Source organism: Betta splendens, chromosome 10, assembly GCF_900634795.4.
Source record: "Betta splendens chromosome 10, fBetSpl5.4, whole genome shotgun sequence".
Taxonomy (NCBI): Eukaryota; Metazoa; Chordata; class Actinopteri; order Anabantiformes; family Osphronemidae; genus Betta; species Betta splendens.
Window position 1 is genome coordinate 2,520,762 of NC_040890.2, and position 72,089 is coordinate 2,592,850.

Here is a 72,089-nt window from a genome sequence, read left to right on the forward strand (position 1 = left end):
TGGTCTGGCACCGGCCACGATCATCTCAGCTCCTGGTGGTCCGACGTCGATCACGCCGGCATCGGTTCCTGGCGGTCCGGCACCGCCCATGTTCGTCTGGGCTCCTGGTGGTCCTGTCCGGACCACATTCGTCTCGGCTCCCGGTGGTCCTGTCCGGACCACGTTCGTCTCGGCTCCCGGTGGTCCTGTCCGGACCACGTTCGTCTCGGCTCCCGGTGGTCCTGTCCGGACCACGTTCGCATCGGCTCCCGGTGGTCCTGTCCGGACCACGTTCGCCCCGGCTCCTGTTGGTCCAGCGTCAGCTGCGTCCATCCCGGCTCCGCGTATGGTTCCGTCTCCACGCCAGTCCTTGTCTCTGGTCCTGGCTCCAGCGTCACGTCCGTCCTGGACTCGTCTTTCAGCCTGGTGGCCTCGTCCTCGGCGCCTCCTGCCGTTTGGGTGGCGCTGCCTCCTTCGGCGCCGTCCGCCTCAGCTCCGCTGTCGTCACGGCCGCTCCCCTGGGGATCGTCCCCTCCTGCCGCGGCGATGGTATGGTCTCTGCCGTCGTCGTCCGCCTCAACCCTGGGATCCCCGGAGCATCTCCGCCGGGAGGAGGCTGGGCTTGGCTCCGCCCTCCAGGACTCCGCCAGCCGTCGTGGACGACCCACCTACCGTTCCAGCTCAGCGGCTGCTGGTTTGGGAGGATCCCTGCTACCGCCCTCCATGGGAGGGGGTTTCTGTGTCTTGTGGGGTTCCTGGAAATGTATATGTTTGGACTCATGATGGACCCTTGTTTTGATCCTCCTCTGGTCCTCCCTCCGCCCACCCTGCTTGTGTGCCTTGGCAGGGAGGGAATCGGTCCCTCCTCCTGGGACCACCCTCTGCCCGCCCTGGTTGGGGGGGGCCTCGAGGGGCGCCGTGGTACACCCCCTAGGGGGAGGGGTGCTGTCAGGTTTTGGTTTGGTTTTAGTTTTAAAGGACTTAGTTGCCATGTTTTGGTTCCAGTTTCCATTTCCTGTTTTATGTTGAAGGACTTCCGGTTTTTGTTCATGTCACAGCTGTTTTCCTGTCACTCCCGGTTCACCATGCACACACTGTCAATAATCTATCAATCACCGCCCATATATAAACCTTAGTACTTACCATAGCCAGTTCGTTGAACGCCAGTCGTTACCTTCCAGCACTCATCTCAGTCCTGCTTATCTCGTCTCGATCCTGTTCCGTGGCTCTGATCACCGCTTCCTGCTGAACCCTGTATGGTACCTTTGCCGTGTTTAATCTGTTACTGAACCTTGCCTGTTAATAGACCTGATTACGCTTGATCCTTTCGTATTGAGACATGAGATCCTTGCGAGATCACAACAGCAGCAGACACCTTGACTTCACAGTCTTCGCATGACAGCTCATGGCACTCGTCCGGGTTAAGAGGCCACTCCTCCTCCGACTGAATAAGAAACTGCTGGGTTGTGTGACATGTTCATGTACCTCCATTGGGTGGCACTAGAGGTCTTAAGAATCTCTGACACCCGGTTCGCTACAAAGATGCAGAACCTGTTTCATGGGTGCTACTCAAGACTTTCCCATAATAAAGGAAGTGTGAACTCGTGAACTATTATCATGCAGCAGCAGATAAGTAACAACACCATAACCCTTTTCACTGGCATCTGCCAAAATGATGCAATTGGGCAGTGAGAAGCTCTCCAAAATCAACAGGCAACGTCAACAACATCTGATACTGATTGCATTTATCAAGTGTAATTTCTCCACCCAGGACTTCCATTCTTCTGCAATTGCCTCCAGTATTATTTCATCCCATCCTATGCCCTTCTGGCACAGGTCTTGAAGGATACTCTACAGGAGAAAACTACAGGAGCAAGAAATCCCCGTGGATCATAGAAATAACTAACGATGGAAAGGATTCCTCAACGAGTCTAAGGTCTATCTTGAATGGACATGCAGAACTCAAAAGCATCTGACTGCGCCCACCACTGCACTCCCAAGGCTTGCTCCATGGGCAAGAGGTCACAGTCCAAATCAAGATCCTTCACCTCCCTTGCCCATTCTTCTTCGGGTATCCCTGCCAACACATTACGGCTATTACTTGTCCATTTTGTCAGGCGGAAGCCTTCCTCAATGCAAATAGCTCTGAGGTCTGTATAAAGACAAATGGCTTCCTTTTCAGAAGCTACACAAGCAAGGCAGTCGTCCACATAAAAGTTGTGCATGAGAGCATTGATCGCTTGCTGACTGAAGTGGGCTTTATTATCCTCTGCACATTGCTGCAGGGCATAATTCCCAGAACTTGGAGAAGATGCTGCACCAAACTGTCGTGTATTTAATGTTCCGACCTTGCTAGAGATTTCACACGGCTATGAGAACTATTATTTAAAAAGGCTAGCCTGTGACCTTGTTCTGCTAAATGAGTTAGCAGTGTCACTCAGGGCCCATCAGTGATCCAGAGTTTGATCTTCTTTGTCCTCTTCTTTCCTGCAATGGAACAGCACAGCACTCCCGCATATGTTAATTTTCTGTTTTACATAAAAACGTAGGTCACTGGTTGATGCATTAAAACACTATTCTGTCAAGCAAAGCTTCATGCAATGTTAGTTTTATGCGTTCTGCATATTTTTACAAGCTACACACTGAAATGCAAGGTTCACAGCACTGTTTCATCTCTCTATTGTCAACATTCACACTTTCCCTTTCCTTCACTCCTTGAACTCCTTTCCTCCCTCACATACTGTACCATGCTACCATCTCTTTTTCTCTAACTCCACTAGGAATCCTGCTGAGATCATCCTCTTCTTTTTTAGCGCAAGCTATTTACACTCCAATTCAAAATTTGAACCGACTCAAACACCAACTTTTGAACCAACAGGCCTCCTTCAAATAAGTTTGCCACTTGGGATGAGACACAACAGAAACAGAATAGAAGAATAGTCCCACAGCAGACACCACACATACAAGTCCCCTCTCATTCATTTTTATTTTCATACTTTCCATACACACATACTGCATCCAAGTGATTATACAAATCACTAATTTAGAAAGTGAGGACAATTGAATCGCTAACTTAAGATGGGCACATTAGTAAAACCCCTAAAATCATTTTCTACACTTACTTATCTATCCTTACTGAGACTTAATAAACTAAGTGAAATTAAGAACCTTATAACTAAACAACTAAACTTCAAGGTTACACCCTCGATGTCAGCTGACAGCTAAACAAGAAGGATTAAGGTTTAGTAAGTGACCTGATTAAGAACACAGAATCACTGCGATAAAACTTATTTAATTCAGGAAGTGCTGTAAATGCATGCACTAAGTGACTCTATGACGAAATTAACGTAAAGACTACTGTAGATAAGCTGCATCCTCACAAACTATCAGAGGACACATTAGACAAAACACAACCTGTTGAACCTGTTGCACAAAGCAATAAACCTAGAAACACAAACAACCCCACAATCACTACTGCATCTAATTGTAATTTCCCCCGTGACTATCTGAGTCTCTAATGACAAAATACTGTAACAACTGTGGATAAAAACTACAACTAAAATATTGTAACTTATTAAAGAAAGTCCATATGTGACAGGGCGGTGTAGGCCCGTCAGGAAGAGAAGATCACCAGGGGTCAGAAAATTTAAAAGAAAAAGGTGATTTAAAATAATAGATTTTATTGCACAATTGAAAATCATTCGCCAGCGATAAAATCAACGACTAAAATAGTACTTTAAAAACAGGCAATGACCACTAGAAAAATTAAATCCAATAATTTCAAACCAAACCATGCATGGGAAAACAAATATCAAAAACCAAAACCACACCATGCATGAGAGAAAAACGAATAAAACAAACAAGTACAAAACCAGAGAACAATACTTTGGAAAAAATAAAGAAAATAACTAAATAAACCAAAATACCAATAGCACTGTTAAAACCACGATAAAATAAGAGCGGCCCAAATGTAAAAACAGCAGGAGTCAAAGTTATTAAAACCCGCAAAGCCGCATCGACACAGTCGTGCGGGAGCAGCAGTTGAGATTAAAACAAGGAAGCCGCATCGTCACCGTCGAGCGGCAGCAGTGACGACGCTGAGGAGGTCGAATCAGCTGACCACAATATGCTGTGATCAGCACTCAGCCCAATCCACTCCGTCCTCCTTGCAGCCAACAAGCGCCAGCGATTGTGCGTCACCCCAACCTGCTGGCACTTTAAAAAGATATAACAGTGAAGACGGGCCAAAGGCAGCTGAGGAACTAAAAGCTGATGTGCACCTACCGCGACACCAACTGCTGTCAGTCCCACCTCACTCGATCAACGGTCCAGGTAAGAGCCAGTTCTAAAGCACAATCGCTCATAAGCGCTGCGCATAAAAGGGATCCCATGCAGGTCCAACCTAACCACCTTACTTACCAGCTGTTCCTCTCTCGGCGCACACACTCACACACACAGACGCCTCACTGCTACATGCGTTGTAAGTGGCAAGACAGGACCAGCGCTTAGACGCACCTGCATTTAGCCAGGCTCTCACCATGCCCCCACCACATCCACCAATCGTCTCCGTCCGTCACTCAGGTGAGTGGACGAGGAGGACCGTCACATCTTCCCCCATGTTTTTGCATCGTCACCCCGACGATGGACAAGCCAACCGTTATGACCAAGGCCTAAAAAGAGCAGATTGCAAAATAGCATTCGATTCTGCTGGCCTACTAGCTAATCCACTCTCCTGTCGATGCGCAGGCTGGGGAAGATAGTGAACGTTGGGGTGGCAAAGTACTGGTGGCTGGGGGGTACGGCAAAGTACTGGTGGCTGGGGACCAATCTGGTCAGAACCCAAGGACAACCCGTGGCGAGGACTTAAGGGGCCCAAAGAACCTGGCTGCGGAATTGACCCTGCAAGTGGGGGCACCCCAACAGAGTGGTCAGTACCCGTAACTTCTGTGTTGTTCGCTGGCTGCTGGACTTCAGGAACCAGGACCACAAACTCACTGCTTGCGGACTCATCCAATCGGGACTCTACAGGTGACGATGGCTCAGGTAACTGAGAAACCGCCTTCGCATGCTGGACTTCACCCTTCAGCATGTCCCTATGAACCTTCTTTACTTTATGCGGCTCGTCTACCGGCGCTACGCTGTACACTGCCCCACCCTCCGTTGGGGCCTTAACTACCTTATACACCACAGAGCTCCACAAATCCTTGATCTTGTGACGTCCCCGCGCCCCACAGTCCCTCAGATAAACCAACTGGCCGACTAACAGGGGCTGGACACTCACTCGCTGGTCATGTCTCTCCTTTCGTCGGGCTGCAGCATCCAACAGCCTCTCCCGAGCGCAGCTAAAAGCGATCCTCACTCTTTCCTGGTGCTCTGCCACCCAACTCTGCACCTCCCCGGGCAGGGGTTCCTCCACACGCCCCAACAGGAAATCGATAGGGAGCTTTGGTTCCTGTCTGAACATCAAATAGTATGGAGATTCTCCAGTACTTTGATGGGGTTTGGTATTATAACAAAACAGCACCTGTGGTAGACAGGAAACCCAGTCATGCTTTTGTGATGGCGGCAAGGTCCGCAGGAGGTTATGCAGTGTTCGGTTAACACTGCCCATTGCCAGCCGGGTGATAAGGAGTACTGCGGGATCTGCCCACCCCATACAGTAAACAGAGTTGTCCAATTAGGGCGCTTTCAAAACTCCGACCCTGATCCGAATGTAGTCGGCTGGGCACGCCGAACTTATAAAACCACTCTGAAACCAGCACCCGGGCTACAGTACAGGCTCTTTGGTCCCGGGTGGGAACCGCCACTGTAAATTTCGTAAATACATCAGTCATCACCAAAACATTCTCAAACCCTCCGCGAGAAGGTTCAAGCAGCGTAAAATAATGGCCAGAATTTCATTAGGCTGGGACGCAAGCAGATGACCCATGTAACTATGAGGTGCATCACCAGCATCCTTAGCAACCTGGCACCGCTTACAGCTCTGAACCCAGTCTCGAATCTCTGCGAACATACCTGGCCAATAGCATCGCTGCCGAACCAACTCTGTAGTGCGCTCTCTGCCCTGATGACCGTGCTGCTGGTGGAGCTGACTCAAAGTCTCCCGCTTAGGAGCAAATGGAGGACCTCCTCCCCCCCATCAGGCCGATGGACTCTGCGGAATAAAACTCCGTCCTTCTCCACTAAGCGATCCCACTGACGCAACAAAACCAGTGCCAACTTAGACAGATCTTGTCGCTCCAAGTGAGTGGGTCTGACCCCCCGGTGCCAGTAGGGGAGGACTTCTTTCAGGACGGGGTCATTTTCCTGCAAAGAACGGATATCGGAAGGTGAGTGAGAAGGGAGAGCACATACCAGAGCCTGGCTAGCTGATACACCTGCGACAGGAAGAAGACTCTCTTGCAGCTCAGGTAGTACAGATGTGCCAGGTAGGACAGTGGAAAGGATCTCTGTCTTTGTGGTGTATTGCCTCAAGAGGGCATCTGCATTCCTGTTAGCACGCCCTGACTGGTACTTTATGTCAAATTCAAAGGCTGCTAACTGGGCTGCCCAACGCTGTTCAGTGGCCCCCAACTTAGCTGTCTGAAGGTAACTCAAAGGGTTATTGTCCGTGTACACTGTGCATTTGTGACCCAACAGGTATTCCCGGAACTTCTCAGTCATCGCCCACTTGAGTGCAAGAAATTCCAATTTCATGGAACTGTAATTATCCATGTTGCGCTCAGTGTGTCGAAGGCCTCTACTGGCATATGCCACCGTTTTCACACCATCATCGGTCTCTTGAGAGAGAACAGCCTCCAGCCCGTCATAACTGGCATCTACCTCCAGAATGAACGGGCGTGCAAAATTGGCATAAGCCAACACAGGTGCAGATACAAGTTTGGCTTTGAGTATTTCAAAGCTCTGCTCACATCGCGAGGTCCAGTTTGAGGCCAACGCCTGACCTGGGCCCCTACCTCCCTTCTTACTGGCCAGCTTTGCTACCAGCCGGTGAAGTGGGCCAGCCAATTTTACGAAACCCTCCACAAACCGGCGATAGTAACTTGCAAAGCCCAAAAACGTCCGCAGTTCCGACACATTCTGTGGGCGCTTCCAAGTAGCCACGGCCTCAATCTTTTTGGGGTCAGTGGAAACTCCCTGGCCTGAAATGACATGGCCTAGGTACCTCACTTCTGGCTGGAAGAAAGCACATTTTTCCAGCTTTGCCTTCAGCCCTTCAGTGTGGAGACGATGAAGCACCATCTCCAGCCTCTGTAGATGCTGATCAACAGATGACGAGAACACAATGATATCGTCCAAATATAGCAGAACAGACTGACCTTGTTGATCCCCAAACATCCTCTGCATTAATCGCTGGAATGTACTAGGGGCATTACACAACCCAAAAGGCATGCAGTTGAACTCAAACAGCCCAAAGGGGGTACAAAATGCCGTTTTAGGACGATCTTGTTCCGTCACTGGCACCTGATGGTAGCCACTGGCTAGGTCCAAAGTAGAAAACCAGCAGGCCCCTGATAACGCGTCTAAGCTCTCCTCAATCCGAGGGAGGGGGAAAGCATCCTTCCGTGTTTTGCTGTTAAGAAGGCGGTAATCCATGCACAAGCGGAGACCACCATCCTTCTTGCGTACCAACACCAGCGGGGAGGCATATGGGCTACTGCTTTCTCGGATTACCTGAGACTCTAGGAGTTCATTGATATGCGCCTTCACTGTCTCATACTCTGATGGAGGGATACGACGATACCGCTGTCGGACCGGTGCCTCATCTAACAGAGGTATGTCATGTGAAAGCAAGCTAGTACAACCCAGGTCATGATCATGAGTAGCAAACACCGAATCGTACTTTTGCAACAGGGATTTTACCTTCCCCCGATCTGACTCGTCCAAGAGAGGGAGGTCCAGCAACCTAATCCTCTCGAACAGGGACGGTACAGCTTTCTGCGCACTAACAGTCGCCACAGTGGCCCTAACCTCTGTCACCCCCATTGGAAGGCTAATAACCTGAGCCTCACTTAGACTACCAAGCCCAATCCGAGGATACAAGTGGACTGCAGTGGTCCCTACATTCACCACTGGCACATACGCTGTACCACGAACAACTCTTACTACGCATGGGGACACCAGCAGGCCAGCTGGTAAGCCATCCTCGGGGGGTTCCAGCAGCGCAGTTCCTTGGGCCAACTGCTCAGGGCATGTAGCTGCCACCAGTTTCAAAGTGCCACCCGGCACACGCACCACCCGCTTACCTCGAACTCGCACAGGTCTGCCAACCACAGGGGAAGAGTGGTCATCACACAGGCTATGACACTGTTGCAGAGCATCAAGGACAGGTTGCGGCTCCTTTAGCACTACCAATGACTCAAAGAGAGAGGGACCAAGTGAACCGAAGAGCTCCTGGTAACAACGTTTTATGATGTTCATTCCCAGAACCCCCAGAATGGAGGGCACAGGACCAGGGGGGCCCTTTACTACCAAAATCCCACAACGAGTCAAGATCTTCCCACACAGTGTGACATCCAGTTCAAGGTAGCCTATGTATGGGATTGCCAGGCCATTCGCTGCCCTCAGCTGAAGCCAATTACAAGAGCAGAGGCGGTCTGGACCCCATGAGGCAAATTTCTCCAGAAACACACTCTCTGGAATAGTAGACACCATGGAACCCGTGTCCACCAGACAGGAGACAGTCACTCCTCCAATCTGAACATCCATGTATGGACAAGAACTGACCAAGTCACACCCTACGCCTACCGAGGAGCCTGAGGGCCCCCCACCTGAATTGCGGCTCAACAACTCAGTGGGTTCTAGTTTTCCGCCTGAGGTGCGGGTTGGGCCTGGCTCCTGTCAATTAAACTCGAGCTAGTGGTTACAGGTGAACGCGGTGGGGGGTAAGCCCGCTCATTAGCACAATCCCTCGCAAAGTGCCCAGGCCGCTGGCACCGCCGACAAATTACCGGAGCCAGCCCGCACGTTCTTATGTTGTTGCCGTGGGGCCTGCAGCAGCGCCACAGTCTGAGTGAGCTGATTTAACTGCTCCTGTTGGAGCTTCATCAAATTCAGTACTTCCCCCTCCGGTGAACCAGCCAATACCCCAGCAGGAACACCGCTTTGCACGCTACACTGCAGACCATAGGCCGAGGGTACAGATGCACTGCGAGCCCACGTGGACGAACCCTCCCTTTCCCATCTCATAGCTTCTACCCGAAGCTCCAGCAAAGAAATATTAGGGTTTTGACGAACCTCTTGCCTAAGTGTACGGCGAAGAGAACCATCTAGAACGTGCTCAATAAATTGGTCTCGAAGCAGCACCTCAGAATTAGGCACCCGGTCGGGAGCCTGTTGTTTGACTTGCGCCATCAACGCCTTGAGAGCAAGAGAAAACTCTTGCAAGGTCTCACCTTCGAGCTGCTGCCGAGAGAAGAAACGCTGCTGCAAGGCAATAGGAAGGCATAGGACTGAGTACAGCCATACAGTTCTTTTAAAATAGCAAGAACCTGCACTGGATCCCCTCCGTACAGAACTAGAGCGAAACCTAATTTCCTCCCTGGCTTCCCCGTCTAAGTGATCGAAAATAAAGAGAGCCCGGTCAGCAACTGATAAGTGTCGAGCGCGCATGCACGCTTCAACCTCATCGATCCACTCGGCCACCCCCAAACCCGACCTACCGCTGAACGTAGGGCACTTACGGTCCCTAGGAATGATGACCAGCCGCTCCGTTACGGCGGAAGCCGTAGATGAACTACTTACCAGCTGTTCCTCTCTCGGCGCACACACTCACACACACACACACTCTAACTGCTACGTGCATTGTAAGTGGCAAGACAGGACTGGCGCTTAGACGCACCTGCATTTAGCCAGGCTCTCACCACGCCCCCACCACCTCCACCAATCGTCTCCGTCATGTCTGACAGCCTGCACTGTCTCAGTGGCCCTGCTTCAGCCTTCCTTGGCCGTCCAGGTGGACTCTTTGCACATGTCCATAACTCCCACACTGGAAGCAGTTCACAGTTTTCCCACAGCAGCCTCGTCTTGCTCCTCAGCCTGGAGGAGTCCCTCCTCTCCTCATAGGAGGTCGTCTGGTACACCTTCCTGGTAGAATGTACATCACCTGGGGTGTGGCCATGCCTGGTGGTGTAGGTGGGGGCTGAGGCACGCTGGCTGGTTGAGCAGACACCATCCTCAGCTCTCTTTTCTCCCCCTCTTTTCGCCGCTGCTGGTGTGTTGCTTCTTTCACTGCCTCCTTTGCCTGCTTTTGACGCAGCTCAACATGAATCACCTGGTCAGTTATTTGCTCTAGTGACAAGTTGCACAGGTCCACAGTGTCATTCAGATCATTCTGATCTGGTCTTGAAGGCCAGGGCAGATTTTGATGCTGTGCCCCTTTGACCAGCAGAGGAAGTCCATCAGAAACCTCATTTACTCGTTCGTCACCCACACACCATGATTCCTTATCTGACTCAGCCCACAGTGATCTAACTGCTCTGTCACGCAGATCACTTTCACTGCAGAAATTTCCAATTGATATTTTCTGTTTTTAAACAAACGCCGGGCAGTTCTAATAACTCATCCCTTTCCACTGCCCTGTCTGTCCCTTCTAGATCAGCTACTGGGTGAACTGGCTTCTTTGTCCTTCCAGGTTTTGTTTCTTCTGCATCCATCTGGGACACATCTGAAAGAGACCTAATTATAGTGATCTGATTAGATTGATTATTACAACATTGAGCCGTCTTTTTGCCCATCATTTTTGCACAGTTAATAAAATGAAACACTGCATTTTCTCGTTCCCGTTTAAGGCCTAACTTCACAGATTTGATCTCTACCCACTGCCTAAGATCAAATGTCCCCTCTGTTGGCCAGGGTGACCTAGCCTTATGCGTCCGCTTATTCTATTTCTTCGAATACTTCTGAATCTACTGAGAAAAGAGAGGATGTTTTCTCATTATTCCTATATCTGGAGAAAAAAAGCAACCGGTGCGATACATAATTTGAATATAGGGTGTATGTATAGGTATGTATATGATACACTTAAATGGACCGACCAGGAATGAATGTTAATGGACTTATTATAGGTGTTTTATCCTACTTAGTTGACTTATTTGACTTCCTGCTCTGGGAAGTATTCACACACACACACACACAGAAGTGAATACCCGAAGAGGAACAAAGCTAACGTCTCTGGGCCCATTTGAAACATCCTATGTATAGGTATGTATATGATACACTTAAATGGACCGACCAGGAATGAATGTTATTGGACTTATTATAGGTGTTTTATCCTACAGTACTTAGTTGACTTATTTGACTCCCTGCTCTGGGCAGTATTCACACACACACACACGCACACACAGGAGAAGTGAATACCCGAAGAGGAACAAAGCTAACGTCTCTGGGCCCAATTTGGAGTCCCAATTCACTCCTCCCCCCTTTTTCTTTTTTAACCAAACCAGGAGGCCGCGATCTGCACACACTCCGTGACCTGCTTGACCAGTCCCAACCACAGTGCGGAAACGTCGTTCTTAAATACGCAGATTATTTCAAACAAAATTTCCCAATGTCTACACCGGACACTAAAAAATATTAGAATTACCAAAAGTGATAGAATGATCAAAACGTTCAAAAATGTAATCTACACAGCACTCACCCCACGGCTCTCCCCAAACTGTTCAAAAACAAACAAACACCCACACAGACAATGAACAGCGAGGCTTTATCTCCCCCGTTACACACACACACACTCTGCTCCTGGACGAAAAGGGAACGCACACTGTCAATTATTAACACCCACTCAGTTTTTTACCAACACAGACTCAAATGTTATTACCTCGACACCTGTTAATTATTAACACCGCAACAACTTAGCACTTATCATACTATCCCTAAACGCATCAACATATACCAAACATATACTCACCCCAACTTAACTATACTTGCGCAATACTGACACATCGACACACTGAAGTTCAACACACAATAAACAGAAAGCACTTTTACCGGTTATCCCTATGTTACCAGGCCTCACAAACCATGGGAAACTCTACACTTAGATTGATCCGTTCCACGCTTAATGTAGATTCCCCATACATTACATAAGACTACAGTGCCTAATAAATTTAGATTCTATCGAGCAGGTCTAATTGTGCGAATTTCACAACCCGTTGCACCGAGGCCGGTACCGTACGTCTTCCCCTTTAATTTAACTGCCCGCTCAATAGCTGGGACAAATTTTCCAGTGTCGACACAGAACTTACACAGCCTTAAATTTATTTTATCCGAATGCAGACTACAACGCCCATACTTTAGGTTTCCCGATCCGTCGCCTGCCTCAAGTTAAGCTACGTAACTTCTAGAGGTCAATAGGCCATGTCATTTTTCCCCAAGCGCAAGATAGCACATACAGTCGTAGCACTTCAAAGAGACCATCTTTTTTACCGCAGTACGTGCGCGCCACGGGTGCGTCCCCGACTAAGAATTTTTAATCCTGCAGCAAGCTGAAAAAAATCAGGGTGCTAGTCTCGTGTTAACCACCAGGTGGCGCAAAGATGTGAGGTCAGACTGTTCATTTCTATCTGTGTCTACACATTAAGCACAAAAAACGATGTCATGGTATTGTATCATTAAATGTAGAGTATTTCATTTTTAAGTATTATAGATTATTAATTGTCTTTGCACGCTAGTGTGGGCTAGTGTTTGTTGTCAATTGCCGAAGCTGCTGATGCTTTTACACAGTTTCCAGGCCAGCCGAGAGACACAGTCCCTCCTCCAGCCAATCCAATAGAATAATATAAGTATAATAACATAAAATAGGAATCTATATTTATTCATCAATCTGTGTTATAAATGTTTTTTTATATGTATATCTGTACTCGTCTTCTGGTTTGTTGATCATAAGGAAAAAATACAAAACAAACTTGGTTTTCGTTTCAATTTCAATTTCGTTTTATTTAACGGAATTCAAGTGTTGTTGTTTTTTCGACACAAGGCACGGAGTTGGATGTAAAGCTGATTTTTCGTTTTGAGAAAAAAGCAGAGAACGAAAAACTAAGTTGTCGTTGTCTTGTTATAGCAGCTTTTAAGTTTAACCAAACTCTTAAAATTTAGTCAGACTGCAATGACCTATAGTTTGCTCTGATTCTGAATGCAACGTAAAAGCCCGAATGACAGATGATGTGTCCAAGTAGAGCTTAACCAGAAATGTATGCTTGCCAAATGCAGGCAACAAGAGAATCGGGGAAGTGGCGTCACCGTCTAAAGCAGACATTGATGTGACGTTCCAACAATGGTGCTGAGGAGCCACTTATTCATAGGCAGATGTCTTGGATCAAGTTGTCAATGCGCGCTAGTGTTTGTTGCTGTCGCTGCTGTCTTTATACAGTATGTCCTCGTGTTTAAGTATCGGGTCCGTGTACGTTTTAACAGTTTGATTTCCCCCTCCAGAATAAAAGCTGGGAAGACGAGAAAACACGTCGTTTTAAAACGTTTTAAACCCGGAGGACCTATTAATGTGTCTGGACACGCTCCCAGTAAGTCCAGTAACTTTGTATTGTAGAGAGAAACCCCCACCATCTCTTTTAAAAAGGACAAACCGCATTTATTCAAAGCAGCGTGTTAAAAACGAATTAACGAGCTAAAAATCTGTGTTTTCAAAACCAGACACATTAATGGATTTAAAGCCGTTTCCCGTTTTCTCGTTTCAGGGAAAAACGAATCGACTGTGGCATCGGAGCATTTTGCCAGAATGAGCTTCGCAAAGAAAGGACACTTGGTTTCCAAACCGCGACCTAAAGCATCCCCTTAAACTTCACGTTTGGGGAATGATTTCTATGTGGGGACCAGGACCGATGATTATTTTCGAGGGGATTATAGATAGACAGTTTTTCAAGGAGTCCATAATCAAACGCACAGTGGGGCCATATATTAGAAAGTATATTGAAACACGGCATCGTTTTTTCCAGGACAATGACCCCAAACATGTCGCTGCAAGAGCCTGTCTGGAGGCGAAAGGAATCAGCTGAGTGTGCACACCGGCAGAGTCCCCTGATCTGATCCCATACTAATTAAACATTATCTGGCTTCTAAAACCAATGGTCTTTTTCTTATACTACTGACATTAAGAACCTTTCACTTCACTGCTTTTAAACGCAGTTGTTATGGACGTTCACATAAAATCTGTAAGTGGATTTTATTTAATATAAATAAATACATTGTATTAAATCTTTCTCTATGCCTCGTCAGAACGTCAGGACTCAGCTGATCAACAACGCATTAATGCAGCAGCTTGTTTGTTTTACATGTGCTTATTATGCACGATAAATGTTAACGTTTTTTACTGAATGAAAACGAAAATAACTCCGGCTCTGCAGCATAAACCACTTTGACCACTTTTGAGGTGGTCAGGTTAAACAGTTAAAACAGTAGGACATAGTCAATGTGTCCTTTAAACGGAAGCTGCATTAATATACTTTACCGTAATGACATTTACAGTACCACAATATCTGCAGAAAAATGTTTTATTACACAGGCAATACAGTTGATTTGGAACTCCTTTCGCGCGAGTTACGGCGTCTGATGTTGATTCAGTTGCAAAAGCAAACTTCACATCCTATCCCCTACTACGTATTGGCACAGAGACATTAACATATTGTCTCCACTTGGAAAATAGGTGTAAAATACTTTAGCTCCGAGACAAAGAAAAACTCCATGGGAGATCGGGCAGCGTGATCTGCTGCACCTACATAGGCTGTGGGACGCCAAAACCTTTCACTTGACTTTTTTTAAATGCTCTTCTTATGGTATTTCACACAAGTCTGGCAGACTACCACTGCTAAGTTGTAGAGAATATCATATAATAAAAATAAATAAATTGTAATAAACTGTCTCTATGGTATGCCAGAACGCCAGGACTCAGTAGATCTCCGACTCATTATTGCAGCAAGTTTTTTGTTCTGCATATATTGATTCTGCATGAGTAATAAGGACTGTTTTACACTTATTTAGCCAAAGACAAAACTCAAAAGAGAGACACCCATCAAGTTTTAACAAATGTACAGTAAAAAATATAAACAGAAACGCTTGAAAGTGTTTCCGTTTTATATTCCGGTTATTTTGTTATTACTCCTTTTACCTTTACCACATAAAGTCATTGCAGAGCTACAGCCATGTTCCTACAAAGTTAACCAGCTGTTTATTTCGTATTCCCTCTTTCATGTCCGTCCGAAAATGGGCGGGGCCATCCAGTGTCCCTGCTCTGGGACGTCAAATGGCCAACCATTTTGTATGTCTCCATACTCCTATGAAAATCCCCATTTGGCCACCACAGAAATCGTACCAGGTCAGCGTCCACCTTTGGTACGTCCACCTAATGAAACATGGCTTCAATATCGGACATTACTACAACGGGCTCCCTCCTAAATCTGGTCAACACACCAATTAATGTATTTGTCAGATCAGGACCACTTAAAAGCTGTGAATTGAAAGAAATGCCTTTGAATGGGGCTGCACAGTTGGAGACCACTCTAGTTTTTCCCTTTTTAGGGTGGTAAACTCTGTGATGTGTGATATGCCACACTTTGCAATCACTGCGCCCTAACTCCTCAACCGGCACTCTTTGTGCGTATCCTTTACATCGGAGATCTTCCATTAATGCGGTATAGTCTTTATGGAAATCCTTATCCTTAATGAATCTTCTCTTCAAGCTCAAGGTATGTTGCTCTGCAACCATATAGCTGTTAGGCATACTTATATTTCGATCTCTCAATGGTAAGGCAATGTTATAGTGGCCATCATATAGAACCGCTGTGTTGGAGAAAATATATTTTCATCTATAATTAATCTCATTTATCTTTGGTGTTTATTCTATATCATTTAACCCATATAATCATTTATTCATTTCATTTATATTCATTTCATTTATGTATCATTTACCTTTTTTACATTTTCCATTTATGGTTTGCATTTGCTGTGCCTTATAACCCCATTGACAGGTGCACAGACTTCTAACCACAGGTTTTCAAGTATTGTCATATACGAAGAACAATTTTGTAACATTTGCCATTTGCTTTGTGCTCCTACGCAGGCGTAGGGGTTCAAAACCACAAGAGGGGTTGGTGGAGTACTGCTATGCCTAATGTGTGTGTTTCTGCATGTTCAGCAATGATGTGACGATGTGATGATGTGATGATGGAGGCGTGTACAAGCTTCAATAAAATGTTGTGCTTTGGGGAAGTTCATTGGAGTTGGTTGGTCTCTGAGTGAGGCGCTTACAACGCTAAGATCTCAGGCGAACTCCCCTTGGCCAAGTAAAATCTCTGGTTGGCTCTCAGTGTGCTATATTGTTCTCGTCTTTGTGTGTATCAGTGCTGTTGTGGTATTTTCAGACCCAACATAATTTGGTCCTTCGAGCCGGAGCTCAACAGTCCACGTCGTGGAAGGAAGGTGACGGAACACCGAAGTCTGATGTCAGCCGGACATCTACTCGTCCGACACAAAATCCTGGGGCGTGAATTCGTCGCTGGGTCGGTGGCATAGATCCTGATCTTTCCTCCGACGGCGTTGATGACGAGTTCCAGGAGACGAGCAATACAGCACCAATAAGTGAGTGTCCGTAATGCCATGATTGGGGTTGACTGGGCCCGGAATGCCAGGATAAATAACTAAAGGTTGACTAAGTGTCGTAATTCCAGAGTCGTGTTGGATCGACTAATCTAGAGTCGTGTTGGATCGACTGGGTTGACTGGAGCCGTAATTCCAGCGTACTTGTTAAGACGTTAACAAAACGTGTGATTGATTGTATGAATGGGTCTATGTAGAGCGGAAACCTAACGGTGCTAACACAAACTCTACGCTTGACCATTGTCCCTAAGCGTATTTAACTCCTTAGTGGGAGTCGCAGTGATTGCCCTGTTTGTCTTGTTTGTTCGACGTGGGTTTGGATCAAAGTTGAGAGGTTGGTTTGTTGGGACAGCTACATCCGCAGAAAACTAGTTTCTGTAGAAGCCTGGTGTAGTCGATGATCCCTGCAGACATTGTGACCGATCGTTGATCCTGACCAGAAAAGAGTTTACACTTGAATAACAAAAAGATTGTTCAGAATGGGTAACGGGAAAAGCAAACCTGCCACCATGGAGGGTGACTCCAAGTACATGGAGAAATTTTCACCTGGCAGTACTAGATTTTTGAAACTGTGGGAAAAGAAGTACGGGTTTGAGGGGAAACTGATTTGCGGTCCGTGTGAGAAACTAGTTGAGAGATTAAAGGTTGAAACTCTTAACACTCGCAGAGCCTAAAACAAAGAAAAACACCTGCAATTGTTGGAGGCTGTGAAGTGGCGAGAGCAAGCGTTTAAGCGGAGACAGGATATTCAGAAAAAATTAGATATGAAGCGTGAACGGCTTGACCTGGAGGCAGCTGTTGTGGTGAAGCCAGACGAGGAAACCGTCTGTGCTAGTGAAGGTGCGAGAATTAGTGAAGAGAGAAGACAGAGAGCAGGTCGGAAATCTGAAATCGAAGAAAAAGTGCTCGAATGCCAGAGAGCAGTAGAAAAACTGGACATTAATGAACGTGCAGCTGCTAGAGCTGACCCCATAGCCAAACATACCAGAACAGCTCACAAAGGTGAACTTCACTCCTTACTGGAGAACCAACACATTATCCTGATCTGAAACCCCTCAAACAACAATATAACATAGTTGACAGAAATTATGATTGTCCTGCTCCCAATCCACCCATCCCAGGGGGAGCAAACGGAGAATTCTACCCCCTCGTAGAGGTTGCAAATCCGCATTTTGGGGCAACGACAGCCTCGGGTGCTCATGATGACAGAGAGACAATCTATGTCTTCCAGCCCTGGACCGAAGCAGACTGCACCGAAGCGTGCAAAAGCTTAGGTGATCCAAAATTAGATGTAGATGCCTGGGTTGATAAACATCGCCAGTTGATTGATTCGTTTGGACTCAAAGGCTGGGAAGTTGATCAAACTTTCAGAAAGTTTCTGACCTTCAATTGGGGCAGAGTGAAGGGTGACTTTACTGGAAAAGATGTACGTGACACAAATCTTCCAGCTAAAAGCAGTGCATTAAAACACCAAGTAGAGATGGTGCATGAAAACATGAAAAAATTGTGGAAAAAAACCCCAGACTATGCTAAAATTGCGCAATGCAGACAAAAAGAAGGTGAAGATGTGTTTGAGTACAGAGCGCGGTTAGAGGAAGTGTTTCGAAACCACAGCGGGTTAACCGAGGACATCGCTGATGACTCACCTTATCAGCAGCAGCTCAAACAAGCTCTGATGGCGGGTTTTCACCACACCATAGCTGATTTCATCCGAAAGCATGATGTAAACCACCGAACAGCTAATGTACCCAGTACAATGAACTATGCTCACCATGCATCTGAAATCATTAAAAGAAAGAAACAGAAAGCCAAAGCAGCCGTGTTTGGGTTGTTTGGGAGGTCAGATGAAGGTGAAGAGTTCAACTCTTTCTTTCAGAACCCAGTACGTGGGAAGCAGTTCCACAAAAGAAAGATGGGTGAACAGGAGAAGGGTAGGATACGGCCCCGAAATATAGGCAGATGCTTCATCTGCGGCAAGCCAGGGCACTACGCCAGACAGTGCCCCCGTAGACCTAGCCACCCCGACAAAGTCTTTAGAACTCCCAAAGAGTTTAACAGACCACCCCCACGAAATCCACACATGAGCTGACTAGATTTAAATAATTCACTGGTAAAACCAGTGAACAAGTGGTGCTGTGTCCAAAGTGTCCTGTAAACCTGCTAGGTCGTGATTTGATGACACGATTTAAAATCTCTATTGTCCCCACTTCCAAAGGTATGGTTGCTATAGGCAAGGGTGAAGAAATACTGACCCTACCGTTACATAGCATTGAAGAACCACATTACTACTGGACAGTAGATCTACCAAGTCCAGACCCCACACACGCTTCTGAACAGTTATTGTCCCTAGCTATCCAGTGTCAGAAGGGACCCTTTACACCTCAGTCTTTAGAAAAGTTTCACATTACCTTGAGATACAAACATTCACCAGGGCCAGAATTTGATTATGACAGCCAGGTTTTTAATTTGGGCCCCCAGAGCGTGACTCTAAATGCCATGTACACTGACAAAAAGGGCATGACAGGGTGTGCAGTTCAGCTCAGCGAGCAAGCACTTGAACTTTTCCAAGTGCAGGGTTCTACCCCTCGTGTCAGTAACCAAAGCTCCACTGCAGAAGTGGAATGACATCGGGGACTTCGTCTTTAACGCAGCACAAATCCCCTGTTGGAAGGACATCGGGGGATGGTTGGTCGACACACTCCATCTATATGAGACCTTTAGGATGGGAGGTAACTACCTCTCCCTGTGTCTATTTGGATGTCCCACATGAGGCGGGAGAATGACTTGCTTCGTGCACACTGCCTGATCCCCTTTTATAACAGGTTCCAGATTCTTTTTGGTCGAAAGGGAAAGCAGATGTAGGGTTAATGACCACTGCTACACCAGTGGTGATTAAAGCTAAAACTGATTACCGTCCCCGCATACGTCAATATCCATTGAAACCAGATGCATTAACCGGTATAAGACCAGTCATTGATGATATGATAAAAGCAGGTATTATTATAGAATCCCCAGATGCTCAGTGTAACACTCCGATTTTTCCTGTTAAGAAAGCAGAATCAGGGGCATGGAGAATGGTTCAAGATCTAAAAGCAGTGAACCAAGCAGTTGAGAGCCGTGCTCCGTGTGTGCCCGATCCCCACACATTACTTAACCAGCTAAAACCAGATAAGCAATGGTTCACAGTTGTGGATCTGAGCAATGCATTCTTTTCCATACCATTAGCTAAAGAATCACAGGGATGGTTTGGGTTCACTTATCAGGGAAAGAAATACACCTACACCAGGTTACCACAGGGATATTGTGACAGCCCAACCATCTTTTCTACAGAAATACAAAATTGTCTTTCAGACTTTGAAATGCCAGGCCATAGTCAGTTGTTAGTTTACGTGGTTGACATTTTAATTGCTTCTGATACTAAGCAAAACAACGAGATTGATGCACTTGCATTATTCCATCATTTAGCAAAGACGGGAAACAAAGCTTCGCTTTCAAAGTTGCAGTGGGTCAAACAGACAGTGACCTTTTTAGGACATGAACTGTCACCTTGCGGTCGCAGCTTGACGGTCAACAAAAAAGCGTCTATTTTAAATGCTCCTAAACCGCAAACGAAACAGCAGATGATGCAGTTTCTAGGGTTATGCAACTACTGCAGACTATGGTTGCCGAGCTATGCACAAATAACACAACCGTTGTTAGATGTGATCTACTCCCAACCCATGTCCATCAAGCAGAATATAGAGTGGACTTCAGAAGCTGAAGAAGCTTTCACTTCACTGAAACAAGCTCTTACTGGTGCTACAGTATTATACAGTATTATAATATATACAGTTTACCAGACTATTCAAAACCGTTTGTTCAAACAGTTGATTGTAAAGGCCATTTCATGACTTCTATGTTGGCCCAACAAACAGGAGGCCGCTACAAGCCTGTAGCTTATTATTCCAAGTGTTTAGACACTGTTGCATGCGCTTTACCATCCTGTGTACGAGCAGTGTGTGCAGCTGCCCTTGCAGTGCACTGCTCAGCGGAAGTGGTGTTGTTTCACACCCTCGAGCTGCTGGTACCACACGCTGTAGACATGCTGTTGACGCAGACCAAGATGTCCTTCCTGTCACCTGCACGACACCTTTCGATTTTGTCAAGACTTATGTCACAGTCGCATATCACCATCAAGCGGTGTAACACACTAAACCCTTCTACACTAATTCCAACACAAGAGGAAGGGGAACAACACAGCTGCGCAGAAACCACTGAACAGCAGTGTAAACCACGGGCAGACCTGAGAGACACAGCTTTGACATCGGGTGAGGTCTGGTTCGTTGATGGTTCGTGTTCACGGACATCTACTGGACAGACTCAGACAGGTTTCTCAGTCCTGACCCAAGAAAGTGTGATTCGCGCAGGAAAGCTTCCGTCACATTTTTCAGCTCAAGCTTCTGAGATAGTAGCTTTGACTGAAGCATGCAAAGCAGGCCGAGATGTTGATGTAACAATTTATACTGACAGCACTCCACTATTTCGCAGCTCAATGGGCCCGTAGAGGGATGACGACCTCTACTGGCAAGCCAGTGGAGCATGCAGATTTGTTGAAAGACTTGCTACAAGCCGTGTTATTACCTAAGTCTATCGCTGTGTGCAAATGCGCTGCACACACCAAACGGAAAGACCCTGTTTCACAGGGCAATGCTTTTGCTGACAAAATAGCTAAAGAAGCTGCGGAAGGCAAACATGGTGTTTTGACCTTAACGGCTATTTCACAAAGTCCTAAAGAACCTTTAGACATCCAGGTGATTAAGGATATGCAATGCCAATCACCGACTTCTGAACAGAAACGTTGGATTAAGCTGGGCGCAGCTTTAATTGATGGAATTTACAAAGTAAATTCCAAACCGGTTTTACCACGAAACCTGTTCCACACCGTTGCTGTGCTAAGCCATGGCCCTTGCCACTTCTCCACAGTGGGAATGATGAGAAGTGGAACAGCACAGTTTTGCAGAGCGTGTTTAACATGTTGTAAACATAATGCACAAGGGAATGAGAGGCCTAAGAGAGGACAGTTTCCTGGCTTCTCACCCTTTTCAGTTCCTGCATATGGACTTCATTGAGTTGAACAAGTGCAACAACTACAAATACTGCCTTGTGTTGATATGTCCGTTTTCCAAGTGGGTTGAGATCGTGCCAAGCAAGAATGCTGATGCACTGACAGTTGCTAAAGCATTGTGCAAAATCATTATTCCTGTACATGGCATTCCACAGGTCATCTACAGTGATAATGGGCCACACTTCGTGAACGAAGTGATAAGAAAAGTGGCCACCCACTTAGGCATCACGTTGAAAAATCACTGTTCTTACCACCCACAGAGTGCAGGGCTGGTAGAACGCACAAATGGTACAGTTAAACTGAGACTGAAGAAAACTATGGAACAGACTGGGAGGTCCTGGCCAGAGTGCCTGGACCTAGTAAAACTGTACATGAGAATCACTCCAACAGGGAATGGTTTAACACCTTTTGAGATCATTTATGGTAGACCGTTTGTGTTACCTATAATGACTGATGTCAAACAAAAGAAGGAGAGCCAGACACTAGCAGAGTGGATGGCTAACCTGTTGAAGGAAAAAGAGATTGTGAATGCAAATAAGCTGCCAGACGCTGCTTTGTCTCAGCAGGAGGAGAAGATCGAGCCAGGTGACCAGATCCTCATCAAGGCCATCAAACGAAAGACGTGGTCAAGTCCGCGGTGGGAGGGGCCATACACTGTGGTACTCACTTCACCGACGGCTGTAAAGATCGAGGAGAGAGCTACGTGGATCCATCAAAACCACTGCAAGAGGGTGATTCCCCTGGTTGGCACTGAGTAGGGGTGGAAGTCGACCGGTATCAAAACCTTTGGTCACCGAAGAAACCAACTGATCCCCGCTCCCAGCTATGGCACCAGTGGGTAAGCTCCGGGTAGTGGTCTGTGTGACAATCTTCATGATTGGTTTGTTTGCTCTCAATATACTGTGGGATGGCCAGATGCGGAATCTGTTTAGAGTGAAGAAATGGACTGGTACGCCAGTGCACGACTGGAACTGGAAGAACTTGGACCCCAACCACAAGCATCCGTTCGAGACCAACATGTGGTATCGTTATGTCAAGGTGTTAGCTAAAGCATACAATAAATCGAATTGTTTTGTGTGTTCTCACATGCCGCATTCATCTTCTCACCTGACTCTCTATGCTACACCCATGCCTTACCATGCAGCATTGTGTTTCTACCGAATGTCTGTTTATGGTCGTTCACAGAATTCATACTTTTACGAGCCATACACTCCTGAACTTCTCCAGAAGATGTTTCAGAGAACGTATGAGTACAACTTTACTGCTGAGGGAACTGATGTTTCTTGTGCTGATGTTCCAGTGTCTTCACTGAACTGGACTCAGAAAGGGCCTGTTGCCAGTGACAAAGTGATCATCCCTCGAGCCTTACCTAGTTGCGCACACGGCCATGGTACCGGCTTCCCTTGGTGCTTAGAGAAGCGAGCGAGGAGGGGGGCCGAACCCATAGGGATTTTACCTGTTAACATGTGTTGTGTTGTTCTCATAGCTCTCGACGAGGGAAAAAGCAATCCTTTTGTCGTAGTCGATGGAGGCTGGTGGCTCTGCGGCACTAAGGTTTACATGTCACTGCCACGGCGTTGGTCAGGTCGATGTGCGCCAGTTAAAGTGTCTGACCACACCTTTTTTGCAGAGGCCCACGAGATTCCAGCTAAAGTGCGTGCTAGACGAAGCGTCTTCCCAACCTTTAAACCACATGACGATAAGATGGGTTCGGATGTTCCGCAAGAATTCAAACATTGGAACACCGCTTCTAAGATTGCTCTTTGTCTTGTCCCACACATTGGTGTGGGTAAGAATATGCTAAGGTTAGAAACCGTTGATTACCGTTTCCAGGTTTGGGTTAACGCATCTATCACCGTGAATGAGGGACAGAACCGTGAGATCGATGCTCTGAGAATTGTTGCCATGCAGAATAGGATGGTGTTAGATTTGCTCACAGCTGGTGAGGGAGGTGTGTGTGTGAAGATTGGTACTGCATGTTGCACTTATATTCCAGACGAAGTTAACACCAATGTTACAGCAGCCATGGAAGTGATGAAGAATCTGAGGAAGGCCATGTCACAAGATGCACATCCAGAATCTCGTGATCCTGACTGGTTGAATTGGCTCCTCTCAGGAGAATGGTGGCATAAATTGTTGATGGTTTTTGCATTGATAATTGGTATATTCTCCCTTTTCTTCCTTTTTCTGATCTGCTGCATTCCATGCCTGAGAGCGATGGTCTCTTCAGTTGTCTCAGACAGGATGTATGCAAATTCAACTGCTATGACTGAACTCGACTTTGACTTTGAATTTGATTCTAGACTTTAAAGGTTTTTACAAAAGCTCTTACAATGTTTTGACGTTCACATTAAAAACTGTTTCAGAGAGATGTGATACTGATGTTTAATTGTCCTTGTAATGACAAACAGGGGGGAATGTTGGAGAAAATATATTTTCATCTATAATTAATCTCATTTATCTTTGGTGTTTATTCTATATCATTTAACCCATAAAATCATTTATCCATTTCATTTATATTCATTTCATTTATGTATCATTTACCTTTTTTACATTTTCCGTTTATGGTTTGCATTTGCTGTGCCTTATAACCCCATTGACAGGTGCACAGACTTCTAACCACAGGTTTTCAAGTATTGTCATATACGAAGAACAATTTTGTCACATTTGCCATTTGCTCTGTGCTCCTACGCAGGCGTAGGGGTTCAAAACCACAAGAGGGGTTGGAGGAGTACTGCTTTGCCTAATGTGTGTGTTTCTGCATGTTCAGCAATGATGTGACGATGTGATGATGTGATGATGGAGGCGTGTACAAGCTTCAATAAAATGTTGTGCTTTGGGGAAGTTCGTTGGAGTTGGTTGGTCTCTGAGTGAAGCGCTTACAACGCTAAGATCTCAGGCGAACTCCCCTTGGCCAAGTAAAATCTCTGGTTGGCTCTCAGTGTGCTATATTGTTCTCGTCTCTGTGTGTATCAGTGCTGTTGTGGTATTTTCAGACCCAACACGCTGTGTCACCAACCAACTCCAGGAACTAAGCATCCCCTCTTGAGGGCCCCAGTTGTTCATTATGGCTGTTCTCAAGGAAGTCCATCTTAAACTTCTGCTTCCAAAACTCATCAAGCATAACAGCAGAAATCCTATTAGCAGTAACTCTTAATGATTATCCTGATTTTTCGCTGTATTTCTTCCCAAGCGGCCCATTCACAGTCCAACCAAGCACTGTCTTAGTTGCAAAAGGCCCGTTGTCCATGCTCCGAATGTCACAAAGATTTCCATAGACAGGATCTGTATAGGACCTGACGTTCAAGAAATATGACAGCATCATTAAACTTCGCTCTGCGGTGCTGTTTCTCCTGAATGTCACATGCCACTGTTCGCCACTTATCCTTCAGCTTATATAGTAGCTTTTTTAACACAGCAAGCATATTGACTGGAGTGTTCAACTCAGAAAGTCCATTAACCTCTTCCATCGCATTACAGCATCCACATAAAAAGAGACAATATGCCTAAAGAGCTCTTCCATCTTTAGACCTAATTGATGGCCACGTATGTACCTTGTCCAAATAAGCAGCTATCAATGTACATCATTTCCAAAATGCTCATACAAAAGCATCTTTGCCCTTGCATATCCATATGCTGACATCTCTTAACAAGTTCGTAAGGCTGCCCCCTGGTGTACTGTGAGAGATACTGTGCAGGCAATCATCGGCATCGCTGGTCTTTGCTTCCATCACCTGCTTAAATGAACGCATAAAGGCATGGAAATGCAAAGGGTTACCATCAAAAATTTGGATTTCCCTCTTTTGCAGCGAGGAAAAGCTCTGTTGCTGGATCAACATTCTAGTTAGTTCGTTCTGTTTCCCCAAAATAGACAGCAAGTGTGAGTTCTCGTTAATAGTTGGAAAGTAATCTTGTAATACTGTCCATACAGTAGGTTACCCTCAAAGGACCAACAGCCTAGTGGTTAAGGCACAGAAGCTCCCAGCTAGAGACTCCTGGTGTAAACGTGCCTCTGGTGTCTTTTGTGTACCACACAAATTCAAGTGACACAAAATACAGAGATCTGCATACATATGTGTTATGAGTTATGCCATCTGATATTATTTCAGTTCCGTGTCATTTCAGTCACCTTTTACTGCCAAATGTCACTGCAATCGGCAGATTGTGATTGCTCAATAATTTTCAAGTTAACTTACAGACTTTTCTTAAAACAGAAACATTACCAAAAGTGCAGGAACCTTCAGTCTGAGTAAAGTTAGGCACTATCCTCTATCTACAATAGGCTTCACTTCACACCTGTAAAGAACTGGCTCATCAGTTGAACAAAGGACTGTGAGAAGGTGTGAAGACCATGTCCCCCATGAAGGACATATAATGTAGAAGCTCCTTGAGAAACATTTCTGCTCTAAAAGAATGTAGTGACCCAACTTTCAGACAACTTGGTTTAGAAAATGGTCAAATGAACTAGACGTTTAAAAAACCGGTAAATAAAACTTGTTAAAAAGAAAGTGTTAAGTCTATAGCTTTAGGATATAAAAGTTTCTTATTTTAAACCACCAACTAACAAAAACAGTTTAATTAAAAACTGTGGGTGAAGTTGTGTGCTTTAACCACTAGGCTCTTTTAAGTGATGGATGGATGAAGTAGTTCACAAATGTATCTGGTTACATCAGGTAACAGCACTGCAGGACTCTGGTGCTTTGGGGAGAAGGGGGTGGTGTGAAACCAGTCTAACTGGTGCTGTGGATGGTCGTTCTGTCTGAAAAGAGGCTCTCTATTGTTATGTTCATCTAAGCTTGATTAGAACATTGAAATGTTCTTTTTTTAATTTAAAACAGCTCCTGAAGCAGGCAGACTGACACACACTACATTCAAGTGAATAAGAATAATATATAGAATGAAAATTTAATAATTTCATTTGTGAAGTCCAACTCAACCTAATACAGTCAGTAACTGATAAACCTCCAGAAGGTAGTTTGGCAGCTGTGGCAGTGTGAGCTGCCGATGCTTATCTATGATTAAAAAAAAGTTAGTACAACATTTAATTCTGAAATGAAGTCAACTTTTCAAGTTTTCTCAACTTTTTTGTTCACTGTTGAGACAGACTATTGTCTGTCTGTCTGTTTGTCTGTCTGCCCTAGCAAACAGTGTAGAACTGACATTATCAAATCTATGTCCTGTTCTCAGAACTGTGCCTATACTTGCTGTTTGACTGTTCTAACTCTACGGGTCAGATACTAAAGCTCCACCTTTTGGTTTTACCCTGGAATTGCGTCTTTGGTGCTAAAATGGGGGTGGCCTCATTAACAATTTTAACACCTTCCCCAGACAGACCAAGGAGGGGGGCTGCTGACAGTCGGCTGATGAGGGTGGGACAAGTGTGTGATCAGCGTCAGAAAGGTGACTGACAGTCGACTGAAATCAGCGAAAATGAACCGCTCCATCTGTAAGATCCATTTCCAACAACGCCTTCCTGTTTCGTTGACTCTCCCAGGCTTCAATATTTCCTTGTTGCCAAGCGGCTGATTGTCCGGCAAGGTTGTCCGAAGCGCTCTGTACAAATACTGATGGACTCAGATTCAATATTTTTCAATATATTTTTTTTATTCAGTTTATTATAATGACATCCAAATACGTCATCCATTAGTCCCCAGAGTAACGTGTTGTATCGGTATAATACAGCGGTCAACGAAAATAGGCCTTCCCCCATCACCCGCTTACTACAAACTGGCAAACACTAAAATTGCAGGTGATGCATCTTAAATCATTACCACCATTGGTACCATGTGACCTTGTGACAGTTAATCATCACGTGATCCCCCGAGCCTGTCCGCTACACTCGTTGTGGTCACACGCACTGAGGCAAGATTGCGTTGATTGTTCAGCTAAAGGTGTGGGCCAAGTGCTGGCTGAAACTGTGCCAGCGAATCACACTATCAGACCATACATCTACACACACGCACATGAGAAAACACACAGACGAGCAGCCTTAAGTTGTCGACGCTGGACGATGTGTAGACTCTTCACATCACGGGAGTGATAGTGAAACAGGCGACATTGTGAGGGAAACCTGGCGGTGATAACAAATCCCAAGTGTCTCTGTGATCAGCTGATCACAACCTAAAGAACTTGTTCAAACAATGAACACAACGCTACCGTTCAACAGAACGAAGCGGATTGTTAAAAGACATCAATTGTAACCATGCTGTTAGTCAACTTTTTAACAATGTATGTTACTCTGATTATTGTCTTGATCATATGATGTTTCCATGTTACTTTTGAAAAAGAAAATTTCACAACAACACTGACTTTAATTATCCTAAAGTTGATTTGTTGGTTGATTTGCTCACAATCACTTATTTACTGATACAATTAGCTTTTATCCTTCATCTACAGATGACAGAGGTTATAAGACAACATAAGCAGCAATACGCATCATCATTTTGGGTAAATCCCTGATTCTCCTATTCACTCTAGACCCAAATGTGCAATTAGAGATCCAAAAACATGAAAACTAGCTCAGATTATATGAAACAGAACCCCACCGGAAACTGATGGCTAACATACATTAATTGTCTTTATTACTATTACTCTTTATTATTGTTAGCAGGGAAATGAGACAATGTTTGACAATGTTTATTCTTAGTGCTTGATTAAAGTGTAATCAAAAGGAGTCAAGGAATCAAAGGGAGTGTTATGGGAAACATTGTTTCTTTCTTATTCTATGCAGTTATTTTATGACTTATGCTCTGCAATTAATATTGTATGTTTTGTCTTACTTCTGTTTTATGTATTTGACATTTCACCTAGATTGTTCACTGGTTGTCTCTGCCTGATAGACTCTAGCTCCCAAACCCAAGGCCGGGGAGTTGTGTCTTTCTGTCTGTTGAGATTTAGTGCCCCTTTCTCTCTCATAGTTGGATGCCAGTGATGCAGGTGTGAAAATGTAAACATCTCCACACACACACGGCGACAGGGATGAGATGGCGCATGCAGTTTGATTGGCCTACATAGACATTCCACCCTAGTCTGACAGAAGTTGAAAGGCAGAAGCAACTTGAGGATCGTGGGCTCCTTGCGTCACACCTTCGTGGTGTATGCACTGATCTCCTCACCTGGTTTTTGGTTTGTTGAAGTGCACAATCAACATCCATGCTTTTGATTTGCTTTCCCATTATTTTTATTTTCCTTTATTTTTATAATAAATCTCACAAAAGACAACTTTATGGGAAATTTCCACCACACATAGTCCAAAGCCGTGGCATGGTGAGTGAGAAGGTGTGGTCCAGTGTAGAAACAGAGGGGCTCCAGGATCCTGACACTAGTCTGGACTACTGTAACTCTTTATTCATACAGTAGGATGTCCTAACAGCTCCTTAAAAGCCTACAGATAATTTAAAATTCTGCAGCCAGAGTTCTGACGGGACTTAGAAAGAGAAGAAGACCCAGGACACGCTGGAGAGACTATGTCTCTCTGTCAGGTTTTGGTTTTGTTTCCAGTCTTATGTTAAAATGTCTGAGTTTTATCCATGTTGTCATGTTCTTGTTCCGGTCTTTTATTTTGATGGACTTCCTGTTTCCCCCAGATCACAGCTGTTTCCTGTCACTCCCGGTTAACCATGCACACCTGTCAGTAATTTAGCTAATCACTCTTCTGTATTTAACTACCACTACTTACCATAGCCAGTTGCCAGATCGTCGTTAGTGAATCCATGACTCCGCTTTCCAGCATTTCGCTCGTTCAGCTCATCCCGTTGCCGACCTGTTTCCGTGTTCCTGACGACCGCTTTTCGTCTGATCCTGACCGGTACTGTAAACCTGTTGTCTCTGTTGCTAAACTCTGCCTGTTACTGGAACTGGAACTTAGTCGATTCAAACCTGGAAATCTGAGCCCTCTGGTTTTGACCCACGAACGCTATTGGAACCAATCACGCCTGCTCCTCCTGTACTTCAATCCGTTTGTTTATCCGTGCATGACCTGGACTGTTTGTGACTACGATTTTTGTATTAAAGCCCTTTTACGCATACCATCTGTCTACGGCGTCAGCACTGTGCATTTGGGTCCTCCCTCTGCCGTTCCCTGACAGAACGATCTGGCCAGACTTGGACCCAGCCAGTGCTCAGCCTCCGTCTAGGTCAGTGACTGGTTTTGTTTTTTTTTCCCTGCCTGTTTGGCTGCGAGTACCAATCGCTCACGGGGAGAATGGAGTTTACATGCGCCGAGCTACCCAGCGACCTCCGCAATTATTTTAAGCTTCACGCAGAGGATTACCGAAGGGCGCCCAACCCGGAAGCCCAGCGATGCGCCGTGGAAGTGGCGGTGTACGCGATAGAGGACGAGGACAGCCTGCTAGAATGCCCCGGCGTCCGCCGCCTCTCCGCCGTGCGCGGCTCACAGAGTTAGAGCGCACGCTCTGCACCACACCAGCTCCCACGCCGTCCTTCCGGATCACGTCAGCCCCGGTCGCACCACCAATGTCCCCGGGTGCATCTGCTCCCCCTCCCACACCAGATCAGCCCCCGGTTCCAGTTTCTGTTCCCTTTTCCCAGCCTCGTCTGACCATTGCTGCTGCACCAGCCTGCCCAGCTCAAACCTTAACCCACTGGGAGGAATTCCCGCACCGGTAAGGTTTCACGCCTCATGCCATGAGACTGCAACCAGCAACCACATCATCTCCTGCGTCTCAGCCCAGCTCAGCCTTGTCACGCTCAGGTTCCAGGTCAGCCTTGTCACGCTCAGGTACCAGCTCAGCCTTGTCACGCTCAGGTTCCAGCTCAGCCTTGTCACGCTCAGGTTCCAGTCCAGCCGTGTCACGCTCAGGTTCCAGCCCAGTCGAGTGGCGCTCAAGTTCCAGTCCAGTCGAGTCGCGCTCAGGTTCCAGTCCAGTCGAGTCGCGCCCAGGCTACAGTCCAGTCGCGCCCAGGCTACAGCCCAGTCATGTCGCGCTCAGGCTTCAGCCCAGTTATGTCGCACTCAGGCTTCAGCCCAGTCATGTCGCGCTCAGGCTTCAGCTCTGTCAAGTCGCGCTCAGGCTTCGGCCTTGTCCCAGCCATGTGGCACCACACGCCAGACGAGCTCAATTCTTGCCCGGTCAGGCCTGACGTCTACTCCGTCGAGCTCGGCAGCTGCAAGCAGCACTGCCGGCTCCGGAGAGGACGCCGTCCCAGTCCCTGTTGGCTCCAGAAAGGATGCCAGTACTGTTCCTGTCGGCTCCAGTGAGGACGCCGTTGTAGTTCCTGTTCCTGTCGGCTCCAGTGAGGACGCCGTTCTAGTTCCTGTTCCTGTCGGCTCCAGTGAGGACGCCGTTCTAGTTCCTGTTCCTGTCGGCTCCAGTGAGGACGCCGTTCTAGTTCCTGTTCATGTCAGCTCCACGGAGGATGCCGTTCTAGTTCCTGCTCCTGTCGGCTCCACGGAGGACGTCGTTCTAGTTCCTGTTCCTGTGGGCTCCACGAAGGACGCCGTTCTAGTTCCTGTTCCTGTCGGCTCCACGGAGGACGCCGTTCTAGTTCCTGTTCCTGGCGGCTCCACGGAGGACGCCGTTTCTGTTCCTGTCTGCCGCAGTTCTCGCCGACCTCCAGGAGGAGGTCGCGTCTGCCGCAGTTTCCGCCAACCTCCAGGAGGAGGTCGCGCCTGCCGCAGATTCCGCCGACCTCCAGGAGGAGGTCGCGCCTACCGCCTACCGGGCCACCACGCGCCTGCTCGTGGGGTTGTTCTGAGTTTTTGCCCTCCACCGAATCCTCCCTCCGCCCACCCTGCTTGTGTGCCTTGGTGGGGGGGATTCGGTCCCTCCTCCTGTGACCACCCTCCACCCTGCCCTGGTTTGGGGGGCCTCCATTGGCGCCATGGTAGACGCCATAGTGGGAGGGGTACTGTCAGGTTTTGGTTTTGTTTCTAGTCTGAGTTTTATCCATGTTATCATGTTCCTGTTCCGGTCTTTTATATTGATGGACTTCCTGTTTCCCCCAGATCACAGCTGTTTCCTGTCACTCCCGGTTCACCATGCACACCTGTCAGTAATTTAGCTAATCACTCTTCTGTATTTAACCACCAGTGCTTACCATAGCCAGTTGCCAGATTGTTGTTAGTGAATCCATGACTCCGCTTTCCAGCATTTCGCTCGTTCAGCTCATCCCGTTGCCGACCTGTTTCCATGTTCCTGACGACCGCTTCTCGTCTGATCCTGACCGGTACTGTAAACCTGTTGTGTATGTTGCTAAACTCTGCCTGTTACTGGAACTGCCTTACTCTGTCGATTCAAACCTAAAAATCTGAGACCTCTGGTTTTGACCCACGAACACTATTGGAACCGATCACGCCTGCCCCTCCTGTACTTTAATCCGTTTGTTTATCCATGCATGACCTGGACTGTTTGTGACTACGATTTCTGTATTCTGCCCTTTTACGCCTAACATCTTTCTACGGCGTCAGCACTGTGCATTTGGGTCCTCCCTCTGCCGTTCCCTGACACTCTCGGCTGGCCTGGAAAAGTCTTGGGGTCCCACCGGAAGAGCTGGAGGACGTGTCTAGGGAGAAGGAAGTCTGGAACTCTCTGCTTAGACTGCTGCCCCCGCGACCCGGCCCCGGATAAGCGGATGAAAATGGATGGATGGATGGGATTTAAAATTCTCCTACTCACCTTCAAAGCACTTAATGATGAGGCTCCTTCTTATCTTAAAGACCTCATAGTTCCTTATGCTCCAAGAAGAGGGGCTACTTGTGGTTCTTATAGGTTTTAAATGTAGAATGGGAGCCAGATATTTTAGGTACCAAGCTCCTCTCCTGTGGAACCTGCTGCCTGTTCAGGTTTGAAAAGCTGACACACTCTCCACTTTTAGGGTCAGGCTTAAAACCTTCCTTTTTGATAAATCTTATAGTTAGAGATGGTTCAGGTCACTGGCATTGATTGTTATTCAGAGGGACCATTTCTTTGTTAAGCTGCAATAAACATAGACTGCTGGAGGACTTAATTTTACACACTGAGCTTTTCTGTTTCCTTCAGGCTCCTCTATCCAGTAACCTCACTTCATTGTTCCATGGTTAACTAACCTTGTCTCTTCCTCTCCAGTAGTTGTGGTTCTCCCATTCTCTTTCTATCCCCCACTATGTCCTCACCTATAGGTATTATAGATCATCAGTGTGATAAACCGTTGTAAAGTTTACTCTTGTGTTGACACAAAGTGGATCACAATTACAGTACATCTAAGACGTAAGGCACATCTTACTATGTACAATGTAGCCACAGAAGGACTACAATTCCTGTATTTATACACTATTACAAACCATCACACACGCTCTTGACTATATTTTGATATACATGAGTGCAGTACCCTTTACTTTCTTAACAATGTTCCCGTGGTCACCACAGTGAAACCCCCACCATTTGATAATAAATGCTTGATGACCCTCAAGGGACAACCCTCAGCCAGAGGCACAGTATGTCATGACAAACATAAAATTGTTTGCATGCTTTTCTCTCTGTCTATTCCCTCACCCAAACCAGGCAACAAAGATGCCCCCCCCACATTCAGCCTGGTTCTGCTGGAGGTTTCTTCCTCGTTAGATGGAGTTTTTCCTTTCCACTGTTGCTGTCTAATTCTAATTAATTACAATTAAAGGCTTGCTGCATGTGGGATTTGTTGGGTTTAGTTATGTAAGCTCCTAAACCTTACCTTGTAAAGTGCCTTGTTATGATATGGTGCTATATAAATAAAATTGAATTGAATTGAATTCAATATGACATTCAGCACAACATATGCTGCTTGTTTAACTGCCAAACAGGACACACTCAAAAAAAAAACATGGAACAATGATGGGAGGTTATTAGATAGAAGAGATTAGACGATGATTTAAGCAGATTTTTTTTATGCACACGGGTTTACCAGTGCAAGTATGAATCCTGCCTTGAGAATTGAGGTGACTCACCTGAAGCACCAATTATATTATTATTTATGATTAGGACAGAGAATTTTTGTGATGTCCCTTTTCTGGCATTATGCATCATTAGCAAGATTTACTGATTTACTAAATTTAAACACCTGTTCTTAGATTAGTTGTTACACAACCACACAGTACTGATGTTTACTAGAAGTCTCTCTCTTGCCTATTATGCTTTTTTAGTACACGCACAATGCACTATACACATGCAAGCACAAATAAATTGCTTTTTCCTGCCACATTTCAGTAAATAGTAGCACAACAGATAGGTTAAAGTAAGGGCATCTGCAGAATAATAATCTATTGGCTGTGTTGGCCAGAAGGTTTTCATAGCTTTGTTGTCACCTGTCAGGGAATGAAGCACCTGCAATACCAGCTCCTGTCTTTCTGAGTCACACACACTAACACATTCTCTCACACACACACGCACGCACGCACGCACGCGCGCGCGCGCACGCACACGCACACGCACACAGACCCTTAAAAGATATCAGATACCAGACACAGATGAAAACAGCTCTTTTGTAAACAAATACAGTTGTTCAGTGTCCACTGCCCCAACCATCCTGCACCTGTCCTTTCTTGTCCAAAGTGTTAAATTCCATGGCCTCTAAGGTGCTCTAGCAGATGGAGGCTGATTCCAAAAGTCACCTCCTGACAGTTGTGACACTCCTTCTGTGTACTTCTTTACCCTCCAGGCACCTTTGCATATATTAGCATGTAATTACCTCAATGGATTATTTCCTACTTTTCAGAAATAAATGGTTAAAACTTTTTTGTTACACAAGCTGATAGATAGGTTTAAAGTTTTCATCCACATTTTTAAAGAAAAGTAAAGTTACACCTCTGTTGTGGGTTATATAGAGATAGAAAGTTCACTTTAGCAGATTAATGAATTATCTTAATCATGGGAGCCTTTAACTGCATGACAAATAAATAGATTTATTCTATCTCATAACTAAGTATATTTTTTAAAACTAAGCATTGATAGTTGATGGTTGATGCCCGTATTTTTCTAGGTATACTCCTAAAAATGTACATCTACCCAGCAGGCAACTCATTGTTGAATCATAGTTGAAGCAACGTCATAATTAAGGTTGGATGATCATTGGATTGTTTAAACTTTGAAAGGTGAATCAACATTGATGAAGCAACTGTCACAGTTTGGGGTTTTGGTCACATTCATATCCTGTTGTATTTTTGCAACTTCTGGTTTTCTGTTCTACCAAGTCCTGTGCTATTGTTACTTACTCATTAGTCTCAGCTGTTGCCAATTAAGCACTTAGCCTTCCTGTATTTAGTCACCAGCATTTACACCAGTCCCTTGCCAGATTGTGAGTCATTATACTGTGTTGCAGCGTTTCTTGGTTTGCTTACCTGTTAACTACACCCGAGTTGGAAATCTCTTGCCTGCACTTTTGCCTTACCAGCTCGATCTGTTGTTTGACCAAGTAGTAAAGTTGATCATTGCTTATGAGAGAAATACAGAGAGTAAATGGGTTTGTGTGTCCTCAGTTACTAGGGTTAGAGAGTTTGCTTAAACTGGGTTTGCAAAAACTGGTGTTACCTAATAATGTTTATCTGAGCTGTTCTTAAGGAAACATTCAAAATGTCACGCCGACCTGGGAAAAGAGCTAGGAGGTTGATGGTGGGCCAGATGGATCCGGGAGCTGGACAGATAACACGGCCCAGCGCCAGGACTTTCCATAGTAGCCACGTAGGCTCTTTCTCCCTCGAAATAAACATCTACACGTTCTTATTTGGACATGAGGAAAGATCTTAGGTAGTGGTTAAAAGCAGGCCTTCACAGGCTGGGGTTTTCAGAGCGCTTCACAGAGGGTCCGCTGGAAGTACACAGCCGACCTTTTCCGACCTCACAGTTCTCTCTGCAGAGGAACAAGCAGCTAAATTCGGTCTCTGCCTCTCTTGCTATTACTCTATTGTAATCATTCTCTGATTGTATTAATTTGCCATACATAATAAATCTGTATGCTATTGATTTAAACTTTAAAGTTTAGTCCGTGTGAAATCTCTGCCGTGGTTGAAGCAACAACAGTACATGGCATCATGACAGCAGGCAAGGAAGAGTCGAGTCTGGAGCCGACAGGTTCCCGACTGCAGCCGACGCCAGACGATCGTCACAGTGGCCACAGGTGAGATGCGCTTAAGCTCTTACATGATGATTCTCTGTGTTGGGGGCAATGTGGGCAAATGTTGGTTATATTAGAAAATTCTAAATTCTGATTCGGCTGTTTCTAGAAAATTATCTGTGTGGGAATAGGCGAACAGAGGCAGTGGAGGATTTGCTTGTGTAATTTGCTGTATATAAATATAACTAACCAACTGCTTTATTGTGTGCTGTGCATTTGCAAAAATGACATGGCCTATTGACCTCTAAACGTTGACTTAAATGTTGACTTAAGGCAGACGCGCCTTGGACACTCTAATATTAAGGGCTTTTAAAGTCTGTATTCGGTTAAAGTACATATGAAAGGCTGTGTAAGTGCCATAACTGATGCCGATGGCTTTGGCCCAACAATGCAGAAGTGGCAAAATATATGCAAATTTTTTTCATTGGACTGGACACTCTCTATTTACTCTTTCATAGGGTAGGAGCTATATTATGCCATTTTAAGGTGCTTACCAAATTTACGGGGGGGGGGTGTTACAAGCGTCAGGTTACGGTGCGGCCTTAGTGCATTAGGAAATAGAGTGTGACTTTGTGCTACACATTAAATCAAATTTTTTGTTTTAGGCACTGTAAGCTTACGAGTGTATGAGGAGACCTACATTAAACTTGGGACTGATCAATCCAAGTGTAGATTTTCTCATGAGTTGTGAGGCCTGAAAAGACTGAAAAGACATAGGGGAACCGGTAAAAGCGCTTTCTGTGATATTGCATATGAAGTTGAAGTGTGCTGGCAATAGTGTATGCAGTTTAATCATGTGTGTAATTGTGTATATGCGTATGTGTAGTTATACAGTGTAATAGTTGGTAATTTGCTGTGTTGCTGATTTTAAATTTGTGTAGGCCGGGTTAAGAGGGTGCGTCTCCTCTTTTCCTCTGGTGCAAAAGAAGTGTGTGTGTGTCAGTGTGGTGGAAATTTCCCATAAAGAAGCAGATGAGAGAGTTGTCCTTTTGTGCGATTTATTGAAATAATAAAGAAAATAAAAATAATGGGGAAAGCAAATAAAAAGCATGGATGTTGATCGTGCACATGAACAAACCCAAAACCAGCTGGGGAGATCAGTGCACACACCACCAAGGTGTGATGCAAAGAGCCCACGATCCTCAAGTTGCTTCTGCCTTTTAACTTCTCTGTCCGACTAGGGTGGAATGTCTTTCTAACCCAATCAAATTACATGCACCATCTCCTCCCTGTCGCAGTGTGTCTGAAGATATTTACATTCTCACACCTGCATCGCTGACGTCCAACTATCTGTGAGAAAGGAGCACCAAGTCTCAACAGACAGAGACACAACTCCCTGACCTTGGGTTTGGGAGCTAGAGTTGAGATCAGGCAGATCAGGCAGAGACAACCATTGAACAATCTAGGTGAATTGTCAAATGCATACAGTAAGACAAAACATAAGATATTAATTGCAGAACATAAGTTATAAATCGTAGAATAACTGCATAGAAATAAGGAAGAAACAATTTTTCCCAAAATTGTCAACATCACATTCTGTAATCATAAAAGACCCTTGCAAATGAAACAATAAGGGTATTAACTCATCAAAATTCAAAATACATCTTCACATAAAATGCAAGTAACTTAGGGACAAAAGGTTGGGAGCTGTTTTTGGTGGGTAGTTGTACAAGAATAACATCTGTATTGGCATGTGAAGAAATTAAGCCAATAGTCATATTTGTATCAGATTATATTTTGTGATCAGATAGCCTAAGACCATCGTCAAAGTCATTAGGTGAATTAGAGTTGGGGTTTTTGAACATAGTGCATTGTGTCATTTGATACGAGAGTGTTGCTGAGGTCGCACACATGATGAGACCACTAATCAGAGGAATAACACAACAACCAAACAAGAGAATCAAAGCCATCTCAATGATAAAGGAAACAGCTGCGGACATGAGAACAGATTTCCATTTTCCAGACATTTCGTCTAACCAATTCCAAGGAAAAGAACCTATACCAGAGTTAGCTGAGATTCTGAAGGCCGTGGAGCGCCTTTGCCACAATACCATTAGAATCAGTGTTATTCAGGATGTAAGTACAACATGCGTCTCCAAACATAACACAGGCACCTCCTTTTTCCGCCAGCAGCATGTCCAGGGCCATTCTAGTCTGCCAAGTCATTTGAGACGTAAGAGTCAGCAGCCGGACATGCCTCTCATACCGCCCGCAGTTTTATTGATGAAGCGCTGTTGATTGTAATAAAGATAGTTGATCCAGGCCGAATTCTTGTTAACCTCTATTATAGGGCCCATAAAGGGAATACACTCGTCCACCCTGCCGCATGCTCATTGCATGCCTTAAACTCTTCCGGCACTCCTCGTGGCACGCCTATTGCATCTATGTAGAGGTCGGGATCCAAGGAACCGCCTGGAGCCCTGCGCCTGGTGCGTGAGTGTTTCTGTGGAGTTAAGGGTAAAGGATGTATTCCCCCTGTGAGGAACATTACCTGAGTACAGGTGCCGGTCCAATTGGTTGGTAAGGTGGCCCTGGGGTGATCCCCGCGGAGCCACCACATGTCCTACAAGGGCTTCCTTTGCTGGACTAAGTCAGTGGAGGATGGGGCAACGTGTGAGACATTATCAATCCTATATGTGTATGAGGGCGAAAGGGACGGCATCAATGTTAGTCGGGACCGCAAACCGGATCACATGGTTTTCAGGGTTAAGTCCGTGCGCATCGGAGAGGTCCCCTGTCAGGTGGCAATTGGGAAAGTGGCCTACATTCCTCCGTCGAGGCTGGAGGTGAAACATTCAAACTGACACGTGGTACACACCGTGTAATAAAAGGGAGCCGCAGGCTCCTTTTCCATTACCTTGATGTTGGCCACCTCGACTTTCTTGTGTGACATGTGTGACAGGACTGTACATCTCCATACCCTTACCCAGATTGTGCAAGGCACGCATTTTGCAAGACGGATCACATCTCGGAGCGCTGGGGTCCGCAGTGTATCTACACCCGATGTCCTTATTCTGCAGTTGTCGCTCGTTGTAACTCTCGTTGCTGTTAAAGGGAGTGGGTACAGCCAAGAGATCGGATCTGGCAACAGCACATGCTACGCATGAATTGTTTGTGAGGGTTTTAGAAGTGTACTTGATGTACGCTAACCATAAGTTTCCTGTGGGGTTCTGATGCACATAGTTTTGGGCAAGCTGCCAGGCTTTAGGGTCCTTAATATCGCGCTTGGATCTATAGTGAACAAATGTTTAAGTCCTCCAGAAGTACAGGAGGGTCACACATGTCACCGCAATGGTTGATATGACAATCATTTTTATCTTGCTTCGTCTGGTGGATGTCATGTCAAGTGTGAATCAAGTGGAAACGTAAAATGTTTTGCTCAAAAATAGTGGATACAATCACAGAGAGGCATACATGTAAATCAACCACAGAATTTAGAGCAAATATCAAAGTAATATACAGTGAAGATCAAAACAACAGGGTCACAATCAATGTCTTCTTCTTCCTGTTGAATAGTGGTGTTAGATTGTTTCCAACCTGTTTGTTGACACATTGACAGTTCGTTGGAGTTCTTCAGGTTGTGATCAGCTGATCACAGAGACAATTGGGATTTGTTATCACCGCCAGGTTTCCTCCCAATGTCGTCTGAGTCACTGTCACTCCCGTGATGTGAAGAGTCTACACGTCGTCCAGCGTCGGCAACTCAAGGCAGCTTGTGTGTGTGTTTTCTCAGGAACGTGTGTGTAGATGTATGGTCTGATAGTGTGATTCACCGGCGCAGCTTCAGGCGGCGTGTGGCTCACACCTTTAGCTGAACGGTCAACGCAGCTTCACCTCAGTGCGTGTGTGAGCACAGCGAGGGTCGTCCTTCTCAGTTCTTTTCTTTAGTGGTGGTTCGTCAGTCAGAATCTGCGTTCCTGTGAGGTAGAAAATTTTTAAAGCACAGGGAGAGAGAGGAGGAGAGGGAAATGAGGATCAGGAGAGGGAGGAGTTGTCGGGCAGTGACCTTCGCAGCAGCGTCTGCAGCTGCATGTCGGCAGAAACAAAGTTGTCAATGATGTGAGCGTCCAGCAAAGCAGCAACCTAATCATAATGTGAGATAGGTTTGCAATCAGACTTCAAAAGCTTCCTATGCTTCCACAGAGAACCAACATGTGACAAGCGTCTGTGGAGTCTGTGTAGATGGTAACAGACTCTCCTTCTGCTGGTTTACTAGCTTCAGTCAACGCGGTCAAATCTGCAGCCTGAGCAGAGTAGTGTCTTAGCAAAGAACCAGACTTCAAGACGGCCTCTTGACAGTAATGTTCAGCATGTTGAGTAAGGTGGTGTTGCATCTAAGCCATCGGGCTGTAGAAAGATGGGATGTTTTCTGTTCCAAAAGAACATACAAGACCCTTGTATGTACCTTCGCTTGGATATCGACCTTTGCACCACCGTCTGACCAGTGAGTTGTCTAGTCCTTACCTGTACCGTCGCCGAGCTTCCCTGTGTATTGAACCATTGCCTGCCTCCTGGACCTGATCTTGCCTGCTCCTTGCCTGTACCGAAAGACTGAGCCATTCTGTGTATGACCTGGACCGATTGACAATGTTTGTGCAATAAACTCTGATTCCTTCCTCTATACTCCTGTGCGCTGTACATTGGGTCCTCCTCCGTGTGTTCTGACAGAGGGAGAGATGAAAAGAGAGCAGGAGGCCGGGGGATTGAGTGTGAGTGTGTGTGCCTTGGGATTCATAAAATGAAAATATTTTTGTAATAAATATTATGGTTTAGCTAGAGTAAGCCTATTTATCAAGGGTGACACTTTGCTTTTACAGAGCAAAGTGAGCCTGATTTTCCCGCTTTTTGTCTCCATGGCGACGGCGCAGCTGTAGATTTTACTGACAGGTCAAACTGCTGATGCTCAGTGTACAGAGCAGTTCCATGCCTATTACTAATTACTCAACTACACTATTGGATTGTGTAGTAATTAAGCACACACTTCCTCTAAATCTTTTTTTTTAAATAAAAGCACCAAGCCAAATAATTAGCTTTAATATCAATATTTCTGCTTTTAGGTGGGTAATTATGACTATTTAAACATAGATTAACAGTTTAGTAATTACCCACACACGCTTCCTCTAAGTCCTTTCAAAATAAAAGCACCAATGCAATTTATTAGCTTTACTGTAACTGCACTGCTTTTGCCTTTGAATGGGTAATTATGATTATTTAAAGACTAACTGACAGTTACCCTATTACCCCCACACATTTCCTCTAAATCCTTTCAAAATAAAAGTACCAATTACAATTGATTACCTTTAATGGCAAGACTGATTAGACATTTTCTGGTTCTGAATACTTACCAATTGTTTATGAGACTATTTTAGAGTTCAGAATAACCACTCACACTTATTAGGGTGCTTTTATTCTGAAAGGGCTAAATCTAAATCTTTTGCTTTAATAGGGCTATTCTTGCCATTGAATGATAAATTATGACTATCTATTGAGTATTTTATAGTTTAGTAATCACTCACACACAACCTCTAAATCCTTTCAAAATAAAAGCACCAATGTAATTTATTACCTTAAATGGCAAGATTTTTTTTCTGACAGGTAAATTTTGACTAGTTATTAAACTATTACACAGTTCAGTAATTATTTACAAATACCTTCTTCAAATCAAAAAGCTAGTTAGCTTATTTATGATTGTCAACAATGTACCTTGGTCAACTTTTTAATATTTGACATCTTTTTACCTTGTTCAACTTTTGAATCATTGTCATATTTTTAATCTTGTCTTAGTGTGACCATGGTCATCTTTTTAATCGTCATCTTTTTAATCACCATCTTTTGTCATCGTTTTAATCTTTGTCAACGTTTTCTCGTTTTCATCGTTTTCATCGTTTTGCCGTAGTCAACTTTTGGACGTAGTCAACTTTTTGACATCAGCAGCTTAATCAGCGTTTGTCATCGTTGCGGCAGCAGATCAGCTCTCCCACGTAATTTCTCAAGAAATTACTTTTTCTAGTTATTCTTATTATTTCGCCCCATTTTTCGGCCGCTATCTACTATCAAGAAAAGCTATCGTCTACTTCTCAACGCTTCATCGTAGAATCATCGTTCAACGTTCTAAACGTGCGTCATCGTTATACGATGCAGGCTATTACTTTTCACGTTTTCAGCTTTTCAACTTTTAATGTTATTCAACGTTTTTCATCGTTTTTTTATAATGGTCGTCTATGATAATCATCATTCAACTTTCTGTCAAGTTCCCTCTTTTTATCAGCGTCTATCATCGTCATACTTTGGCGTAGAAACGTCATTTTAACGTCAAAAGCGTCAATCATCTTTCAACGCGTAAAAGAGCGTATTCGTATCTTCTATACTTTTCAACTTTTAAGTGTTTAAACATTGGTGGTTTTTGAAACATTTTCAGCTTTTCCATTAGTGTGTATTGGGTCAGTTAGAGTGCGTGATGTCACAGCTACAGTGAGAGGGTGCGCTTTTTAAAGACAGAACTTCTGTCTTTAACTCGTCACTACAGCCACAAGTTTTACTCTATCAACGTAATTATTTCACTAAATCGTAGTCATACTTGTCTTCTTTCTAATGATGTGTCTGGCTATACCCTCAGACCTATACTTTAGTCGCTATCAACCTCAAAGCGCAGAGAGATCCTGAAATTCTCCCATAGACCCTAATGATAATTTTTGGCGGACATCTGGAGAAAAAATTACCCACATAATTACCCACACATGCTTCCTCTACGTCCTTTCAAAATAAAAGCACCAATGCAATTTATTAGCTTTAACTGCACTGTTTTTGCCTTTAAATGGTTAATTATGATTTTTTAAAGACTAATTGACAGTTACGCTATTACCCCCACACATTTCCTCTAAATCCTTTCAAAATAAAAGCACCAATTACAATTTATTACCTTTGATGGCAAGATTGATTAGAAAATATACTTCAGAGTTCAGTAAATAACCACTCAAACTTATTAGGGTACTTTTTTTCTGAAAGGGATAAATCTAAATTTTTTTGCTTTAATAGGGCTTTTCTTGCTATTGAATGATAAATTATGACTATCTAATGACTATTTTATAGTTTAGTAATCGCCCACACATAACCTCTTAATCCTTTCAAAATAAAAGCACCAATGTAATTTATTAATGGCAAGATTTTTGTTTTTGACTGGTAAATTTCTACTAGTTATTAAACTATTACACAGTTAGGTAATTATTTACAAATACTTTCTTCAAATCAAAAAGATAGTTCGCTTATTTATGAGTGTCAACAATGCACCTTGGTCAACTTTTTAATCTTTGACATCTTTTAACCTTGGTCAACTTTTGAATCATTGTCATCTCTTTAATATTGTCTTAGTATAACCTTGGTCATCTTTTTAATCATCACCTTTTTAATCGCCATCATTTGTCATCATTTTAATCTTTGTCAACGTTTTCTCGTTTTCCTCGTTTTCATCGTTTTGCCGTAGTCAACTCAGCTCTCCCACGTAATTTCTCGAGAAATTACATTTTCTAGTTATATTTGTTCTTCCGTATGTTTTTCCGCATCTAACTCCGCCCGCATCGTTTGAGCTACAGAAACCATTCCAATATCAAAATGTTCAGCTTTTTAAGGAGAAGTGTGCTATTATTTTTTCTCATTCATATGTTTCAAGTAATCTTTTTTTCAACTTTTTTCCCCATTGAAATGAATGGAAGAAGGATTTCAAATCCTCTTCAGCTTTGTTTGCTTTCAGCTTTAACTACTTCAACACACTTTAAGCTACAGACACCATTTAAACTACAAAACAATCTTCAACTATTCAACTATTAATGTCTTGTTTAGCTTTTTGATATCTTTAACAGATTCTGAGTTGTGACAAAAGATGACGATTAAAAAGACGATGATTAAAAAGATGACCATGGTCATACTAAGACACGATTAAAAATATGACAATGATTCAAAAGTTGACCAAGGTGCATTGTTGACAATCATAAATAAGCTGACTAGCTTTTTGAGTTGAAGAAAGTATTTGTAAATAATTGCTTAACTGTGAAATAGTTTAATAACTAGTAAAAAATTACCAGTAAGAAGCAAAAATCTTGCCATTTAAGGCAATAAATTAAAAGCTGTACAATGTTAGGACTCTGTCAGTGTTCCCTAGCTGTATCTGGGTATCCTATAGCTAAAGCTTGTCCCCAGCATGGCTGGTCACCGTAACGTGTCCTTCGGACTGTCGGCGATTGCCCTGGATTTGTAATAGATGTGGTGCTTGCGTTTGTGCTGGAAATGTATCAATGTGTGATGGCAGAGGAGTGTTTCTGAATGTGTAAGCAGGGTCGGGCCTCGTTAGTACTTAGATGGGAGACCGCCTGGGAATCCCAGGTGCTGTAAGCTTTTCCATTTCTCCTCAACCCTGCGCTGTTTGCTCAGATCCACATTGTACTGCACAGTGTTATGGGAAAAATGTTTTCTCTTCCTTATTCTATGCAGTTATGATATGATTTTTGACTTATGGTCTGAAATTATTGTCTTATGTTTTGTCTTACTTCTGTTTTATGCATTTGACATTTGACCTAGATTGTTTAATTATTTGTAAACCCTATAATTGCATTGTTTTTAACACTAGAACTACTGGGTTTTCTAAATATACCCATTCCCACTAGAAGGTGGTCAAATGATCTGCTCGGCTAGCTGAGACCCTGAATCATCTGTGAACAGCTGCCTTTGTTAGGTAAAGAGGGCCATCACTGACGCACTCTAGGTGGTGGGTTGCGTGGGCTTGCTGACCCTGCTCCTGTCTGCAAGGCTGCACAGTTCCTATGAGTCTAAGAGTGACATCCACTGTTACAATGTTCAACCGCTATGTGCTTGGATTTACAACGTGAAAGGACGAGTGTCATTGTTGCGGTCTCACCGAAGGAAGCAATAAGATATCATCATCAATAATACAATAAGACAGTTTTAGATCCTTCTCAAATGTGGCGAAGCTTTGTTTATTTACAAAAAAAACTAGTTCAAATATTGTTTGCACTGTAACGTCATCAAAAATTACAGAAAAGATGACAGTACACTCATCAAGTTTTAACAAATGTGCAATAAAAAATATAAACAGAAAACGCTTGAAAACGTTTTTTATATTCCGTTTATTTCGTTATTACTGCTTTCACCTGTAACACATAAAGTCATTGTAGAGCTACAACCATGTTCCTACAAAGTTAACCAGATGTTTATTTCGTTATTCCCTCTTTCATGTCCGTCTGTTGAATGAAAGTGGGCGTGGCCATCCACGTAACAGAGCAGGGACACTGGGGGAAGGGGAACGCGCATCAACACGCAGGACAAAGATCTGCGTTTCTCTGCTGCTACAGCCTCGGCTGCGTTGGGTTGTTAGTGTCCCTTTCACCTCTACCATATGAAATGTGTTCCTACGAAGTTGATCAGCTGCTTTCAGAATCGTTTTTATTCACCGGGTTTATTTTTATTTACAAAATATAAACAGAAAACGCTTGTCCCTTTCACCTCTACCACATGAAATGTGTTCCTGCTAAGTTGATCTTGAGCTGCTATCAGAATCGTTTTTATTCCCCAGGTTTGAACAGGGCAAACATTATTTTTATTTACAAAAAAATTAAAACGTTCACATGTGATTTGCCCACTTTGATGTAGACAAAATTCTTGAAAGCGTTTTACATTACATCCCGTTTATTTCGTTATCCCCACTTTCATATCTGTCTGATAAATAAAAGTGGGCGGGGCTATCAGTCCCGTAGCAAAGGTAAGCGCTGACTGTGGGGGCTGGGCGCATCAACATACAGGACAAAGACCTGTGTTCCTCTGCCACAGCCTCCTCTTTCAGCCTGTTGCTTTGGGCCGTTATTCCCCCACTTACTGGAGCAGCATGTTGACAAAGTTGACCAGCCGCTTTCATGTAGACACCAAACTCTATAAAGCATTTTACTTTACATTCCGTTTATTTCGTTATTAATATACATGTAATTGCAAATGCTGCTCTGAGCTCTTTTACTTTGATGAGTTTTGTGTCTACATGAAAGCGGGCAGAACAACGTCCATGCGTGTGTCACGCTGAAAGCGGCTGGTGAACCTCTTGGGAACATGGCTGTAGCTCTGCAATGACTTTATGTGGTACAGGTGAAAGGGAAAATGACGAAATAAACGGAAATATAAAACAGAAACGCTTTCAAGCGTTTTCTGTTTAACTTTTTTATTGCACATTTGTTAAAACTAGATGGGTGTACTGTCTTTTTTCCTAATTCTTAGTGACGTTACAGTGCAAAGCGTATGGGATTTTTTTGTAAATAAAAATAATTAAATAAACGGAATATAAAACGGAAACGTTTCAAGCGTTTTCTGTTTATATTTTGTAAATAAAAATAAACCCGGTGAATAAAAACGATTCTGAAAGCAGCTGATCAACTTCGTAGGAACACATTTCATATGGTAGAGGTGAAAGGGACACTAACAACCCAACGCAGCCGAGGCTGCAGCAGCAGAGAAACGCAGATCTTTGTCCTGCGTGTTGATGCGCGTTCCCCTTCCCCCAGTGTCACCGCTCTGTGACGTGGATGGCCACGCCCACTTTCATTCACCAGACGGACATGAAAGAGGGAATAACGAAATAAACAGCTGGTTAACTTTGTAGGAACATGGCTGTAGCTCTGCAATGACTTTATGTGGTACAGGTGAAAGGAGTAATAACCAAATAAACGGAATATAAAACGGAAACGCTTTCAAGCGTTTTCTGTTCACCCAAACTAGATGGGTGTACTGTCATCTTTTCAGTAATTTTTAGCATTTGCATGTTGTTGTATATGAATAACGAAATTACGTTTGACAAAACTGTGAAGAGTTCCGTGTCTACATGAAAGCGAGCAGAACAACGTCCGTCTATGACTCACTGCCGAAAGCGGCTGGTGAAACATGGCTGTAGCTCTGCAATGACTTATTATGTGGTACTGGTGAAAGGGGAAATAACGAAATAAATGGAATATAAAACCGAAACGCTTTCAAGCGTTTTTTTGGTTTATAATATATTTTTAATTGCACATTTGTTAAAACTAGATGGGTGAGCGGTGTACTGTCGTCTTTTCTGCAATTTTTAGTAACGTTACAGTGAAATAATGTGTGAACTTTATTTAGTTTTTTTGTAAATAAGCAAAGCAGCAAAACTGTTTTATTGTCTTGTTAATGTTTTTTATTGCTTCCTTCGGTGAGACCGCAACAATGACACTCGTCCTTTCACGTTGTAAATCCAAGCACATAGCAGTGGAACATTGTAACAGTGGATGTCACTCATAGACTCATAGGAACATGAGTAGGAACCCTGCTCTGCCTTGCAGGCAGCAGCAGGGTCAGCGAGCCCATGCGTCCCACCCCACAGAGAGCGTCGGTGATGGCCCTCTTTACGTAACAAAAGCGGCTCTTGGCAGGGTGCCAGCTGGAGCGTGGCGGACAAGTGAACACCCAGTCGTAGTTAGGGGTATATGTAAAGGTGTACGTCCCTTAGTAGTTCTAGTGTTAAACACTAGAACTACTAAGGGACGTACACCAGTCGCTTTTACTTGTGGGAATTTTCTGTTTCCAGTTACAGTGCTGCTTTTGCTTTGTTCACAGTTCATGCCTATGGTCGAAGACACATTACAAGTAATAATTTTGGCTTCTCTCTGTTTGTGCTGTTTAAAGGGAGAGTGAAATACACAAAAAGGACAGTTTGGGACGTACACAGAAGGTGGCCATTTTGGCCTCAAACACAATGTACTTTACAAACGCCACATCCAGGCAAATGGATGCAACGGTGTGGCTTGCCAAGTTTAAAAGAGCTCCTGTCACACTCTTCTCTCGCTTACGGCCATACCATCCTGAGCACGCCAGATCTCGTCTGATCTCGGAAGCTAAGCAGAGACGGGCCCGGTTAGTACTTAGATGGAAGACCGCCTGGGAATCCCAAGTGCTGTAGGCCTTTACATTTCTTCTCAACCCTGCCAGAGGGCGCTGTTTGCTCAGGTCCACATTGTACTGCATAGTGTTATGGGAAAAATGTTTTCTCTTCCTTATTTTATGCAGTCATGATATGATTTATGACGTATGGTCTGAAATTAATGTCTTATGTTTTGTGTTACTTCTGTTTTATGTATTTGACAATTCACCTATATTGTTCAATTATTTGTAAACCCTATGATTGCATCGTTCTTAGACAACAGACACTATTACCTGTGAGAATTTTATGTTTTCATTTACAATGCTGCTTTTGCATCGTTTTGGAGCTTTTTAGATCATTAGAACACTAGTTTAAACCACGGCTCGACCATTATAAGCTGTAATGTTAGAAACCAATGCAGAACCACTAAAGTATCGTTTTGGAGCTTTTCAGGCCGTAGCTTGGCATCAGAACATGACTATTATAACCTGTAATGTTACAAACCAATGCAGAAACACTAAAACATCGTTTTGGAGCTTTTTAGGCCATAAGAAGACTAGTTTAAACCACGGCACTTGCAACTGTTCTTTTAGGGTGTATTGAGTTGTCTTACAGTAGCTTGGCATCAGAACATGACCATTATAAGCCGTAATGTAGGAAACCAATGCAGAAACACAAAAACATCGTTTTGGTGCTTTTTAGGCCATAAGGACACTAGTTTAAACCACGTAACGACAATTATAAACTGTAAGGTTAGAAACCAAAGCATAAACACTAAAACATCGTTTCGGAGCTTTTTAGGCCATAAGGACACTAGTTTAAACCACGGCACGACAATTATAAGCTGTGATGTTAGAAACCAATGCAGAACCACTAAAACATCGTTTTGGAGCTTTTCAGGCCATAAGAACAAAAGTTTAAACCACAGCATTTGCAACTGTGCTTCTAGGGTCTATTGAGCTGTCTTACAGTAGCTTGGCATCAGAACATGACTATTATTAGCTGTAATGTTAGAAACCAATTAATAAACACTAACACATCGTTTTGGAGCTATTCAGACCATAAGAAGACTAGTTTCAACCACGGCACTTGCAACTGCTTTTAGGGTGAATTGAGCTGTCTTACAGTAGCTTGGCATCAGAACATGACCATTATAAGCTGTAATGTTAGAAACCAATGCAGAAACACTAAAACATCGTTTTGGAGCTTTTTAGGTCATCAGAAGACTAGTTTAAACGAAGGCACAACCATTATAAGCTGTAATGTTAGAAACCAATGCAGAAACACTAAAACATTGTTTTGGACCCTTTCAGGCAATAAGAACAAAAGTTTAAACCACGGCACTTGCAACTGTGCTTTTAGGGTGTATTGAGCCGTCTTACAGTAGCTTGGCATCAGAACATTACCAATATAAGCTGTAATGTTAGAAACCAATGCAGAAACACTAAAACATTGTTTTGGAGCTTTTTAGGTCATCTGAACACTAGTTTAAACCACGGTACGACCAATTATAAGCTGTAATGTTAGAAACCAATGCATAAACACTAAAACATCATTTGGCGCTTTCCAGGCCATAAGGAGACAAGGTTAAACCACGGTAAGACCATTATTAGCTGTAATGTTAGAAACCAAAGCAGAAACACTAAAACATTATGTTGGAGCTTTTTAGGTCTTCTGAACACTAGTTTAAACCACGGTACAACCAATTATAAGCTGTAATGTTAGAAACCAATGCAGAAACACTAAATCATTGTTTTGGACCTTTTCAGGCCATAAGAACAAAGGTTTAAACCACAGCATTTGCAACTGTGCTTTTAGGGTGTATTGAGCTGTCTTACAGTAGCTTGGCATCAGAACATGACCAATATAAGCTGTAATGTTAAAAACTAATGCACAAACACTAAAACATTGTTTTGGACCTTTTCAGGCATTAAGAACAAAAGGTTAAACCACGACACTTGCAACTGTGCTTTTAGGGTGTATTGAGCTGTCTTACAGTAGCTTGGCATCAGAACATGACCAATATAAGCTGTAATGGTAGAACCCAATGCATAAACACTAAAACATCATTTTGGAGCTTTTTAGGTCATAAGAACACTAGTTTAAACCAAAACATATGCAGCTGTACATCCAGGAAGCTTTAAGCTGTTTGACAGTATTCTGGCTCAGAATATGACCATTAGAGGCTGTTCTGGTGGAAACCAATGCAAAGACACTAAAACGTCGTTTTTGAGCTTTTCAGGCCATAAGAAAACTAGTTTAAACCACGGCATATGCAACTATACTTTTAGGGTGTATTGACCTGTTTGACAGTATCCTGATATCAGAACATGACTATTAGAGGCTGTTTTGATGGAAACCAATGCAGAAACACTAAAACATCGTTTTTGGGCTTTTCAGGCCGAAAGGAAACTAGTTTGAACCACAGCATCTGCAACTGTGCTTTTAGGGTGTATTGAGCTGTTTTAAAGTTGCCTGGCATCAGAACATGACCATTGAAAGCTGTAATGTTAGAAACCAATGCATTAACACTAAAACATCATTTTGGAGTTTTTTAGGTCATCAGAACACTAGTTTAAACCAAGGCATTTGCAACTGTGCCTTTTGGTGTATTGAGCTGTTTTAAAGTTGCCTGGCATCAGAACATGGCCATCTTAAGCTGTAAAGTTCAAAACCAATGCAGAACAACTAAAACATTGTTTTGGAGCTTTTCAGGCTATAAGAAGACTAGGTTAAACCACGGCATGACCGTTATAAGCTGTAATGTTGGAAACCAATGCAGAAACACTAAATCATTGTTTTGGACCTTTTCAGGCATTAAGAACAAAAGGTTAAACCACGGCATTTGCAACTGTGCTTTTAGGGTGTATTGAGCTGTCTTACAGTAGCTTGGCATCAGAACATGAACAATATAAGCTGTAATGTTAAAAACCAATGCACAAACACTAAAACATTGTTTTGGACCTTTTTAGGCATTAAGAACAAAAGGTTAAACCACGGCACTTGCAACTGTGCTTTTAGGGTGTATTGAGCTGTCTTACAGTAGCTTGGCATCAGAACATGACCATTATAAGCTGTAATGGTAGAACCCAATGCAGAAACACTAAAACATTCTTTTGGACCTTTAAAGGCCATAAGAACAAAAGTTTAAACCACAGCACTTGCAACTGTGCTTTTAGGATGTATTGAGCTGTCTTACAGTAGCTTGGCATCAGCACATGACTATTATAAGCTGTAATGTTAGAAACCAATGCAGAACCACTGAAATATTGTTTTGGAGCTTTTCAGGCCATAAGAAGACTAGGTTAAACCACGGCATGGCCATTATAAGCTGTAATGTTAGAAACCAATGCAGAAACACTTAAACATTGTTTTGGAGCTTTTTAGGTCATCCGAACACTAGTTTAAACCACTGTACGACCATTATAAGCTGTAATTTTAGAAACCAATGCAGAAACACTAAAACATCATTTTGAAGCTTTCCAGGCCATAATGAGACTAGGTTAAACCACGGCAAAACCATTAAAAACTGTAATGTTAGAAACCAATGCAGAAACACTAAAACATTGTTTTGGACCTTTTCAGGCCATAAGAACAAAAGTTTAAACCACAGCATTTGCAACTGTGCTTTTAGGGTGTATTGAGCTGTCTTACAGTAGCTTGGCATCAGAACATGACTATTATAAGCTGTAATGTTAGAAACCAATGCAGAACCACTAAACCATTGTTTTGGAGCTTTTTTAGGCCACAAGAAGACTAGTTTCAAACACAGCACTTGCAACTGCTTTTAGGGCGAATTGAGCTGTCTTACAGTAGCTTGGCATCAGAACATGACTATTATTAGCTGTAATGTTAGAAACCAATGCAGAAACACTAAAACATCGTTTTGGAGGTTTTCAAGCCATAAGAAGACTAGGTTAAACCACGGCATGACTATTATAAGATGTAATGTTGGAAACCAATGCAGACACACTAACACGTCGTTTTGGAGCCTTTTAAGCTATAAGAAGGCTAATTTAAACCACGGCACTTGCAACTGTGCTTTTAGGGTGTATTGAGCTGTCTTACAGTAGCTTGGCATCAGACCATGACCATTATAAGCTGTAATGTTAGAACCCCATACAGAAACACGAAAACATTGTTTTGGACCTTTAAAGGCCATAAGAACAAAAGTTTAATCCCCAGCACTTGCAACTGTGCTTTCAGGGTGTATTGAGCTGTCTTACAGTAGCTTGGCATCAGACCATGACCGTTATAAGCTGTAATGTTAGAACCCAATGTAGAAACATGAAAACATTGTTTTTCGACCTTTAAAGGCCATAAGAACAAAAGTTTAAACCACGGCACTTGCAACTGTGCTTTTAGGGTGTATTGAGCTGTCTTACAGTAGCTTGGCATCAGAACATGACCATTATAAGCTGTAATGTTAGAAACTAATGCAGAAACACTAAAACATCGTTTTGGAGCTTTTCAAGCGATAAGAAGACTAGTTAAACCACGGCATGACGATTATAGGCTGTAATGTTAGAAACGAAAGAAGAATCACTAAAACATTGTTTTGGAGCTTTTTAGGCCATGAGAAGACTAGTTTATCCCACGGCACTTGCAACTGTGCTTGTAGGGTGTATTGAGCTGTCTTACAGTGGCGTGGCATCAGAACATGACCATTATAAGCTGTAATGTTAGAACCCAATGCAGAAACACTAAAACATTGCCTTGGACCTTTAAAGGCCATAAGGACAAACGATTAAACCACAGCACCGCAACTGTGGTTTTAGGGTGTATTGAGCTGTTTTACAGTAGCTGGGCATCAGAACATGACTCCTATAAGCTGTAATGTTAGAAACTAATGCAGAAACACGAAAACATCGTTTTGGAGCTTTTTAGGTAATCCGAACACTAGTTTAAACCATGGTACGACTATTATAAGCTGTAATATTAGAAACCAATACAGAAACACTAAAACATCGCTTTGGAGCTTTTCAGGCCATAAGGAGACAAGGATAAACCACCCACGGCATGACCATTATAAGCTGTAATGTTAGAAACCCAATGCAGAAACACTGAAACATTGTTTTGGACCTTTTCAGGCCATAAGAACAAAAGTTGAATTCACGGCACTTGCAATTGTGCTTTTAGGGTGTATTGAGCTGTCTTACAGTAGCTTGGCATCAGAACATGACCATTATAAGCCGTAATGTAAGAAACCAATGCAAACACTCACACATCGTTTTGGAGCTTTTTAGGCTATAAGAAGACTACTTTAAACCATGGCACTTGCAACTGTGCTTTTAGGGTGTAATGAGCTGTCTAACAGTAGCTTGGCATCAGAACATGACCATTATAAGCTGTAATGTTAGAGCCCAATGCAGAAACACTAAAACATCGTTTTGGAGCTTTTCAGACCATAAGAACAAAAGTTTAATCCCCAGCACTTGCAACTGTGCTTTTAGGGTGTATTGAGCTGTCTTACAGTAGCTTGGCATCAGAACATGACTATTATAACCTGTAATGTTACAAACCAATGCAGAAACACTAAAACATCGTTTTGGAGCTTTTTAGGCCATAAGAAGACTAGTTTAAACCACGGCACTTGCAACTGTTCTTTTAGGGTGTATTGAGCTGTCTTGCAGTAGCTTGGCATCAGAACATGACCATTATAAGCCGTAATGTAGGAAACCAATGCAGAAACACAAAAACATCGTTTTGGTGCTTTTTAGGCCATAAGGACACTAGTTTAAACCACGTAACGACAATTATAAACTGTAATGTTAGAAACCAAAGCATAAACACTAAAACATCGTTTCGGAGCTTTTTAGGCCATAAGGACACTAGTTTAAACCACGGCACGACAATTATAAGCTGTGATGTTAGAAACCAATGCAGAACCACTAAAACATTGTTTTGGACCTTTTCAGGCCATAAGAACAAAAGTTTAAACCACAGCATTTGCAACTGTGCTTCTAGGGTCTATTGAGCTGTCTTACATTAGCTTGGCATCAGAACATGACTATTATTAGCTTTATTGTTAGAAACCAATGCTTGAGCACTAAAACATCGTTTTAGAGCTTTTCAGGCCATAAGAAGACTAGTTTCAACCACGGCACTTGCAACTGCTTTTAGGGTGAATTCAGCTGTCTTACAGCAGCTTGGCATCAGAACATGACTATTATAAGCTGTAATGTTAGAAACCAATGCAGAACCACTAAAACATTGTTTTGGACCTTTTCAGGCAATAAGAACAACGGTTTAAACCACAGCACTTGCAACTGTGCTTTTAGGGTGTATTGAGCTGTCTTACAGTAGCTTTGCGTCAGCACATGACTATTATAAGCCGTAATGTAAGAAACCAATGCAGAAACACTAAAACATTGTTTTGGAGCTTTTTAGGTCATCTGAACACTAGTTTAAACCACGGTACCACCACTATAAGCTGTAATGTTAGAGACCAATGCAGAAACACTAAAACATCGTTTTGGAGCTTTTCAGGCCATAAGGAGACTAGGTTAAACCACCCACGGCATGACCATTATAAGCTGTAATGTTAGAAACCAATGCAAAAACACTAAAACATTGTTTTGGACGTTTTCAGGCCATAATAACAAAAGTTCAAACCACGGCACTTGCAATTGTGCTTTTAGGGTGTATTGAGCTGTCCTACAGTAGCTTTGCATCAGAACATGACCATTATAAGTCATAATGTAAGAAACCAATGCAGAAACACTAACACATTGTTTTGGAGCTTTTCGGGCCATAGGAACAAAAGTTTAAACCACGGCACTTGCAACTGTGCTTTTAGGGTGTATTGAGCTGTTTACAGTAGCTTGGCATCAGACCATGACCATTATAAGCTGTAATGTTAGAACCCCATACAGAAACACGAAAACATTGTTTTGGACCTTTAAAGGCCATAAGAACAAAAGTTTAATCCCCAGCACTTGCAACTGTGCTTTTAGGGTGTATTGAGCTGTCTTACAGTAGCCTTGCGTCAGAACATGACCATTATAAGCCGTAATGTAAGAAACCAATGCAGAAACACTAAAACATTGTTTTGAAGCTTTTTAGGTCATTTGAACTCTAGTTTAAACCACGGTACGACCATTATAAGCTGTAATGTTAGAAACCAATGCAGAAACACTAAAACATCGTTTTGGAGCTTTTCAGGCCATAAGGAGACTAGGTTAAACCACCCACGGCATGACCATTATAAGCTGTAATGTTAGAGCCCAATGCAGAAACACTAAAACATTGTTTTGGACCTTTAAAGGCCATAAGAACAAAAGTTTAATCCCCAGCACTTGCAACTGTGCTTTTAGGGTGTATTGAGCTGTCTTTCAGTAGCTTGGCATCAGAACATGACTATTAAAGCTGTAATATTAGAAAGCAATGCACAAACACTAAAACATCGTTTTGGAGCTTTTCAGGCCATAAGAAGACTAGGTTAAACCACGGCATGACCATTATAAGCTGTAATGTTAGAAACCAATGCAGAGACACTAAAACATTGTTTTGGACCTTTTCAGGCCATAAGAACAAAAGTTTAAACCACAGCACTTGCAACTGCTTTTAGGGTGTATTGAGCTCTCTTACAGTAGCTTGGCATCAGAACATGCCTAGTATAAGCTATAATGATAGAAACAAATGCAAAACCATTAAAACATCGTTTTGGAGCTTTTCAGGTCATAAGAAGACTAGGTTAAACCACGGCATGACCATTATAGGCTGTAATGTTGGAAACCAATGCAGAATCACTAAAACATTGTTTTTGGAGCTTTTCAATTCAATTCAATTCAATTCAATTCAATTTTATTTAAATAGCGCCAATTCACCTAGTTGTAAAGATTGGTTTATTTGATTTATTATAGACAAGCTGATTAAAGGTAGAACTTCTTTGAGTAATCTGGTTGGCATTGGATCTAAAAAACAAGTGGACGACATGGAAGAGTTGATTATTGAGGTTAACTCCATATGAGTTATGGGGAAGAAGCTGTCTAGGTAAGACAGAGGATTTAATAAATTTAAAGTTGATGGATCTAGACAGTGCTTTCTGTCATTTGGAAGAAGTCGCTGCTGAATGTTTTTTCTAATGATGATAATTTTATTAGTAAAGTAGTTCATAAAGTCATTGCTGCTGAGATTTAAGGGGATAGTAGACTCAATACAGCTGTGACTCTTTGTCAGCCTGGCTACAGTGCTGAAAAGAAACCAGGGGTTGTTTTTGTTTTCCTCAATTAGGGAGGAATAATATGTTTTTCTAGCAGCACAAAGTGTTTTTTTTATATTTTATTAGACTGTCCTTCCATGCAATGCAGTTTACATTTAATTGGTTGGAACGCCACTGTCTTTGTAGTCGTCTAGTCCTTTGCTTTAGGCTGCGGATCTCTGAGTTATACCACGGAGCTAACCTCCTCTGATTCACTGTCTTCTTCTTCAGAGAGGCCACTGTGTCTAACATTGTACGTAGAGAAGCTGCAGCATCATCTACAAGACAGTCAACCTGTTTATAAGGATTAAGGTGACTGTTCTCTGTGTATCTACAAGACATTGAGGCAAAGGTTGATGGAATCATCTGCTTGAATCTGGCAACAGCGTTCCCAGATAAACATCTGCTATAGTAACATTTCTTTTCAACTATTGTAGGGTCAATTGTGCTAAATTCAAAAGTTAATAAGAAATGGTCAGATAACAGAGGGTTTTGGGGAAAAACTATTAAATTATCAATTTCAACCCCATATGTCAGGACAAGATCGAGGGTGTGGTTAAAACGATGGGTGGGTTCATTTACCTGCTGTGTAAAACCAATAGTGTCTATTAAGGAGTTAAAAGCAGTGCTGAGACAGTTGCTGTCAACATCTACATGAATGTTAAAGTCTCCCACTACAATGATTTTATCTGTGCTAAGAACTAAGTCAGATAAGAATTCAGAGAATTCAGTTAAGAACTCCGAATATGGAGCAGGAGGACGGTAAACAATACAAAACACAACTGGCTTCTGAGTTTTAGAGTCTGGGTGAGAAAGGCTCAGAGTGAGGCTCTCAAATGAGTTATAACTATGTTTAGGTTTAGGAGTAATTAATAAATCTGATTTATAAACTGCTGCTACTCCTCCACCTCTACCTGTACTTCTTGGAACATGATAGTTGATGTGACTCATTGGAGTCGACTCATTTAAAGTAACATATTCATCCTGCTGCAGCCAGGTTTCAGTGAGACAGAACAGATCTATGTGATGGTCACTTATCAAGTCATTTATTAACAAGGATTTAGATGAGAGAGATCTGATATTTAGTAAACCACACTTTATTAACTTACTGTTACTTTGTTCTGTAAGAGGAACTGTTTTGATTTTTATTCAATTCTGGTAAGTCACTTCTCTTTGATTTGTTTGTGACTTGTATAGTTTAGGTGGTCAGGTCAGAACAAAACTTTAAACCACAGCATTTGCAACTGTGCTTTTAGGGTGTATTGAGCTGTCTTACAGTAGCTTGGCATCAGAACATGCCTATTATAAGCTGTAATGATAGAACCCAATGCAGAAACACTAAAACATCGTTTTGGAGCTTTTTAGGCCATAAAAAGACTAGTTTAAACCATGGAACAACAAATATAAGCTGTAATGACGGTAAGCGTATCGCGTCACTTCCGGTTACTGAGATTTGCTGCCGCTGTGTGTGTACAGCGTTACTCTCCGCTCTTTTCTAAATATTATCGTTTTATATCTGATAGCGACTGCTAAAAGTTGCAAAAGAAGCTTGTAACACTCAAGCATCTTTTCCTTTCATTAAACGTCCTGCTAATTTACACTGTTATCTAAGTGTTTTCTCCGCTAGCGTAGCTCCTAGCTTACTTTCCTGCTATGGCTTCCCCCTTTTCCTCTCCCTCTCGCTCTGTTCGGTGCTCGGTGTGTCTTATGTTTAGCTTATCCTCTGCCTCCTTTAGTGATGGTAATGGTATCTGTAATAGGTGTACGCTAGTTGCAGGGTTGGAGGCGAGGTTGTTAGACTTAGAGTCTCGGCTTCGCACTTTAGAAAACAGGCCAGCTAGCCAGGTCCCTTTAGCCGGTGCGGAGCCTCCTAGCTTAGCTGCTACCAGTCCCCCGGCAGGTCCCAGGCAGCTGGGTAACGACTGGGTCACGGCTCGTAAGAAACGTAGCTTTAGGCAGGCGCCCACGGTTCACCACCAACCGCTTCACGTTTCAAACAGATTTTCCCCACTCAGCGACACACCCGCTGAGAAACCCACTCTGATCATTGGTGACTCCATAGTCCGAAACGTGAAGTTAGAGAATCCAGCGGTCATAGTTAGGTGTTTGCCTGGGGCCAGAGCGGGCGACATTGAGTCTTATCTTAAGCTCCTGTCTAAGGATAAGCGTAAGTACGCTAAGATCGTAATACACACATGAGCTAATGACGCCCGGTTACGCCAATCGGAAGTCACTAAAACTAACATTGAGTCGGTGTGTTCGTTCGCCAAAACAATGTCGGACTCCGTAGTTTTCTCTGGACCCCTCCCCAATGTGACCAGCGATGACATGTATAGCCGGCTGTCATCGCTCCACCGCTGGTTGTCTAGGTGGTGTCCTGCAAACGATGTGAGCTTTGTGGCTAATTGTAGCACTTTTTGGGGAAAACCTGGGCTGATTAGAAGAGACGGCGTCCATCCCACGTTGAACGGAGCCTCTCTGCTCTCTAGTAACATGGCCATGTTGCTTAGTCCCCCCACTGCTTGACAACTCAGAGTGGAGCCCAGGACGCAGAGTCGCAGTCTTACACGCCTCTCTGCATGTTCTCTACAGCCGCGACCCACTCTTAGTCTTAGTTATCGCATAGAGACTGTGTCTGCTCCCCGACCACCTAAACTATACAAGTCACACACAAATCAAGAAGGAGTGACTTACCAGAATTTAATAAACATCAAAACAGTTCCTCTTACAGAACAAAGTAACAGTAAGCTAATAAAGTGTGGTTTATTAAATATCAGATCTCTCTCATCTAAATCCTTTTTAATAAATGACTTGATAAGTGACCATCACATAGATCTGTTCTGTCTCACTGAAACCTGGCTGCAGCAGGATGAATATGTTACTTTAAATTAGTCGACTCCAATGAGTCACATCAACTATCATGTTCCAAGATGTACAGGTAGAGGTGGAGGAGTAGCAGCAGTTTATAAATCAAATGTATTAATTACTCCTAAACCTAAACATAGTTATAACTCATTTGAGAGCCTCACTCTGAGCCTTTCTCACCCAGACTCTAAAACTCAGAAACCAGTTGTGTTTTGTATTGTTTACCGTCCTCCTGCTCCATATTCGGAGTTCTTAACTGAATTCTCTGAATTCTTATCTGACTTAGTTCTTAGCACAGATAAAGTCATTGTAGTGGGAGACTTTAACATTCATGTAGATGTTGACAGCAACTGTCTCAGCACTGCTTTTAACCCCTAATAGACACTATTGGTTTTACACAGCAGGTAAATGAACCCACCCATCGTTTTAACCACACCCTAGATCTTGTCCTGACATATGGGGTTGAAATTGATAATTTAATAGTTCTTCCCCAAAACCCTCTGTTATCTGACCATTTCTTATTAACTTTTGAATTAAGCACAACTGACCCTATAACAGCTGGAAAGAAATGTTACTATAGCAGATGTTTTTCTGGCAACGCTGTTGCCAGATTCAAGCAGATTATTCCATCATCTTTTGCCTCAATGTCTTGTAGATACACAGAGAACAGTCACCTTAATCCTTATGAACAGGTTGACTGTCTTGTAGATGATGCTGCAGCTTCTCTACGTACAATGTTAGACACAGTGGCTCCTCTGAAGAAGAAGACAGTAAATCAGAGGAGGTTAGCTCCGTGGTATAACTCAGACATCCGCAACCTAAAGCAAAGGACTAGACAACTAGAAAGACAGTGGCGTTCCAACAAAATAAATGTAAACTGCATTGCATGGAAGGACAGTCTAATGAAAAATAAAAAAGCACTTTGTGCTGCTAGAAAAACATATTATTCCTCCCTGATTGAGGAAAACAAAAACAACCCCAGTTTTCTTTTCAGCACTGTAGCCAGGCTGACAAAGAGTCATAGCTGTATTGAGTCTACTATCCCCTTAAATCTCAGCAGCAATGACTTTATGAACTACTTTACTAATAAAATTATCATCATTAGAAAAAACATTCAGCAGCGACTTCTTCCAAATGACAGAAAGCACTGTCTAGATCCATCAACTTTAAATTTATTAAATCCTCTGTCTTACCTAGACAGCTTCTCCCCCATAACTCATATGGAGTTAACCTCAATAATTACCTCTTCCAAGTCGTCCACTTGTCTTTTAGATCCAATCCCAACCAGATTACTCAAAGAAGTTCTACCTTTAATCAGCTCATCCATATTAAATCAAATCAACCAATCTTTACATCTAGGCTATGTACCACAGGCTTTTAAGATGGCTGTGGTCAAACCTCTATTGAAAAAACCAACCCTTGACCCTGGACAACTAGCCAACTATAGGCCCATTTCAAATTTACCCTTTATTTCCAAGATTCTGGAAAAAATCGTGGCTAAACAATTATCTGACCACCTTAGTGGGAATAACCTGTATGAAGATTTTCAGTCAGGATTTAGAAAACATCTTAGCACAGAAACAGCTCTGGTTAGAGTCACTAATGATCTTCTATTAGCTTCGGACAATGGTCTAGTTTCTGTCCTTGTCCTGTTATATCTTAGTGCTGCATTTGATACAATTGATCATAACATTCTATTACAGACACTAGAACATAGAATCGGGATTAATGGAACAGCATTGGGATGGTTTAAATCCTATTTGTTGAACAGATTCCAGTTTGTTCATGTTAATGATAAATTCTCCACACGCACAAGGATTAGCTATGGAGTTCCACAGGGTTCTGTGCTGGGTCCAATTCTGTTTAGCCTATACATGTCTCCTGTAGGTGAGATTATTCGAAAGCATTCTATTAATTTTCATTTTTACGCAGATGATACTCAGCTATATATGTCCTTGGAACCAAATGAAACAGATCAACTAGTCAAAATTCAGGGTTGTTTGAAAGACATCAAATCCTGGATGTCCCAAAACTTCCTTTAACTAAACTCAGATAAAACCGAGATTCTTATTGTTGGGCCTAAAAATCTGAGAGAGACACTATTGAGTCAGATAGCCACCCTGGATGACATAACATTAGCTTCAGATTCTACTGTGAGGAACCTTGGTGTCATGTTTGACCAGGATCTCTCTTTTACATCATACATTAAACAAATCTCCAGAACCGCCTACTTCCACCTTAGAAATATAGTTAAAATCAGAAGCATCCTCTCTCAGAGCGATGCAGAGAAACTGATCCATGCATTTGTTACCTCTAGGCTGGGCTACTGTAACTCCTTACTCATAGGATGTCCTAACAGCTCCTTAAAAAGCCTACAGCTCATTCAAAATGCTGCAGCCAGAGTTCTGACAGGACTTAGAAAGAGAGATCACATTTCTCCTACATTAGCTTCTCTGCACTGGCTGCCTGTAAAATGTAGGATAGAATTTAAAATTCTCCTACTCACATACAAAGTACTCAATGATAAAGCTCCTTCTTATCTTAAAGACCTTATAGTTCCTTATGCTCCCAGCAGAACACTTCGTTCTCAGAGCGCTGGGCTACTTGTGGTTCCTAGAGTGTTTAAATGTAGAACAGGGGGCAGAGCTTTTAGCTACCAAGCTCCTCTCCTCTGGAACCAGCTCCCTCTTCAGGTTCGAGAAGCTGACACACTCTCCACCTTTAAGATTAGGCTTAAAGCTAGAGATGGTTCAGGTCACTGGCAATTATTGTTAGTCACAGGAACCATCTCTTAGTTAAGCTGCAATAGACATAGACTGCTGGGGGACTTAATTTATACACTGAGCTCCTCTGTTTCCTTCTACCTCCTCTGTCCCATAACCTCCCATCATTGTCCCATGTTTAACTAAGCTTGTTTCTTTCTGTCCAGTAGTTGTGCTTCTCCCCCCCACTCTTTCTCCCTCTCTGTCCTCACCTACAGGTATCATTGGACTCAATGTTTGGTGTCTGTGATGGGCAGCTGCGGATCCAACCAATCCTGCCTGCATCCAGTCCCTGGTCCTACCATCCTGCCTGTGCTCTGTTGTTGCTTGTTGTTGCTTGTTGCTGTTGCTGTTGCTGTGCTTTTCTATCTCTCTATCCTCTCACCCCAACCGGTCAAGGCAGATGGCCGCCCACATCCAGTCTGGTTCTGCTGGAGGTTTCTTCCTCGTTACAGAGGGAGTTTTTCCTCTCCACTGTTGCTGTCAAATTAAATGCTTGCTGTATGTGGGATTTGTTGGGTTTAGTTGTGTGAGGTTTTAAACCTTACTTTGTAAAGTGCCTTGAAATAACTTTGTTGTGATTTGGTGCTATATTAATAAAATTGAGTTGAATTGAATTGAAAACAGCTCAGTACACCATAAAAGCACAGTTGCAACCAAATGTCGAGGTTTAAACTAGTTTTCTAATGGCCTGAAAAGCTCAACAACGATGTTTTAGTGTTTCTGCATTGGTTTCCACCTGAACAGCCTCTAATGGTCATGTTCTGATGCCAGAATACGGTCAAACGGCTCAATGCATCCTAAAGGTACAGTTGCATATGCCTTGGTTTAACACTAGAACTACTGGGTTTTCTAAATATACCCATTCCAACTAGAAGGTGGTCAAATGATCTGCTCGGCTAGCTGAGACCCTGAACTGGCATCATACCCTGGGGAAAGACGCATCAACATGCAGGACAAAGATCTCCGTTTCTCTGCCTGCTACAGCCTCAGCTGCGTTGGGTTGTTAGTCTCGCTTTCACCTCTACCATATGAAATGTGTTCCTACGAAGTTGATCAGCCGCTTTTAGAATCAGAATCGTTTTTACTCCCCAGGTTTGAACGGGGCAAACATTATTTTTATTTACAAAAAAAAAAAAAACGTCCACATGTGAATTGCCCGTTTTGATGTAGACAAAACTCTTGAAAGCATTTTACTTTACATTCCGTTTATTTCGTTATTCCCACTTTCATATCTGTCTATCTGATAAATAAAAGTGGGCGGGGCTAACAGTCCCGTAGCAAAGGTAAGCGCCGACTGTGGGGGCTGGGCGCATCAACATACAGGACAAAGACCTGTGTTCCTCTGCTACAGCCTCCTCTTTCAGCCTGTTGTTTTGGGCCGTTATTCCCCCACTTACTGGTGCCACATGTTGACAAAGTTGACCAGTCGCTTTCATGTAGACACAAAACTCTTCAAAGCATTTTACTTTATATTCCGTTTATTTCTTTATTCAAATACATGTAATTGCAAATGCTGCACTGAATTCTTTTGCTTTGATGAGTTTTGTGTCATCATGAAAGCGGGGCAGAACAACATCCATGCGTGTGTCACCGCTGAAAGCGGCTGGTGAACCTCTTGGGAACATGGCTGTAGCTCTGCAATGACTTTATGTGGTACAGGTGAAAGGGGAAAATAACGAAATAAATGGCAATATAAAACAGAAACGCTTTCAAGCATTTTTTATTGCACATTTGTTAAAACTAGATGGGTGTACTGGCTGTTTTCCTAATTCTTAGTGACGTTGGGTTTTTTTTTTTGTAAATAAAAATAATGTTTGCCCTGTTCAAACCTGGGGAATAAAAACGATTCTGATTCTGAAAGCGGCTGATCAGCTTCGTAGGAAAAAAAATCATATTGTAGATGTAACCCACACGTTCTCTTCCTCTGTCCACTACTGCCCCTGACCAGTGCTCTGCGTTGTGTTAGATGGTGTGAATGGGGGGAGGAGAGGAGCAGGTGGTGATGGTGGGAGAAGGAAGGGAGCGGACACAAGGTTCTGGATGCGGTTCAGACTCGGCCGTCGTTTATTTAGCTTGTGTTGCAGCGCAACGTAATATGAGCCAATATGGCAACCAGCGCGCAAATGGGAACAAAACTACAGTGTCCCGGGAGGGACAGGCCGAGAAACAAAACTTAAAATCTGCAGTGACATGGTGCAACAGCGGCATCTTTTGGCCGTTCGGGAACACTGCCCTACATAGAGGTGAAAGGGACAATAACAACCCAATGCAGCCGAGGCTGCAGCAGGCAGAGAAACGCAGATCTTTGTCCTGCGTGTTGATGCGTGTTTCCCCTTCCCCCAGTATCCCTGCTCTGGGACGTGGATGGCCCCGCCCACTTTTATTCACCAGACGGACATAAAAGAGGGAATAACGAAATAAACAGCTGGTTAACTTCGTAGGAACACGGCTGTAGCTCTGCAATGACTTATTATGTGGTGCAGGTGAAAGGAGTAATAACGAAATAAACGGAATATAAAACGGAAACGCTTTCAAGCATTTTCTGTTCACCCAAACTTGATGGGTGTACTGTCATCTTTTTTGTAATTTTTAGCATTTGCATGTTGTTGTATATTAATAACGAAATTAACAAAATCTACGTTTAAAAAAACTTTGAAGAGTGCCGTGTCTACAAGAAAGCGGGCAGAACAACGTCCGTCTATGACTCACTGCCGAAAGCGGCTGGTGAAACATGGCTGTAGCTCTGCAATGACTTATTATGTGGTACAAGTGAAATGTGAAATAACGAAATAAATGGAATATAAAACCGAAACGCTTTCAAGCGTTTTTTTGGTTTATATTATATTTTTAATTGCACATATGTTAAAACTAGATGGGTGAGCGGTGTACTGTCGTCTTTTCTGTAATTTTTGGTAACGTTAGAGTGCAATAATGTATGAACTTTATTTAGTTTTTTTTTGTAAATAAGCAAAGATGCAAAACTGTCTTATTGTATTGTATTGGCATCAGAAGATGACTATGCACAATTGCCAGTACCGTTGTTTAAACTAGTCTTCTTATGTTTCTGAATTGGTTTCTAACATTACAGCTTATAATTGTCATGTTCTGATGCCAAGCTACTGTATGACAGCTCAATACACCCTAAAAGCACAGTTGCAAGAGCTGTGGTTTAAACTTTGGTCCTTATGGCCGTTAGAGCTCCAAAACGATGTTCTAGTGGTTCTGCATTGGTTTTGTAACATTACAGCTTTTAATGGTCGTGCCGTGGTTTAAACTAGTCTTCTTACGGCCTGAAAAGGTCCAAAACGATGTTTTAGTGTTTCTGCATTGGTTTCTAACATTACAGCTTATAATAGTCATGTTCTGATGCAAAGCTACAGTAAGACAGCTCAATACAACCTAAAAGCACAGTTGCAAGTGCTGTGGTTTAAACTAGTCTTCTTATGGCCTGAAAAGCTCCAAAACAATGTTTTAGTGATTCTGCAATGGTTTCTAACATTATAGCTTATAATGGTCACCCTGTGGTTAAAACTAGTCTCCTTATGGCCTAAAAAGCTCCAAAATAATGTTTTAGTGGTTCTGCATTGGTTTCTAACATTACAACTTATAATAGTCATGTTCTGATGCCAAGCTACTGTATGACAGCTCAATACACCCTAGTTGCAAGTGCCGTGGTTGCAACTAGTCTTTTTATGGCCTGAAAAGCTCCAAAACGATGTTTTAGTATTTGTGCATTGCTTTCTAACATTACAGTTTATAATAGTCATGTTCTGATGCCAAGCTACTGTAAGACAGCTCAATACACCCTAAAAGCACATGACCAGTAGCGCTGTTCTGAATAAAACCAATGCAGAAACACTAAAACATAGTTTTTGAGCTTTTCTGGTCATAAAAACACCAGTTTAAACCACAGCATATGCAACTGTACATTTAGGATGCATTGAGCTGTTTTAAAGTAGCCTGGCATGAGAACATAACCATTACAAACTGTATAGTTAAAAACTAAGGCAGAAACACTAAAACATCGTTTCTGGCTTTTTTAAGTTTTAGGAACACTGGTGTAAACCACGGCATTTGCAACTGTGCTTTTAGGATGTAAGGAGCTGTATTAGAGGCTGCTCTGATGGAAACCAATGCAGAAACACAAAAACACAGTTTTTGAGCTTTTCAGGCCATAAGAACACTAGTTTAAACCAAGGCATTTGCAGCTGTGCTTTTATGGTGTATTGAGCTGTTTTAAAGTAGCAGAAACAGTAAAACATCATTTTTTAACTTTTCAGGTCACAAGAAAACTAATTTAAACCAAGGCATAAGTGCTTTTATGGTGTATAGAGCTGTTTTAAAGTAGCCTGGCATCAACACATGACCAGTAGAGGCTGTTCTGAATGGAAAAAATGCAGAAACACTAAAACATCGTTTTTGAGCTTTTCAGGCCATAGGAAAACTAGTTTAAACCACGGCATTTGCAACTGTGCTTTTACAGTATCCTGCCATCATAACATGACCATTATGAGCTGGAATGCAGAAAAACTAAAACATTGTTTTTGAGCTTTTCCGGCTGTAGAATTACTAGTTTAACCCACGGCAATGCAACGGTGCTTTTATTATGTATTGAGCTGTTTTAAAGTAGCCTGGCCTGAGAACCTGACCATTGGAGGCTGTTCTGATGGAAACTTCAATTCAATTCAATTCAATTTTATTTATATAGCGCCAAATCACAACAAAGTTATTTCAAGGCACTTTACAAAGTAAGGTTTGAAACCTCACACAACTAAACCCAACAAATCCCACATACAGCAAGCATTTAATTTGACAGCAACAGTGGAGAGGAAAAACTCCCTCTCTAACGAGGAAGAAACCTCCAGCAGAACCAGACTGGATGTGGGCGGCCATCTGCCTCGACCGGTTGGGGTGAGAGGATAGAGAGATAGAAAAGCACAGCAACAGCAACAAGCAACAACAAGCAACAACAGAGCACAGGCAGGATGGTAGGACCAGGGACTGGATGCAGGCAGGATGGTTGGATCCGCAGCTGCCCATCACAGACACCAAACTTTGAGTCCAATGATACCTGTGGGTGAGGACAGAGAGGGAGAAAGAGTGGGGGTGGGGGGGGGGGGGGGGGGAGGAGAGAAGCACAACTACTGGACAGAAAGAGACAAGGTTAGTTAAACATGGGACAATGATGGGAGGTTATGGGACAGAGGAGGTAGAAGGAAACAGAGGAGCTCAGTGTATAAATTAAGTCCCCCAGCAGTCTATGTCTATTGCAGCTTAACTAAGAGATGGTTCCTGTGACTAACAATAATTGCCAGTGACCTGAACCATCTCTAACTATAAGCTTTATCAAAAAGGAGGGTTTTAAGCCTAATCTTAAAGGTGGAGAGTGTGTCAGCTTCTCGAACCAGAAGAGGGAGCTGGTTCCAGAGGAGAGGAGCTTGGTAGCTAAAAGCTCTGCCCCCTGTTCTACATTTAAACACTCTAGGAACCGCAAGTAGCCCAGCGCTCTGAGAACGAAGTGTTCTGCTGGGAGCATAAGGAACTATAAGGTCTTTAAGATAAGAAGGAGCTTTATCATTGAGTACTTTGTATGTGAGTAGGAGAATTTTAAATTCTATCCTACATTTTACAGGCAGCCAGTGCAGAGAAGCTAATGTAGGAGAAATGTGATCTCTCTTTCTAAGTCCTGTCAGAACTCTGGCTGCAGCATTTTGAATGAGCTGTAGGCTTTTTAAGGAGCTGTTAGGACATCCTATGAGTAAGCAGTTACAGTAGTCCAGCCTAGAGGTAACAAATGCATGGATCAGTTTCTCTGCATCGCTCTGAGAGAGGATGCTTCTGATTTTAACTATATTTCTAAGGTGGAAGTAGGCGGTTCTGGAGATTTGTTTAATGTATGATGTAAAAGAGAGATCCTGGTCAAACATGACACCAAGGTTCCTCACAGTAGAATCTGAAGCTAATGTTATGCCATCCAGGGTGGCTATCTGACTCAATAGTGTCTCTCTCAGATTTTTAGGCCCAACAATAAGAATCTCGGTTTTATCTGAGTTTAGTTGAAGGAAGTTTTGGGACATCCAGGATTTGATGTCTTTTAAACAACCCTGAATTTTGACTAGTTGATCTGTTTCATTTGGTTCCAAGGACATGTATAGCTGAGTATCATCTGCATAAAAATGAAAATTACTAGAATGCTTTCTAATAATCTCACCTAGAGGAGACATGTATAGGCTAAACAGAATTGGACCCAGCACAGAACCCTGTGGAACTCCATAGCTAATCCTTGTGCGTGTGGAGAATTTATCATTAACATGAACAACTGGAATCTGTTCAAAAAATAGGATTTAAACCATCCCAATGCTGTTCCATTAATCCCGATTCTATGTTCTAGTGTCTGTAATAGAATGTGATGATCAATTGTATCAAATGCAGCACTAAGATCTAACAGGACAAGGACAGAAACTAGACCATTGTCCGAAGCTAATAGAAGATCATTAGTGACTCTAACCAGAGCTGTTTCTGTGCTATGATGTTTTCTAAATCCTGACTGAAAATCTTCATACAGGTTATTCCCACTAAGGTGGTCAGATAATTGTTTAGCCACGATTTTTTCCAGAATCTTGGAAATAAAGGGTAAATTTGAAATGGGCCTATAGTTGGCTAGTTGTCCAGGGTCAAGGGTTGTTTTTTTCAATAGAGGTTTGACCACAGCCACCTTAAAAGCCTGTGGTACATAGCCTAGTTGTAAAGATTGGTTGATTTGATTTAATATGGATGAGCTGATTAAAGGTAGAACTTCTTTGAGTAATCTGGTTGGGATTGGATATAAAAGACAAGTGGACGACTTGGAAGAGTTAATTATTGAGGTTAACTCCATATGAGTTATGGGGGAGAAGCTGTCTAGGTATGACAGAGGATTTAATAAATTTAAAGTTGATGGATCTAGACAGTGCTTTCTGTCATTTGGAAGAAGTCGCTGCTGAATGTTTTTTCTAATGATGATAATTTTATTAGTAAAGTAGTTCATAAAGTCATTGCTGCTGAGATTTAAGGGGATAGTAGACTCAATACAGCTATGACTCTTTGTCAGCCTGGCTACAGTGCTGAAAAGAAACCTGGGGTTGTTTTTGTTTTCCTCAATTAGGGAGGAATAATATGTTTTTCTAGCAGCACAGAGTGCTTTTTTATATTTCATTAGACTGTCCTTCCATGCAATGCAGTTTACATTTATTTTGTTGGAACGCCACTGTCTTTCTAGTTGTCTAGTCCTTTGCTTTAGACTGCGGATGTCTGAGTTATACCACGGAGCTAACCTCCTCTGATTCACTGTCTTCTTCTTCAGAGGAGCCACTGTGTCTAACATTGTACGTAGAGAAGCTGCAGCATCATCTACAAGACAGTCAACCTGTTCATAAGGATTAAGGTGACTGTTCTCTGTGTATCTGCAAGACATTGAGGCAAAAGATGATGGAATCATCTGCTTGAATCTGGCAACAGCGTTGTCAGATAAACATCTGCTATAGTAACATTTCTTTCCAGCTGTTATAGGGTCAGTTGTGCTTAATTCAAAAGTTAATAAGAAATGGTCAGATAACAGAGGGTTTTGGGGAAGAACTATTAAATTATCAATTTCAACCCCATATGTCAGGACAAGATCGAGGGTATGGTTAAAACGATGAGTGGGTTCATTTACCTGCTGTGTAAAACCAATAGTGTCTATTAAGGAGTTAAAAGCAGTGCTGAGACAGTTGCTGTCAACATCTACATGAATGTTAAAGTCTCCCACTACAATGACTTTATCTGTGCTAAGAACTAAGTCAGATAAGAATTCAGAGAATTCAGTTAAGAACTCTGAATATGGAGCAGGAGGACGGTAAACAATACAAAACACAACTGGTTTCTGAGTTTTAGAGTCTAGGTGAGAAAGGCTCAGAGTGAGGCTCTCAAATGAGTTATAACTATGTTTAGGTTTAGGAGTAATTAATAAATGTGATTTATAAACTGCTGCTACTCCTCCACCTCTACCTGTACTTCTTGGAACATGATAGTTGATGTGACTCATTGGAGTCGACTCATTTAAAGTAACATATTCATCCTGCTGCAGCCAGGTTTCAGTGAGACAGAACAGATCTATGTGATGGTCACTTATCAAGTCATTTATTAAAAAGGATTTAGATGAGAGAGATCTGATATTTAATAAACCACACTTTATTAGCTTACTGTTACTTTGTTCCGTAAGAGGAACTGACCAAACCAAAGCAGAAACACTAAAACATCGTTTTTTTTTTGCTTTTTCGGCTGTAGAATTACTAGTTTAAACCACGGCAATGCAACGGTGCTTTTATTATGTATTGAGCTGTTTTAAAGTAGCCTGGCCTCAAAACATGATGTTTGGAGGCTGTTCTGATGGAAACCAATGCTGAAACACTAAAACATCGTTTTTGAGCTTTTCGGGTCATGAGAACACTAGTTTAAATCATGGCATATGCAACTGTACATTTAGGATGCATTGAGCTGTTTGACAGTATTCTGGCCTCAGCACATGGCCATTGGAGGCTTTTCTGATGGAAACCAATGCAGAAACATTAAAACATGGTATTTGAGCTTTTCAGGCTGTAGAAACAATAGTTCAAACCAAGCCAATTGCAACTGTATATTTAGGATGCATTAAGATGTTTGACAGTATTCTGGCATAAGAACATGACCATTAGAAGCTGTTCTGCTTGAAACCAATGCAGAAACACTAAAACATCGTTTTTGAGCTTTTCAGATCATAAGAACACTAGTTTAAACTAAAGACATATGCAGCTGTACATTTAGGAAGCATTGAGCCGATTGACAGTATTCCGGCATCAGAACAAGACCATTAGAGGCTGTTCTGGTGGAAACCAATGCAGAATTACTAAACCAGCGTTTTGGAGCATTTTAGGTCATAAGAACACTAGTTTAAACCGAGGCATTTGCAACTGTGCTTTTATGGTGTATTGTGCTGTTTTAAAGTCGCCTGGCATCATAACATGACCATTATAAGCTGTAATGTTAGAAACCAATGCGGAAACACTAAAACATTGTTTTTGAGCTTTTCGGGCCATAGGAAAACTAGTTTAAACCACGGCATTTGCAACTGTGCTTTTAGGATGTATCGAGCTGTTTTAAAGTAGCCTGGCATCATAACATGACCAGTAGAGTCTGTTCTGATGGAAACCAATGCGGAAACACTAAAACGTCGTTTTTGAGCTTTTCAGGCCATAGGAAAACTACTTTAAACCACGGCATTTGCAACTGTGCTTTTACAGTATCCTGCCATCACAACATGACCATTATGAGCTGGAATGTTAGAAGCCAATGCAGAAACACTAAAACATTTTTTTTGCGCTTTTCAGGCCATAAGAAAACTAAGTTAAACCACAGCATTTGCAACTGTGCTTTTATGTTGTACTGAGCTGTTTTAAAGTATCCTGCCATCATAACATGACCATTATAAGCTGGAATGTTAGAAACCAATGCAGAAAAACTATAACATCGTTTTTGAGCTTTTCAGGCCATAAGAAAACTAGTTTAAACCATGGCATTTGCAACTGTGCTTTTGTGTTGTACTGAGCTGTTTTAAAGTATCCTGCCATTATACCATGACCATTATAAGCTGGAATGTTAGAGACCAGTGCAGAAACACTAAAACATCGTTGTTGAGCTTTTTAGGTCATAGGAACACTAGTTTAAACCAAGGCATATGCAGCTGTACATTTAGGAAGCATTGAGCTGTTTGACAGTATCCTGGCATCAGAACATTACCATTAGAGGCTGCTCTGATGGAAACCAATGCAGAAAGAATAAAACATTGTTTTTTGAGCTTTTCAGGCCATAAGAAAACTAGTTTAAACCACGGCATGGGCAACTATGCTTTTAGGGTGTATTTAGCTGTTTTAAAGTAGGCTGGCATCATAACATAACCAGTAGAGGCTGTTCTAAATGAAACCAATGCAGAAACACTAAAACATTGTTTTTGAGCTTTTCAGGCCATAAAAAAACTTGTTTAAACCTTGACATTTGGAACTGTGCTTTTATGGTGTATTGAGCTGTTTTAAAGTTGCCTGGCATCAGAACATGACCATCTTAAGCCGTAATGTTAGAAACCAATGCAGAAACAGTAAAACATTGTTTTTGAGCTGTTCAGGTCATAAGAACACTAGTTTAAACAACGGCATATGCAACTGTACATTTAGGATGCATTGAGCTGTTTTAAAGTAGCCTGGCATGAGAACATGACCATTACAAACTGTATACTTAAAAACCAATGCAGAAACAGTAAAACATCGTTTTTGAGCTTTTCAGGTCATAAGAACACTAGTTTAAACCAAGACATATGCAACTGTACATTTAGGATGCATTAAGCTGTTTTAAAGTAGCCTGGCATGAGATCATGACCATTACAAAGTGTATAGTTAAAAACTAATACAGAAACACCAAAACATCGTTTTTGAGCTTTTCAGACTGTAGAAGCACTAGTTTACACCACGGCATATGCAACTGTACATTAGGGATGCATTGAGCTGT

At 42.9% G+C, this 72,089-nt stretch overlaps 1 protein-coding gene and 1 pseudogene across 1 annotated transcript; both read left to right on the top strand.

Moving 5' to 3' along the window:
- The first annotated feature begins 7,808 nt into the window (after positions 1-7,808).
- Positions 7,809-24,616, top strand: LOC129604728 (uncharacterized). Its single transcript, XM_055512424.1, has 3 exons — positions 7,809-13,496; positions 13,671-16,566; positions 22,252-24,616. The coding sequence occupies exon 3, from the start codon at positions 22,514-22,516 to the stop codon at positions 23,996-23,998; it is 1,485 nt and encodes a 494-aa protein (XP_055368399.1). The 5' UTR covers positions 7,809-13,496; positions 13,671-16,566; positions 22,252-22,513; the 3' UTR covers positions 23,999-24,616.
- Positions 24,617-47,625: 23,009 nt separating this feature from the next.
- On the top strand, positions 47,626-47,744 carry LOC114865101 (5S ribosomal RNA; annotated as a pseudogene).
- The last annotated feature ends 24,345 nt before the right edge of the window (positions 47,745-72,089 follow it).

Coding starts and splice junctions, on each gene's coding strand:
- LOC129604728 (XM_055512424.1), top strand. CDS start 22,514: ATGGCACCAGTGGGTAAGCTCCGGGTAGTGGTCTGTGTGACAATCTTC.